Consider the following 72,089-nt stretch of genomic DNA (forward strand, 5'->3'; position numbering starts at 1 on the left):
GGTGCCCGCGCTCCTCCTCCCGCGCCTCCCCCGCACAGGGCACGCCAACGGGTCCCTCGGCCCCCCCGCTCCCCGCCCCGTCCCAGAGCTCTCCGCCCCGGTAAATCTCTTCTCCGCTGACTTTGGCTGCAGCTGGCACGGGAGGAGGTGGCGAGAGCGTGACCGTGGTGGCACCGAGCGCTGCCAGGCCTCCCCTCGGCCATCTCCTCCCCACCCGCCGGCTGCTTGCGAGGTGCTCAGCGGGACTGGAGCCTTTGCGAAGAGTGGCCAAAAAGCTTGCCCCCACCCCCCCTCCAGCGGTCTCACCGGGGCTGGCTGGGCATGCCCGCCAAGCACCTGCTGCCTGCCCTGCCCGGGCCTCGCCTCCCACCCCAAAGTCCCCCCCCGAGCCCCATTGCTGCTCACGGCCTCAGGCGCAGTGCCTCTTGCAGCCCCCCAGACGCCCTGCTGCTCTCCCCAGAGAGCACCCACACGCCCTGGGCCCGCTGGCAGGTGGGGCTGACAGCCACCCAGGGGTTGAGGGTTTGCTGGCCGCCAGAACAAGGGGAGGGACACCATTTTCCAAATCCAGGTTTCTGAGGGGAACCACTAATACCCCCACCGCTGCTGATGCACTGAAACTGGCAGAGCCCCGACAGCCTTGCACGGTTTCTTAAAAATACAGATGAACCAATACCTCATCTCAGCAGCTACATAGTATCTGAAACATATTCCCAAGCCCTCTGTGGGCTGCCCCAAACATTGTTAAGAAGGAAAATGTATCCTTATCAATTTGCAAAAGTTGTAAGAGGGAACATCGAAACACTCTGTGTAAAAAAACTAGATTTGCATACTTTTAAGTAGCTTTCCTTCATATACGACCATGTCAAGCGCTATGCGCTTCTGCGAGAGTTTGCATTTAAATGTGATGAGAAATACAGTGTTCTGTGCAGAGCAGGCACCTGGTGTAAAAGAAGCAGTAACTTTTCATTTGGGTAAGGCAGCTGCAGATTCATCCTGCGGGCCTTCTTCTGTTCCAGATTAAGACATCTTTTCACACTTCTGGTAATTTCTCTGGCTTATGGAGGCACTTTACACAAAAAAAGACAATCAGCAGGTTCTGGTGTGAGGATAAGCTTCAGTAGTTTTGCTTGTGGGCAAGAAGACATTTTCTAGGAGATGCAGTCTGCTCTAGTCCCACTCTTCTCAGAAGTGATTTATGTGAAAGCATTACTTACGCTATTTCAATGGGAAATAGTCCTACTTTTCTAGGTGCAGAGGGGACAGTGAACAGAAAAGTTAGCTGATGGGAGTGAGGTATCATTTAAAAAACATGCAGTTAAACACTTTTAGGTATGTGTATATAAAACCACTTTTTTATATTTGAGAGTGGAAAGAGCGGGGACAGACTGAACACAACGTTTTGGAATGGGTGGGAAGGGCAAAGATACAGCCAATGAGAGGAAATACAACAGAATAAATCATTCTGTCAGGTCAAATACCTGTTCTGATAAAAATAAACAAACAGACAAATAAATAAACAATCCTGCAGCTATTTTTCATAGAATTTATGCTTGCCCAGAGGTGCGTTGCCAGTGAGACAGAAGAACTGGAGCAGTCATGGTCAGAAGGGACGTTTCTTGAAGATTTAGGAATGGAGGTTCAGCATCTGGCAATGGAGCTCTTGCAGCTGGACCCATCATAAGGCAATTATTTCACTTCTGTGTTACGGATACTGATACCAGTAGAATGACACATCTCAGTCATCTCTATTTCTACACAGATAATACCGGTCTACTCATCCTAACCCTTGCTGAAGTGTTCCTAACCCTTGGCCTGAAGGCTGGCCACATCCCCCAGGTGCAACACAAATCCCATCTTACAAAGCTTTCAGATGTGAGACAGAGCACAGCTGCCTTCAGCTGTGCACACCATCCACAAGCACTGCCATGTTGTCTCCTGTCCAACGGTGGACAGGACACTGGCTGGAAGGAAGAAGCCTCACCTCGGGTTTTCACAGTGGGAATGAATAGCAAAGCAACATCCATGGCATAAAAGTGGTGGGAATTTAGCAGGAGAAATGGTTGCAGGTTATAGATATAATCACTGAAGTCAGGTGGCTATGTTTATATGAATACTGTGTTTGGCTGCACCCCTTGAGAAGCCCTCTCCTGCTCCCAGTCCCCATGAGCTCAGCTTTGCTCAGCTTTGGTTGCTGATGGGCCCCGACAGTTGGGTTCCTTCCCTCTGCGGCCCCATGTGGCACAGCCTCCTCTGGCTCTTTGGAGCTGCCCCCTCTGGGCTGTTCCTTCTTTTCATCTGTCCCTTGGATCTGCACCACTTCTCTAAATACCTCTTTTGGTATCAGTTTCAGGTTTTGCTCAGGTTGTGATTTTGTCATGGGACTTGCAACCTGCTGATCTGATGGAACTACATGAGAGAGGATTGTCAATCACCTATACTTATTCATTGCAGAGCTTATTCATTAACACCAGTATCCTATTTTTCTTTATTTGCCTATTCCCTGCTCTGTAGCTTTTAGTAGAAAACAAGGTGAGGATTTCAAGGCCAGCAAAAAAACCCTTTCAGTGATAAACACTGCCTGATTATTAACATTGGGCAATGTTTAAGCGTAAAAAAAGATTAGCTCTTTAAATACTCATGGAAGTCTGACAAAGGCAGAGCAGAAAAGGACTAACAGCTGACATCATAGCCAAGTTGTTAATTATCTTTGTAGGATAGAGAAAAGTTTAAGGTACAGTGTTTGATACAGTTACCATTTTTATGGAGTAATGATTGAATAGTTTGTAACAGATCTTGCTGTGTTTTTCCTCAAGTATAGGAACGGACATTTTCTAATTCTGCTGGAGTTGAGACCTAGCAATGAACTGTGCAGGCACTGGGTTAATGTTGCTGCTCTAGCAGGTCACCCTGCTGGTGCTTATGCCATGAGGTCCCCATGCAAGCAAGAGAGACAAAGTAGGAAGTCAGAGAGCTGGGGGACAGGGTAAAGAGGGACGGGGTGGGCACAGTTCAGAGGAGACCTGGCCAGTCAGCCTGACATTGCTCCTTGTCACTCTTGACTGTCGTGGTTTCACAAAGGCAGTTTTGGAAATACACCATTAAAATTAGATCTGTCCCAGTGAAATCCCAGAGCTTTGGTTATCTGTTGTTCTGTGCTCTCTGCAATCAACACTCTTCCCCTCTATCTCAATTACTTAACAATTAATCTCTTCTGCTTCACACTCCTCCTGTACACTACCTTCAAGCTCTTTATACCCCATCTGTTTCTAAAATAGGTCCTCAGCTAATAAATATTATTTTCTCAGTTCGGCTTCAGGAAGGATTACTGCATACCTTCTTCATTTAAAAGATGAGTGCAGGTAATTAAATATCACAGATGTTAGACATTAGTGGACAACATGAAGATCCCTTTATAGTCTGTTAACGAACAAGTTATATCCCTGGGGGTTATCAAATAGGCTGTACTTGCTTGGATTATTGTAACTTCTTTTCCTCCCCTGACTGTACAGGGAGTTGCAGATCAAGGTTGTAGTTTTTGCAGCCTGAAGTAAGGAAAAAATACCTCTTGCATTACAAGGGTCTCAGAGAGAGCCCTCCCCACCAGCCTGCCTCACTCCTGGGACAGGTCGGCCCCACCACAAAGGCAGCCGACCAGGGTATTTGTTCATGCCCCTGCAACCCCAGTTCACAGTCCTGTGCAGTGCCAAAGACATAAATGCCAAATATTTAATGGTTCACCCTCATACACTGAACAGTGAACTGGGGTAACAGAGTCAGCAAGGCTTTTTTGCCTCCCTGTGCAGGCTGCCGCCTCCCACAGAAGTCTGCTCTGCCTGTTCCCTGGTGCCTGCTCTGGCTGAAGTTGTGCTGTTTCATCAAACATGTGCATCTACTCTTCCCAGGGTTTGCCACATTTCAGAAGTGAAGCTATGTATCCCCAGGCCAAAAGCTGCCTGCACATGATTTGAATTCTGCTTGTTTCTGCTAGATGCTGAGTAACTGCAATTTTTGCACTGAACTCCACCAGACATATGGGTGAGCAGAGCCTCCAGAAATTGGGTGGCATTTAACTGGGTTCCCCACCATGGAGTGGAGTGAGGGATTTATCAGAGTAAATGTAGATGGGTACAAACTGCATGTCTGCAGACCCTAGAGCCAACAGAGATCTAGTGAGCAGAGCCAGTGAAATGATTCTTCTCATCCTAAGGTAGCTGTCTAAAGCACACCAGATGGTCCTTGACAGAAAAGTGCCTATTTTTCTATGCTGACTGTACAAGAACCTTAGGGTGACTGGCTCAGGGGGACATGTCTCCGCTGGACACATCTAAACTCATGTGAGATGAATCCTGTCCCAGGTGATTCCCTTACAGACTGAAATCTGAAAAAGGACAGTCAGCAAAATGTGGGCCAAAGCCCAATTACTTTTTCCCCCACTCTGCATTATGTTTATTGCAGCTGGTGGTTTAACTGGAATTTCCACTAATTACATGTGGTGTAAAATATTATCCCATGTAAGAATATGACTGCCTAGCCCTTTGTGATGGAACAAAAGAAACCCAAAACTATTAGCATTTGTATGTAAGCCAGTTCTGTATTCTCCTATTTAAAATATGTTATTCCAACTACAGAAAAGAAGAAGTTGCAAGTGAAAAAATGGTATTGGAGGACTATAATTTTCACTACTTTCAAAATACATGTATGTTCGCTATGTTTGTCCCTGGTTTCTTAAAATTCTGTCAAGAAGTCAGTGTGGCATTCTGCTGCTTCATGGTTGAGAGGGTGTTCGGTCCACCCAAACAAAATAAAGAGGGAGAAATGCCTCGTTGAAAATCGCAGCGGCATGCTGTGTGTTGGGGGGGTGATGCCATCTGTATTTAGTGTTCTGAGCTACCCAGCATTAAGCTGATTAGGGGCAATCGGCTCCCTTCCCAGCTGCTTAGAGGCAGTCTGCTTGGGAAGAAGGTAGGGATGTAGACATGCAAGGGGGGAAAAGCCTGGTTGCTGGGCTAGGAAGCAGAGAAAGCCAAGCTACTTCTAACTAAGGCTGAAAAAGCAGAAAGGAAGAGCAGGTGCACCTTCTTGCCAGGTACCACCAGTCCCTCTCTTCCTTCTGTTTGTTACTCAGTTCCCCGAATTCCCGGCATCCCACAAAGCTGCAGGTGCCAAAGCAGCCTGTACCTAACTTCTGAATGAATTGTTCTGCAGTGTGTTAAAAAAAGAGAAGAAAATCAATAACAAAGCTTTCAAAAAAATAAACTCTATACTGCTTACTATTTTTTTAAGTACTTAAAATCTGTTCATTCTCCAAAAGAGTCTTTGACTTTCTTATTCTTATCTTTTATTTTTGTTAAGCGGTACTATTTTAATGAAGCAATAACATCCTCCATGTGCCGCAGGCAAGATAACAAACAGACCTTATATGTAGTTTTTTATTGTCAAGTATCATATCTAATTCAATAAAATAGTGGTTTGGCACTAACTTTGAAAGTGCCCCAGAAGCATCATGGTCCTAGAAAGTCTGATGACTGTCCTGGAGCCTCATATGGTCTTGTTTGCTGGCTAAATAAGGTCAGCTCAGCACTCACTTTGTTGTTAACAGTATGTCTGGCTTGAACTCTGGACCTGCTCTCATTTTGGACGACTCCAGGCGTCTGCCCAGGCTTTTGATTCTGCTTGGGAAATCCCCATCAAACTTCCTTCACTGAACTCCTTCCTCTCCATCACTTTCAAATGCCTTTCAACCGTTCCCATCCCCTACCTCATGCACCATTGCTTAGGGAAGGGCGTGCACACACTATTTAAAGGACCATCTTGATGTGCACATGATTCAATAGGATTACTGATATGTTTAAAGCTAAGAGCCTTTGCAAGGATCTGGGTCTTATTAAGTAACTGTGATTTCATTATTGTCATCCTCATCGTTCCTCCCTCTATTTTCTGACACATACTGTGGCACTGCATTTGGGGCGTGAGTTTTCAGAAGTGAACTGCTCCAACTTCAGCTGAATTTCGTCTGCTCAAGGCATCTGAAAACTAGTCCTTAAAATAAAAGCTCTTTGGAGAAGAAAACATGCCTTTACTTGTTTTGCAAAGTGCCCACGACATATTTATACTTAAAACTGAATGGATAAACTACACACGGTGTTTCATGTTTTCTGTGTTATAAACGCTGCTTTTCTCACATTGACCTGGTTTATAAAATTGTGTGTGAAGTCCTAATTAGATCCATCAGAGCATTTTACTGTGGAACCTGGAAATAACTCAAAGCTTTTTCTAAGGGCCAAGAGATTTTCTTCACTTTTAATAAAGTATCTAGAATTTCTTGAACTCCTCTATTATTTTAATTCCTATTACATTAAACTGTCATTTATTTTAAATTAGTTTCCTATTTTACTGTGCCTGTTACATCTTGAAATAATTTCGTAAAATATAATGCCTAATCACAGCTCATTTGATCTTTTTCACACTCTTGCTTCTGTTTTAAATTTCAGTTTACCTTTCATAGCTCTTAACAGCTTTTTTTTTCCACATGTAAAACAGAGTCACATTTTGTACCATTTCCACTTGAACTTGGCTTTTAATACAATTCTTCTTTGCAAAACTCAGAGAACTTTTTAAATTATTATAGCTTTTAAAATAATTATAGATTTTGGGAATAAAACTTAGAATATTTCAAAATAGTCATAAAATTATTTGAGTTAATACCTAGCTAGTATTTGCAGATAGACTGTTACACTTACTGCTAAATTACTCAATTAATTAGAAAAACAGATCACATCTCTATGTAGTTCTCTATAAATTAATATATAGCTTTCAATTCCACAAAATTTTCTGAAATATTTTTATACACTGTAATAATAGCCTTGAAAATAGCTTTTCATATAATCAGTAAATAAATCGGTGTTTTTGTAGCCTTGTAGTGAGAGGCTGCAATAGGTGATCTCCAGAGATCTCTTCAGCCCTCCTTTCCTTTTGCTTAATTCGAATGTGGAATTCCCACAACACCTATGCAGCTGACTCTTTTTTCCTTTCTTTTTTTTTTTTTGAGGGGGTGTTTAATGAAGCTGGTTTTGGTGCATAACGCTCTAGAAGTGATGATAAAGAGCAGGAAACTGTAGAAAAAGGCAAGCACCAGCTGCCTTGGGATAGAATTACACACAGTTTGTTCTATATGGGCCCAGGTCCATTTTTCACTAATGTTCATTTTATTTTATTAGCATGCAGATTATGCCACAGCCTCTCTCTTTTCCTTTTCCTTTTCCTTTTCCTTTTCCTTTTTCTTTTTCTTTTTCTTTTTCTTTTTCTTTTTCTTTTCCTTTTTTTCTTCTTTGTCTTCTTTTTCTTTTTCTCTTTTCCTTTTTCTTTTCCTTTTTTCTCTTTTATTTCTTTTTCTTCTTTCTTTTTTTTTCTTTTTCTTTTTCTTTTTCTTTTTCTTTTTCTTTTTCTTTTTCTTTTTCTTTTTCTTTTTCTTTTTCTCTTTTTCTCTTTTTCTTTTTCTTTTCCCCAGGATTAAGAACCCAACCTTACTCTTTCTATTAACAGCTTTGACACAGTTTTTGTTGAAATTGTATTATATTTATTGTTCCTTTTCAGAAGTGCTTACTGACAAAACCCATTTGTTCTACAGCACTTGTAAATGGGCTCTACGGTAAATCAGTAACCAGGCTTATTACTGATTGCTCCTGAAATAAATGGCTCTTTTACCTTTACTATGTAGTACTCTTTTCTACTAATTTAGGAGCTGACTTACCAGAGCATAGTTTAAAAATCAGTAAGAGGTACACGGTAACCTGCTGCGTTACTAGAATGAAAAGCGTATCGCTGTGAGATCTGGGGTGGCATCCAAAGGTGGCAGTGACCTTGGGAGTCCAACCCTGCCAGGCACAATGCAAATATAGGAAGACGCATTCCAGAGCAACTCACCATCTAACTGAGAACAGCGGCAGGGAAGGAGCACAGTGAACCATGGGAGAAGGGGGAGATATGTATGAAAGAGAAGAGATTGTGCTGATAGACGTTTAACAAAGCAACTGATCTGAATCAGTTACATGATTCTTTGTACATTACCTACCACTTTAAAGACTCCTTAACAAGCCTTAGCTTCTGCACCTCAAGACTTTTTTTTAGCCTCCTACCAATACCAACGTAAAGAAACCTTAGCTTCACTGTATTTATTTTATTTAACAGCATTTTATTTGTATGCTTCTTCTCCGCCCTGGGACAACTCCTACTCTTCCAAATACTAGCAGTTCTTCTGAAAAACACTCCAGCTAGTCCTACCTCTCCTGTGGGTGGAGGTCTTTCTACAAAAGACCCATCTACACAATATGGGACCGAGAGGCTATCAGTCTGCTTTCTTGTTCTCACTACTGTGGTTTTGAGACAAAGAGGATCAGTCTGCACAAGTTAAAGAACTAAAAAAAAAAAAAAGAAAAAGGATGGCATATTGTACTGGCAAGTGTAGTGCACCAAACTGGTATCAGAAATAACCCTTCAGGTTGGGCTGTTAAAGACGTTTTGCTGTGAGAGCCAGAGTCATGAGATATTTTCAGTCAATACAGCTGGAAATAGCTAATGTCGATGGTTGATATGGTACAGACTGTAGCAATTCCTTGAATGCTGTTGGCTACAAAGACCAAAAAACACATAGAAAAGTGATCTATACAAGTTGTTCTAAGCCAACAAAAAAATCAAGCCTGTGGTAATGGCATTTTAAGATGTATGTTTGCTTTGGTAAGGCTTGGGGAAGGCTATGAAACTGGAGTAAGCGCGCTCAGGACACCTGGTTACTGTGGTTGCTGCAGCGATCGGTGGACAGAGGCCGAGCTAAGCGAGCAGCTGTGAAGACCGCAAGCATCCAGAAGGAAAGGCAGGGTGGAGGCATGATGCTGCAGAGGTACGGCAGGAGCTTGGCAAGAAGCACTGGATGGCATCTAGATGCTCGGAGGGCAAGGGCGATGATACTCTGAAAAGGGAATCCCTTGGGGTGTCTGGATTAAGTCAATGGAAGGAAAGGGAACATGATGGCAAGAAGTATGGACCAGGCGTGAAACCACTTCCAGCAGCTCTAAGAGGAAAAACACTCTTCAGAGATTTGCAGGACTGGATCTGCTTAGCTGAACAAAAAGAATAGTGAGGAGGGACTCCAACATAAAACATCAAGCACTGGGAGACTTTTTATTACAGTGGAGAAAAATATAACAAGAACAAATGGCTATCAGTGAGAACCAAGCAAATTTAAGCTAGAAATAAAGCATAACTTTAACGACATTTAACATCAGAACAAACTGTTAAATAATGCTGGGGATTTTCTTTATCTCTCTTTTCTTTTGGGGGCATGTGCTTTGCTCAAACTGAGTTTAAAGTAAAAGTAGTGAGACTTTGTGTACTTTATACATTCATTTTAAGATGACTGGCTGGCTTTAAAGAGGGCCAGACCTCTCTCTGTCTATGGGAGGCTGTTATTATTGAGGGTAACAAGTCTTGTCTGTGAGAAATTAACCCAGAGGGGCTACTTGGCAGATAATAAACACTTGAAAGAGGTAAATTGAAGACTTTACTGAGTAGGATTTTTAGTGAAACCTGCTAGAAAACAAGGCCTTCAGCATGGCTGTAGAAAACATAGGAGGTAAAGCTCTTTGGGCAGCCTGTGAAGGAGCCGCCACTGTGTGGAAAGGTCCTCCTGGCTCTGGGAAGGAATCAGGGATGGGCATTTCCCTTCCAACAAAAGAACTGGATTGAAAAGTGACTGGCACACGTAAGGTATGCCCTTCCACATGGGAGTGTGAGAACCCCTTCCTCAAACCTTGTTAATAAAGAAGATCCCCACAAGTCAGTGTTGTTGAACCAGTCAGGCTTTTATGAAGTTTGTATGACCTAACAAGAGAAATTAAGTAAATATCTAAAATGCTGTATCATACACTGGTCTGCCATGCTTGACTGTGGGGAAAGCATGAGTACGGATCAAGTTCTTGTGACCATCTTTTAGATTCAACTGGATGGTTGGGTTGCTTTGAGCTTTTAAGTCTGTGAATGTGTTGGACATTTGTTATTGTCAATCTAGGTGGTTATTTTGTTAAGGTTTAAGAAATCGAGATCTTCTGTTACAGACATAAGCAAATAACTGATAGTACAAATATTTCAATGTCAATCTAAGGAAGCAACTGAGGACACATGCTTTTGTACTCGCAGGATATGGGAGTAATTAAAGAAAATTTATTTTAATGAAAAGAAAACTGTGTTATTGATAGCCAAAATTAATATTCTATGTTAATATATGCATATTTTAGATATGCATATCCTTTGTTAAAGTCTACAGTCAAGGAAGGATTGCAGAGCTGTCTTGTGAATAGGTTTCTATGCAGGAAAAAAACTCAAAGTCTTCTGAAGTGTTGTCACTGATACCAACGCCATGCATTTAAACTGCTAAATATATCTGCCTATGTGTGGCCATTAAGTAGGTGCAATGAACTTCTGTTCTGAGGAATATTAAATAAGCCAATGGTCTAAATGAGTGTTTAGGAAGTAAAGTTGCCCATAGGGCTGCATGTTTGGTCCCTCTCCAAACATTTTCCATTTAGTTATAACCAAGTTCTGTATAGTTGGGGTTTTTTTTTTTTTCGTTCTGGTTAGCTACTTTTCACTTGAGAAGTGAGGATTTTTGTTGCAGATGCATGTCATAAAAGTAGCCCTTTTGAGATCCTTCGTGTTTTTCTTTCTACCACTAGATGGTAGTGTGTGTTGTTTAAAACATTCGAATGGCACTGTTCTAGCGTGCATTTAGCGATTTACCGCAGGAATCTTTTTTTTCCTGCGTGTAAAGTAATCATTATCGTTAATCATTGTCACTTACATTGAAAGATATACTCTGTCCCCAAAGCTGAACATTGGGCTGAAGATCTATTTTTTTCATGGCTTACCAGCTCTTCCAGTTAAAAGTGTACGTTGCATTCCCTTCATATGTAAGAAAAAGAAAGGATCAATCTGTCATTAAACCCTAAGCTTAGGGAGATTCAGGTTTAATTTTTCTTCTGAAGTCTACGACTGAATTATTGCTGAGGGGGTGGAATTCAGAGAAAGCAATGCTTGCTTTCTCTGAGTTGTCTGTTTGAACTTTTAAGCTCTTAGGGCAGATAGGTCCTTTGGCTGTGGAGTGCTGCAGTGCTTGGTAGGATGTGATAATGACCTCAGTTGAGCTTTAGGTGCTATTATGATACAAATATAATTAATAACTTATTTTCACCCACAAATCTGACACCTGAGTTACAATAACCAGCTGGGGGGTGGCTTATGCCGTTAGACCAGTAGTGGCTAGATGAATATTTTTCAGTGGCTTTCGTAATGGTAACATGGCAGGCTGCAATTACAGGAATTTGTTGTCGGCAGGTTTTGCTTCTTGACTTTAAGTTTTTAAACACATCTAACAGCAGATTTCCATTCAGATTCCTCAGCTGGGATTTCTATAGGGGGATAGAGCTCTTGATGCACAGAATACAGATAGCTTCTTCTCAAAGAGGCAAGTGTCACCGCTCCTGTCACGAAGCAACTCTGAGATCAAAGAATAAGGTTAAAAATGCATTAGCTTGTCTGGAGGTTTTAAGGTTAATTTTGCATTAAAAAGTTTCAGCTTGTTCATATATGTGACTTTTCTTTTAAGATACCACTTGTCTGAATTTTTGTGAAAACTGGTGTGAGAACATACAGACTTACATCGCTTAGCACAACCAATCACGAAAATATCCTGTATCTAAGATGAAAGCTTCTCTCTCCGAAAAAGGCTTAAATGGTTCAAAACAGATTAGAGAGTCTGAAGAAACTTCTAAGAGAAGAGGAGGGAGAAGGCAAACGATTATCTCTTCACGTGGTATTTTTCTCCTTGTTGTTGTATCCTGCAAGATCTCATTAAAATTGACTGAGACCAGTAATTCATCAGTTTAAAGTCTTTGATTTCTTGGAAAAAAAGGTCAGCAGTGCTAACTTAAGATACGGTAACAGTGGTATCTCAGGGAGTGGGGCTGTTGCCTCTGCTGTAATCTTTGCACAGTGCAGATCAGTAGGTGGTACAGCATTTGCAACTGTCAAAATTAGTTTTTCACCTAGTTTAGTTTTTCATGTTGCTGCATTTTGGAAGAAAAGATCTGTAACAGTATTTTACTTTGAACACCATTGAAAATATTTGCCGTACCAGAAGTAGTGACCCGTCGTAGCCTGCATCAGTATGTTTATAGTCTGGTTACAAAAACCAGTCCCGTATTTGGCACAGTAATGTTTTCCAAGTGCGCACTAACACGTGTTATCTACAAAAAATACAGTTAAAAAACTGTGATCTAGAATACCAGACATTATGAAATGAAACAATTTTTTTTCAGTCTCTGGATAGATGACACCTGATGACAAGATCACTATGCATGATGAAATGTTGCTTTCTAAGTAAGCCCTGGGACTCCGAGCTATAATATAAATGCCAACTCTCTCCTCATTCATGTCTTTGAGAAGTTTCTTGTAACTGGAAATGAGAATAGCATTAGCCCCTCAAAGGCTTTCTCATGATAAGAAGGAAGTCCCATATTTTGCCACCAGTTCTCGTTCTTTACAGGAACTCAAGTACACTTTGCTAGTAGCCATGTTTTTGGTATTAAACAGCTCTCAGGTGAGAAAACAGGTTTCTGACTGATGGTTCTTTCCACTTTTCAGACCTCATTCTTTCTTATGCAGCCCTACAGGGGCAGAATATTAGGGTAGTCCTTTGCCAACTACTGCCCAGCATCCTCTCACTCCTTATTGCCTTTTACTATTCTGAGTTATCCTTGTACTAGTATAGGACGTTTGAGGTAGATGTGTGAATGTCACAATAACTGTATAAAAAACCTGTGACCTCTGAAGCTCACTTTTGGGCCTTCCCCTGGAAGGCGATGCTACCTATACATATGTAAGAAACGCGTTTGTCTAGGTCAGTTAGGTCGGACTAACCAACTAAGCACATTAGGTAAACTTCCTTCTTCTACATAGGAATGTCTGACACAAGCAGCTCCTTGAGTGTCGCCAGAGAAGGTGCAGTTGTCCTTTATGGCCTTATTGACACGGGTAAAAAAAAAAACAGGGTTGTAAGAAAATGTCTACTTCATGTCCAGCAAGGGGGAAAGGACATCATAGACATGGCTTTATGTGCCATTTTTCACAAATTTTAAAGTAAAAAAAACTTTTGGTCTTGGCCCAGCAATAGGATACTTTTGAAAAAAGTACAAAAAAAGGGTGAAGATTAGCTGCATCAATTGCCAGCAAGAAGAGATGCAACTGTCCGAACAATGTTACGGCCTTTTTTTTTTTTCTCTTCTAAACTTCCTTTCTGTTGTCTGTTCAGTGAACTGTTTGCCGAGCACCAAGAGTTGGTCGGCTTGTCCTTCAGGCAGGTAAGAGAATTAAGACGTACACGACGGCGGCTTTCGGCGGATTTCTAAGGCTCTGAGCACGGGGTTTTTTATTCATCCGCTTGTTGCAAAATATTCCTCGTCCTTTAAATCAAGACGCGTTGTTCCGTGCTCCGCTCCCGCTGCAAAACGCAGCGGCGCGGCTGCGGCAGGCCTTGGCCAGCCACCTTGGCCCTGGCTTTGCTGCCATCACGCCGGGCCGGGCGCCCGCGCTCACCAGGCGCGTGCCCAACCGCAGCTGCGGGGTCACCTCGCCCCCCCACCCCGCCCTGATCCCCCGGTCGCCGCTCGTGCCTCCCGTGCGCGTGCCGCTGCCCCACGGGCTGCCGCCCCGCGAACCCGCGGGCTCCCTCACACCCCGCTAAGCCGCCCGGCGCCCTCACGCAAGATGGCGGAAGCGGCGCCTAGCTCGGGCAGGCCACCTGTCGCTGCTGCGGCGGCGGCGGCTTCCTATTGGCTTACACGGCGCCGTGCGCCCTGCGCGCGGGGGGCGGGGGGGGGGGAAGAGGGGGCAGGAAGCCGCCGGGTGAGCCGGCGCGGGGGTTAAGGAAACAAAAAGGGGGGGGGGGGGGCGCAACTTTTGTGTGCGCGCGCCAAGGCGGCGGCGGCGGGGGGAGGGGGCGGGCGGGGAGGAGTGGGGCAAAGCCGCTGCCGGCGCGAGGCGCTCGACGTCTGCCTCAGCGGCCGCCGGGCCCCGCCCCGCGGGGGCTCCGCTCGCCCCCGGCCATGGAGAGCGGCGACAGCGGCGGCGGGAGGGGCCCGGCGGGGCAGGAGGAGCCGCCGCTCCAGGAGCCGCTGCCGCCCGGGGAAGCAGAGGAGGAGGAGGAGGAAGAAGAAGAAGAAGCAGCAGCAGCAGCAGCAGCGCTGCTGCCGCCCGAGGCCGAGACGGACTGGAGCTTCGTTGACGGCGAGATGGAGGCGGTGGCGCTGCGGGACCTGCCCACCGCCACCATCGCCTGCAACCTAGACCCGCGCGTCTTCCAGGACGGCCCGTGCCGGGTGAGCGCGGCGGGCAGGCCCGCCCCACGCCGGGGGACCGCGGGCAGGGCCGCGGGCCGGCTCCCTCTGCCGGCGAGGAGCCGCCGCCGCTCGGCTCGGCCGGCTCCCGCCCGCCGGGGCCGCCGCCGCCTCAGGCTGCTCGCGTGGATGAGCGGCGGGCGCTGCGGGCCGGCGGCGTGGGGCTGAGAGGCGGGGGGCGGCCCGCCTCCGCCCGGGTCTCGGCGGGCGCCTTGGTCTCCGTGGCCGCCCCCTCCCTCAGGAGGTGGGGGGGCCGAGGCTGTGGCTCTGCGTACCCGCCCGCTCTCCTGACACGAAGGGGGCGTCGGGAGGCGCGGTGGCCTTGCCCCGGCTGGCCGGCCCCTCCGGGGGCGCGGTGTGTAAAGTCTTCCCTCAGGTCCCTGTCCTCGGGTCTGATCCAGAGGCCCGGTCCGGCGGTTCCACTGACCTGAACCCGTAGGTCAGGGCGAAGAGGTGCACAGACCAGAAGGGAAAAAAAACCTGCCCTCCACCGCTCTGTGCAGAGCGTTGCGGTTATAGTTTAGCGAGGAACAGCGGTTTGTTGATGCACCCGAAAGCGTTTGGTGAGACATGAGGTGGAAGGCAGCGTTTGGAGACCTGGGAAGGTGGGAGGCAGGCAGGGGTCCGAGTGGACGCAGAAACCGCTTGGCTACAGGCAAAGGGAGTTGTTGGGTAGCACACGCAGGTCTCTAGCGCTTGTCTGAGTTGAGGACCACTTTGTTTGAAAAAATAGTCAAAATTACCGGCCATTGTTCCAGAGCAGAGAAAGGTAACAGCAGCTATCAGAGGAATAGTATAAACTGTCTGAAGTGAACTGCAGCTGTGGGTGTAATAAGTGGATATAAATATTTCAGAATTGCTTCTCATGTTATCTGTGGCCTTGATGAAGAAGGAATTCAAAACAATCTTAATTTTTCATCCTTCTTTTACTTGTCTCAGCCCTGGCCAGAATTAAAGAATGAGTGAAGCTAACCTTTCTCTTGATTTTTGTAGTTGGTTTTGCTATCAAGCTCTTATTTTCTAGTGACTTTGATACCGAGGGAGATGTTTAGTTTTTAAACAGATTGAAATTAAGTAAAATGGACTTCAAAAATTAGGCAATAATTGTACTGGTTTAAAATCCTATTAAAATAATTGGCTGTCTCTTTGTAGAAAAACAACTTAGAGTTGTAGTAGTAGTCCAACAGCTCAACCCTGCTAACAGTTATACTGCATTAAAAATGAGCTGGAAATAGGAGATGCAGCTACATTGTATTCCAGTTACTTTCTAAGGCCATATAAGTTTTAATGGAAATATACTTTTGTATCACTTCGGGCACCTGCAGGTGTGATGGGAATGGCATCTTTATTGGGATTTATCCTATTTACTCTAATTCAAGTTCACTCCCAGTATGCTTAGGAAACCGCCTATAATCAGTTGTATGTAGTATCATCAGTTGCATGTAGTAATAGTATTTTCTCAGATGGATTCTTGTCACCTTGAAGTGCATGTTTTGAAACAGCAGTTAGATGGATGACAACATAGATGCATAATCCCATGCAAGGCCAGGAGGTATCTGAACACTTAAACCATTTTTCTGCCTTTCTGTTTTGATTCCAAAGAGTCTCTGTCTCCAGACACTTAATTTAGATCGGGATGAAGTCTTACGTATCTTTAACACTACAATAAAAAATTGTTTTAACTACTTCTTTTTTTTTTTTTTTCTTGCCAAGAGCTGCAGCGGGAAGGAATGCAGATTACTTAAAATAATAACAAATTAATTCCAGGTTAATCATCTCAGCATAAACTGTGCTATCTTAACCATGGATGGCAGCACGTACAGTTACTGCAGCATAGCTGTTGCTTTTAAAATTTAAATTCCTAAGGCAAAGAATGGAAGAATTATCTTGAACTTAAATAAATATGTGTATCCAAGAGGGAAGAAAAGTCTTTCTCAAAGTTTTATAAATAACACAAAATAAAAACAAAATGTTGAGGTGCTTAGGACCTGGTGTTTTATAAATGTGTTAGGTGTACACAGACTTCTAATAGATTGAAAATTCAGCTTAGGCTTCTGCTAACTGAATCTCAGCCATTGAAATATGTAATTTAGCTTCAGTTAATACAGTTATAGAGATGGCAAGAACTAACTCTTTAGATCTGGAAATGTACAACTGCTGTGTAGGAAAACAGCAGATTCATGGACTGGATACATTTTTAATGTATCCTGTTGGCCAAATGTCAGGCAGTTGCAAAGAGAGAAAAGGTGGGATGAGTCATTAAGGCTGGATCTCAGACTGTTTGGATGTGTGAAAGGTGGCTTCAGCATACTGCTGTTGGACAGTATGAAAAGAACAAGGTTATATTAAAAGTGGGGAAAAGATTACAGCCTCCCATGCATGCATCCAGTTTTACCTTAGCATTTACTGATTCTGGTATCCAAGAAAATGAAGGTGTTTTGGTCTAGAGTGACAATTTAGCATCTGAAAATGATTCCAAGATAATAATTTTAAAAGGCTACACTTCGTTAGGGAGTTAATTTTAAGAAAATTCACTTAGTTTACTATCAAGTGTATACAGAAAAGTCAAACTTGCTTTTATCAGTGTAGCACAGGGTTGTGTGGAACTTTGTTTCTGTGATGATAAAGGAATGAGTAAAGGTATCGTAAAATCTAACATCACCAGACAAGTGTTTTATAAATATTCTATGAATTTTAGTGTGTACAATGTGTCGTCTTCTGTTTTGTGAACTTCCTACTTTTTCCAGTGTATGTAACACTCCTAAAATACCTTATCTGCATAGTTAGTGTTTTTTTCTCTTCAGTAGGCCCCTTAATAATCCTGGATTGCCCTATTTGAGGAGGGTTGATCCAATCAAAGGTGAGATAGGACAGCTAGGCAATGGGTGACAACTATTTCTGTTTTGCCCTCCCCCTTCCCAAATAGTGATTTGCACATGAAATGCTGGTTGTATGTTCTTGCTCTTCCTGTTCTTTTTTTTTTTCTATTGAGATGTTGATGTCACAGTTGAGAAATCTGAAGTTTTATTGGGTTTGCGATCAATCTCTTAAAAATGGACCATCCTATCAAGTAAGGTAATAGTTCTAGTAAATGACAGGTTTTTCCTCTGTTTTATTCTCATAAGAAAGAATCTGACTTGCTTAAATACCTCATGGCTAGTTTTTCAATGTTGGTTCCAAAATCTTCCAGAGGACACTTAAATACTTACTTTCAAGTTTTTCTAAAGCACAGTTGGAGGAATACCTATGGATTCTGCATCCTCTTTTCACTGAAGTACAAGAAATTACCTTAAATTAAAACCCTTTATCTGATCTTCACGTTGGCTAACTACCTTGGAAAAATGCTGTTCTGATTTCCTGAAATGTCTTCTACCTCTAACCCCCAGCTTTTTGGTAGTTTTAATGTTGACTCTATGCTTGAGGAATTGTAATTCTTTCTTAAAGAAAAGCAGTATTTCTTCATACAACATGCAGATGACTTTGATCTTATTGTAACTGTATTCCTGTGTACTCATTTAAAAAAAAAAAACAAAAAAACAAAAAAAGGTGTCAGTAGCTAATTACCAGAGCCAGCAATTATGCTTTTGCGTATTTCCATCCTCCTCACTTGGTATTCAATTTTTAAGAGCCTTTTTATGTCAGCAGAGGACACTCGGGTTTTTTTATAGAACTTGTACTGTCAGATGGCAAGTCCAGCAGGTAATACGCTTGCTTGTATCTTGTAATCCTGAAGGGATGTGGCATACTTCACTGATGTCTTTAAAGTTCTGAGTACAGCCACAGGGGGGCTAAATAACTTCATTTATGCCCTGGTAGTCTCTTGCTAAGTAGGTTACCTAGGTCTGTTCTAACTGTCAGGTTTCCATTTCAGCTTAATTGTAGACAAGTATCACTCATTTAATTTGTGAAGAGTAAAAGAGGAACATAAAGAGTACCTAGAAAGAATTCAACTTTGGGCTACTGTGAAAAGAATTGTTTTTTAGGGCTAAGAGATGAAAGATTTTTGATGCCGCTAATTTTCCTTAGAATGGGTTGAGTTCCTTATATTACTTTAAAATATCTATAATTGCCTTAATCTGCTAAGTTTTGCAAGTTACTGCAAACTAATGAATGTAGCAGAAGGTTTCCCGTAATTAACAAAAACTTATATTCATTGAAAACTCTTGAAAACAGGCTGTTACATCATGATAATAGTTTTTCCCTGGAGCTTGCTAGGGAAAACTTCACTGAAAGCTGGATTTTTAAAGAAACTTAGCTTGATTGCTTTTAAGTGCGCTAGAAGTAGGAGTGAGCCAGTCTCCTACAGTAGTCTGTGTCCTCACATAACCTCCAGTGGCAGGCAAAAGTAGAACTGGCTGTGAAACAGTGTCTGCGATTATTTACTTAAAAAAAAAAAAAAACCAAACCAAAAAACCCCAACCAAACCAGAGATTATAATTGTGTTTGAAGATAAGGCCTAAATAAGGTCAGAAATCTCTGCAATAGTATAACCAAGAAAAAAAGCAGTAATGGCAAATGTATTGCATCTTGTTAATGATTATCATAGCTTTGAAATTCTACTTTTCCTTTAGCTTTATATAGTTTCAGTACGGAAAAACTTGTTTGTGAACTGATCTGAAAATAAAGCCATTGTTAAATGAGCCATGCTTTTAGAAATTTTTAATTGACTTACGGTCTACTGGAATAATCATGAGATGTTGAATGTATTTCGTGGTTTTTTAAATACTTAGAGAATTACTTCTACTTTACAGGAGGTTTGTCAAATTTCTCAGGAGTATTTACAAAACTTTCTTTACAAAATAGTACTTGGTTTTCTGGTAATCTCTTCCTGTCTCAGTCGCATGCCTCATTAATCCTTTTACTTAAAGTTTGTAATCCTCTTAGATCACACTTAAAAAAAATATTTTAAAAGTAAATTTCAAAAAGGTGAGGTTTTTTACATATTTATATTTTTGTGACCACAGCTCTGGTTTTGGTGAAATGTTCCCTAATGGGAATGTAAAAATTACTTAATGGCATCTGTACTTTTCTGTTTGTATTTTGAAGGTTTTCATTCTTTCTCTGCCAGTGTTTTTCTCAAATCATTTTTTTTGTGACAATGTTTATAGTTCTTTCTATGGTATTACTTTCCAAAAAAGCCCAGGGTTAAGATTGTTATTCAAAATCATATCCCAATAACCTGTTTTTACACTGAACAGTAAAACGATTAAGGATGATTTAAAAAAAAAAAAAATTTTGTCCATTTTGAAAATTTTTGCAATAAAACTTCTGGAAGTATTTAGCTCCTGTACTTTCAGATGATGCAGATTTATTCTGCAGCCATTAACAGGTTAAGGCAGGCTTTTGAGTGACTTGAAGTCTGGAAGCCATATAAATATAATGCTATGGCTGACGTAATAATCTTTGATGTTACAGTACAGCACAATACCATGCTAATGCAGTTTTATGGCTCCTGGGATGCATCCAGTCTGCCAAGCGCACAAGCAGAACTTGTTCATATCTCTGCATCTGAGGACAAACGTGAACTCCTGAGAGTCGTTGGGGTGCCTAACCTCCTCAGCTTCTGAGAGTCTTGGGAAAAAAAATCTTTTTTGTCTAAAAAAAGGCATTCTTTATGAATAATATGAAGAGTTCTAACACTTTATACTGTATATGCATTCTGGATGGAAGCCTTAGCAATAGTCATGAAGAGGTGAAATATCCAGAGAGGGTGAAGTTAAGAGTATTCCTCACTTTGAAGACAAAAGCTATACACTTGATAGACTCAAAGTAAATAGAGATTTTAATGCTTGTAGTCTGCTTGGTGATGATGCTGTCCTGCTTTTTTTGTCCATTCTTTCTATCCTATGCCTTAATAAGAAAATGGAAATAAAATATGAATACTGTTCTACATATTATCGAGTATTAAAGTTGTATTCAGTCTTAGTGTGTCTGTTTAGTTTAAGGATGGTGTCTTCAGCCTTCTCACTTGAGTAGCTTTTTTTGGCCTGTGAGCCTAGAGTAGGTTTTCTAGTTGCTCCTTTCCAGTTCTCATGTGGGAAGCTGAGGGGTGATTTGAATAAATTTCAAATAAATAATTCAATAAAATTCAAATCACAAAGGTGATTTGAATAAGTTTTGAGCTGAATACTCTATTTTCAGCTGGAGTAGAAGGATTTGAAGAGACTGTACAGTATAAAATTTTTGGTCAAGCAGTGCTTGACTGCTTTTTTTTATATACTTGGACTTTGAGGCATTGAATAGTGATTTAGGTGGCTTCCTTTAACTGTTGTCCACATGTTAGTTATACTTCTTGTGAAAGTACAGATAATACCATGAAACTGTAGTAGAAGGGCTGATTTCACAAGGGGAGGGAGAAATATTTTCATTTCTGTAGCTCTTTATTGTGCTCAAGGCATTTCAGAGTGCATCATAACCAGCTGAAGCCTTGACAAAACAAGGTGCTAACAGAGAACCCTCATGCTGCAGCTTTGAGTGTATTGGTCTTGTTAAGGGGAGGTATTTGAGAGCAGGTTCAGGTTTATATCGCACTTGGACCCTCTGTAGATCTCCTAGGTCAGGTGAAAATAGCAAAATACTTATTTCTATGTCAAAAATCCAGTACTAGTTGAGTCCTTAAAGTGTGCTGATCATTCCATTCTTGGAGCAAACAATGCAAATACCTTTGTAAGTAGAAGTAAAATGGAAATATATAATATTTATATAATATGCTAACATAAGTCATACATATGGGGTAAAAATAAGAGTAAGGAGCAGTCAAATTTAGCATTGTTTAGAAACAATTTCAGTAGTGCTGCACAAGATGGTTGTTGGGTGGCTTAAAAATGCCTAGAAGTAAAAACAAATACTATAACATTGTCATTAATAGCATAGATGTTGGAGATATTAATGAAAAATATTTCCATATGATCCAATGCTCTAGTCATTAGCTCAAAGTCATGAAAAAAGATCATAGGCAAGATCTGTGCTACAACAAGATTAAGAGCTTTAATCTTCCTGGAGAATCAAATGGAAACTTGGAAGAACTTTGTCTGGTGTAAATCACTGTGCTCTGGTCACACCGACAAGTCTAGTATACATTAGAACACTATGGAGTGCATTTCCTTATATTCGTTGCTATCTATCTTTTTTTAGGAACAAATTTAGCTTTGTTCTCTAGGAATACTGGCGCATACATACTCATGTAAAAAGAAAAATATGAAAATAACTACAGAATGTTAGATGTGATACTAACTTGAAACTTATCCCAAACACCTCTCAATAACATAAGTATTAATAAAATGATTAAGATCAGCAATGACTGAACTGTCCTATGCAGAATAGGTTTAAAATGATAAAAAGACAGTCTTTTTGGCAGCAATCATACAGAAAGCTTAATTCTACAGCAGTTTGTTACTCAAATTGCTTATTCAGTTGGGCAAGTTTTAATAAGCAATGTTTATAAACTTAGATTTATAAGTAATATTGGTCATTAATAAAGAATATGCTTTTTAGTGTCATAACTGAATGTCAGAAGAACTGAAAATGGAAAATGAGGAAAATAATTTAAAAATGGTTACACAAAGTTCATATATGGTACATTAAATAGAAATGACATTATAGTTTGGGTTTTGTTCTTACATGTATGAAAACATACTGGAGATCTGGATGTGTGGTTTTGTTTTTATTGGTTTTTAAAATGGTATTCTAACAAAGATGTGCCACCTTCCTCAACTGGGGTGTTAGGTAGTTTTAATTGGGGTTAGTTTGGGTTTTTTTCCTCTTGCTCTAAGTATGACCAGGTCCAAAGCGTGGTTATGTACTTCAGACTTTTCATGGAGATGCTTCTCAAGTTAGTGAGGAAAAATTAAGTTTTTGTTGTTACTGTATCTTCTGATAAATAATCCAAGAGCTGTTTTGACACCAATGTGGCAGGTAAAACTGAATGCGAAAGAAGAGTTGGTGAAGCTAGTTAGTGTTTTCTATGTACTAATTTATAAAAAATGTAAGATAATTCAGGAGCCCTGCTTTTCACTAAGACTTCAGCTTGGTGAAACAAGTCTCACAACCATGACGTAGAGACTGTGGGTGGGTTTTTGAGGGTTCGTTCCCCTCCCCCCAGGACTTGATACAGCTGATTATAGAAGTATCTGAGGGATGGACCCAACTGAGACTCTTGTCAGTAACGTAAGGACTTCACTTTGTGACGAGAGGTTTCTAGACGCCTCTGGCCTAAAAGCAACTAGGAATGACTTTATAATTAGTTACATTTTTTTCCATTCAGATAGCCAGAACCTGCCCCTACCCGCAAGGGAAACTGTATTTTTTAAGTCTGAAGAGATCATTCATGCAGTATGAATTATTGTAACCTGGCATTTATGAAGGATTTTCAGGCTTTTTTTTCCCCTAAAAAAAAAAAAAGAAAAAGAGACTCGGGCTCCATCAAATTTTACCAAAAAAGTTTGAAGCATAAAGGATTGTCATTTCCATGAGAGAGGGGAGCTGTGGGAGTGAGCCAGTGTGGAATGTTTGTACTCTTATTTTTCTCGTAGAATATGAGAATATGCTGGAAATGTATTAGTGAAGCTGAAATATTCTCTGTCTTCAATGAACCTGAAGTTAGGACTGCGGTCTAAAGTATTATTATTTTTTTATTTTTTGTGTCTGTAATGCATAATTAAACTGTGGAAGTCATTGTCCTAGAATGTTTGGGAGTCCAGGAGCCTAATATTAAAAAAGAGGTGGGACTGATTCATGAGTAGTATCTTGTCAAACACAGTGATTAGGGTGTAACTTAATCCTCAGAGTTTGTGAAGTGCTATTGCCAGGTTTAGATGGGAGAAGAGTAGTCTATATGTACCTGGCTTCATACCTTTTGTCTCTTCCTCCAAGCATTTGTTACTGCCAGAGATAACTAGAATGGCTTTCTTCTTTTCATTAACTACATGAGTCATTATTTATTACTGGTCCCACTCATAAAAGCAGAGCTATCAATACTCATAGTGAGTGCAGTGGATTTAATTTATTAAAATGTAACCTCGTTGTCCAAGATAAACTTTCCTCTTCACTTTGCAGATTTTCAGATAGTTCAGAAGTTAATAGTTGAATTTGAATTGTTTTTCCTTTTTGAGGTTTTCTTTTTTGGAGTTATTTTGATGTGGGCTGACTTCCTGGCAGGAAAACGCACTCTTAGCTATTGAGCTGAGAGTACATTGCAGACCTAATGAGTTGGATTTTAGTTACTTCTTGTTCCTGAAGTACAAAAGGTATTATGAAAATGCAACACACACATACACTGTGAACACCATAAACTGTGAGACAGTATATCTCTTCGATGCAACAGTGGTTTTAGGAGTGGTAAATGTGACCAAACTGCCCTATTACGAGAGTGAAGTAGGAGTGAGTTGAAAGTATTGCGATTAGTTTTTCCTGTCTGTATTCAGTCTGGCTGAAGGATGTTTCTGACGGGATAAACTTGAGTCATTTGGCAGACAGTTGGCAAGGAGAAAAATAAGGTGCTTTTGGCACTTCTTTCCTGGAAGCTACGTTGTAGTGGCCCTATTGAGAAGCTGCAGAGAGCTTTCTTGAAGCATACATAGAAACTGCCGTAAAAGCTTAATGCTGTAATAGGTGTATGGCCAGTCTTTTAGCTGTAAATATGCTGGATTGCGTGTTGGCTTTGAGTGGAGATTATGGTGAGATGAGGATTGTTTGATAAATGGATTGATACGTATGTGTGTCTGTATCACACTCTTGGGAAAAAAAAAAAAATCTTGGTATCCTTAAAAATAGAGTCAGACTTTGACTTTTAGATGTTGTATAGGCGAGTAAAACAAAATCACTTTATTTTCTTTCATTGACAGAATACCATTCTGGAAGCTTCCATGAAGGTTTGGGCCTGCTTTCAAAACAAGGCACTGTCTGGATGAAAAGGCCTCTTAAAAATCAGGATGCTTTCCAAATAAAAACTGGCTGAAAGGCATGGAGAATTGTTTCTCTTTTTCCTAGAGGTACTGTTTCCTTTCTATGTGGAGACAGGAAGCCAGAGTAACTGAGCTGGTGAACTGCCAGAAGACGCAAGCTGTATTGTTATTATAAATTGTTTTTTTCCTCTTTTCAGTTTTTGTAGGTGAAGAAGCAGTTCATAATCCATATAGTTAAATAAAACACATCTGTGGGCTTCTAGTGAAAATATGAGAAAGGGAGGGTGTAACCCAACAAATGTAGATAATATATGTTATGAAATATGTTAGGAACAACTCCCATCTCTGATATTTCTTTACAGAATTTTGATAATTATTCAGGGCTGGTGGCTTTGCTAGGAAGCTGCAGTACTAATACGTCCATTGCTATAGAAAGCTGAGGCTACTTTTAGTCCTGCTTTTTGTCTAAAAGTGGGAATATGTATGTTGCAGACTGGTTTGCCCAGTTCAGGGAGGAGAATGAAATTAAATATGGGCAAAAGAAGAAAAGATGAGATAAGAACTATAAAATGTGTATTTCTTGCAGGTTGTGGTATTAAATAATAAGAGAGATTTTCTTGTGTCAAGCAGAACATGCATACTTGTGAAGTATTGTGGAGAAAGCTTATGTGTGTGGCTTATGTAAGCGAGAGGGAATCAGTGGGAACTCATGAGTGGTATTTGTCCAACTTCGGAGGTATGTGGACGCTTCTTTGCAGGATGGATTTTTTTTAATCAATTTCCTGTAGTTAGACTACTTGGCACTTTGGCCATATCGCATCAAGCTGATAGCAAAGATCAGTTGGCTAATGGAAACAGTGATTAAGAGCTTGAATTTTCCTGAGGCTCCAGGGTGATAGTGAAACAGCTGCTGTTGCAGGCAGTGGAAAGTATGAATAACTCTTGCCTAGGGTTGTATAACCAAAAGAATAATCGGATCAGAGACTAGGTTAAATCATTGTGACTTCTATTAAAAATGCTGTTAGTCCATGTGTTCACGCCTCATTACAGCATATAATTTAAGGATGCTAAATAGAGCCCACCTATTAGGCATGAATAGATAAAGCCTTCACATCAGGAGTCAGATACTTTTCTCTCGAGAAAGGAATGGGGGAGAAGGTCATTTGCCTGAGAGGTGTATCATAACTTTGAACACGTTTTAAAAGTTTTTTTTCTTTGGTATATGCCAAGCAAACTTTAAAAGCAATTTTAGTAACCTAGCCCATAGCAGATTAAGTGCAGTAATTCTTCACAGGAGACAATTTCAGGAGAGATTCCTTAATTAACTGCTTGAGATGCAGCTGTGTGTCTTGTTTCTCCCTTAGTAAGTTGCCAAAATAAAACTCTGTTCTTACCAATATTAGACTGCAATGATGAAGTTTTCATCTCCCCTGCTGAAAAAAGTGAAAAACAGATATTTCTATAGGAAGGGTGGAGGAAGCAGAAGATAGAATGAAATGCAGAACTGTATTCATTTTCAGCAATGTTAATTGAAGTGTAAGTTCATAAACAAAAAACGTTGCCTTGAATATTCAGGAAGTTGTAATGGTTTCAGGCATTATTTTCTAATACTGATCTTTTTTCCCCCTTCAGTCAAAACAGATGTGTTCTTGCCATATAAACAAAGAAATTAAATGCATCCTGAAAGCTCTACTGTTAAGTACCTCAAAAGCTTTAAATGCCAGTGCTTTTTGTTACCAGTACTGTTTCAACAGCAAAATTACCCTGAGGCATCTCTGATCAGGTCAGATGGTCATATGTCTATTTTGCTGGGTTTTTTTTAAATGCCAAGATATTGCCACTAGCTGTTGAAGTAATTCAGCCCTTGTGTGCTATTGTGTGGCTGCTGCAACGGAAGGGTTAGTTACATAGAAAGCTTCACAAACTTTGCAGACAGTTAGGCTGTTTGACTGTTAAAAAGCTGTAATTGATTGTATTGTAGTATGTTTGCAAATACAGGTTATAATTTATCACAGTATCTAGTATGTCACTAATGTAACGTGCCTGACAAAATTACAGTATATTATACATTAACCTTACCAAAAATGCATGTGATTTAGGATAAAATTCAGACTCTTCTGTGGCTCCTTTTATTATCTTTATTAGTATATTTTTTAAATGCTTTTGAAATTTCTAGGTGCGCTTAGTATGTTCTTAGAAGTACAATAACTAATTGCAATTATATTGTTCTTCTGCTACCTACCCAGAACATTCTTTAAAAATATTTTGAAACTATCTTCCGTTCTTCCTTCCCTGACTCCAGTGGAAAATTTCATTCTTTAAAGTTCACAAAAATACCAGCCTGCTTCTGAACAACTACTGTGGTTTTCTAAAGATTCCTGTGTTAGAGCATAATTTTTTTTTTCCTTGACTTTTGTTTTTCCCTTAGTCACAGAGAACCTATCAGAAGAGTGGTCAGAAGACGAACACTGTAACTTCTACTTGCCTATGATAATATCTTTCATACTTAAGCTAAACAAATACTGTTGTCATGCTATAAAGAACTAGTCATTAAAAAAGCCCCAAAACACATGCTGTTTTCATACAGTTTAGTCCTTATCTTCCGTCTAACTTGGCACTCCCTCAGGTAGTAGTTTTGGCATAATATAGTTGCATTTTTAAATGATAGTAAGTAGTTAATTGCAGGACTTCATTAAATTTCATCAGGATTATGGCCATATCTTCACTCAATATGACAGTTTGTGTACCTGTCATAGCTGAAAAAACACCGTAACAATTTAGAAAAATGTTTTGGGGACAAATCCTGCTTTACTTCTTGGAAATGACAGCTAAAGATCAAAAGGAGAAAAAAAAAAATCACTAAAATACACATTCATGCTGCAAGTTTAAAAAAAAAAAGAAAAAAGCCAAGGTAATATCTAGATTTAGTTTCACCTGTTAACCATCTTTGTCATTTAAAGGATAAACTGGGTGTCTTAGGTACAATTTGGCACACGTATGGAGACTGAATTTTAAATATAAGCTATATTAAGTGCACCAGAGTGATAGCTGACAACATGCAGCAAAGCATTTTTGTATCAGCAGAAACGCCACAAGCTCCCACTTTGCTTTTAGAAAACAGAAGCAGCAGAACTGAAAGTGAGAGGAGGAGGTTGCTCCTATGGTGTGATGAGGGAAGTGTTGATGAGTTAGGCTGCTGTGGAAGCATCCTGGCAACACCGGCCTTGCAATCTTGGAAGGGGCCATTCTTTCCGAGCAGCTGCCCTCCACTCTAGTGCCCTTATCACTAAGGCAGGGACTCACAGGGCTTTTGAAGGCTCTGAAGTGGGCCAAATAGATAACAAGTCTGCAGCTGGATAGCTGCTGCAGGTTGTGAGTTGCTTCTAATAGCACAGGTCACAGTTTCTAAGAAACGCACCTTAGAATTGTCATCAGATTTTGCAGCATTCCTGGCATTAGGTTATATGTGTGCATGAGCTTGTCCAGTGTTGTCAAACTATCATCGCATTCTGGCGTGAATGAACTGGGTTTGTGTGAGAGCGTTGCCCCTTTGTCTTTTATGTTTGTTTCCTCCCTTCTGAAAATGCCAAGCATACTCTTAAAGCTGATGGCAATTCTGAGATCTGTGCATGTTCAATGGAAACAAAATTGAAATTGCCAGCTCCTTTCTTGGGAGCCTCTGACGAGCTGCCTTCTAGGTACTGTAAATGACTGCAAATTTTAATTTGCTAGCTGAAAATATTAATACCTACTATATTACCTACTATAATAAACCTCTGACCCCGTAGATGATGCAGTCCTGAAGGTGTGTTTGAAGCCTAAAAGATATACAAGATGTTTGCTAGTCAAAGTGAATTAACCAGGATAAAATTACGTGCAGCTCCTTAATTCTTATGCACTGCTGTGAGTCCATTTTCCCCCTCCATAATGCACAGAAGTTCAGGTGTTACAGAACACCACACTGATTTTGAAGCTTTTATCTCTGAAAATGTTCTGAACTAGCTTTTTATTTAATAGCAGACTTTCGTTAAATTAAGAATATTTTAGTGACTGTCTTGTGGTAGATTCCTGCAGAAGTCAGTGCAGGAGGTAAACAGAAATACTGAACAGTCAAGCCGTATTGTAATTTCAATACAGGGGTGATGAAGAAGAGTCTTGTCTGACATAGCTGGGACCTGAACCGATGCTATTTAGAGAGTCCTTTGGTCTGGGAAACAGATAATGACACTGGTGTCTGGTTTTTGAGGGGTGTTTCTTTCTCACAGTTAATCAGCTATTAAAGTTATTTGTAGTAGATCTATTCTTTTAAATGCCGTGGTGACTAATGAAACAAAGCATGTGATGCTTTAAAAAGTAAAGTCTAATATCACTTCTAAACAAATAAATTCAAAAAATCCTAGATTATAGGAGAACCAGATGGAATGATAAGAATTAACTTCTGATTACTTAGTGGTTGATTGTAAATTGCAAAGTAGAAGTTACTTTAAATCTGTGCTGTCTTTGCTTCCGTGTCTCTCTTTCCTAGACTAAACCTGGTGTAAACTCCTGCAGCTCAGTGTTTGGGACCTATAGTTTAACCATAATTATTAGGAGGGCTGTTGCCCCATCATCTTATCCTTAAAAATTGCCCAAGTATAAGCTTTAAGTACGAGGTAAAGGGTCCTGTGAAAGCCAAGTAACAGGAGAACAATAGCCAGCTGCAACGCTTCAGTCCTTCAAAACTGCAATGCAATACAGCCACTTACAGATAAGTTACCGGCAGTTTGCGCTAATGTAGTCCAAAAGCTGAGGTAGTGTCAGCGGAGGAGCCGAGGTCCCTTTTGGGCCCCTGTGCACCCGGGCAGCTCTCTGGCAGGAGAATCTGCTGCTTGTGGCACTGAGGAGTTGGCACAGCACTGGGAACAGTTAACGCTGAGCAGTGGCGTTAGCTTGGAAGGTCAGCCATGTTCTTTCTGAACAGTTGGACGTATCTAATAGGAGTAAAGGCTAGGAAGACCGAGAAGTTTGCTGTGTGACAGACCATGAGGGTTTGGGAGGAAATGGTAGTTGGATCTAAAAATCTAAAACCAAAGAATGACTGTAAGCAAGTAAGTGCTGAAAAGTCTTAATGTGTCAACCCAACCAGGTCGCCTTAAATCTTGAAGTGAATAGTCTTATTTTTTTAATAGATTGGGTGTGGGACACCAAAGTTTACTACTGAACAGACAGATCTGATTGTATTTATTTTATAGTATATTGGAGCCTCACCCATATCAGACAGAAAAGGAATTATTGTAATTGCTACATCCTGCAGTTGCGTTTAATTACAGACAAAACAGTGTGCAGTAGAGCAATTTAAAAGAGAATTGTTCCTAGTTTAGCAGTGTGGGGTGGTTTGGTTGGGGTTTTTTCCTCTCCCCTATAAAGAAGAACATACTCTGGAAAGTTTTGTTGTTGCAAGCTGATTTATGTTTAATGTAACTTGTAGTTTCTGAGCCTCAAAACAGGCAGCTGACTCTTTCTGGTAATTGACAATGTAGCTTCTCTTGTAAATTCACAAGACCATGGTTTCTTAAGGGAACTGCTGGTAAGATTTTTAATTTTTTTTTCCTCCCCACTTCTTTTTTCCAACACACTTAATCTTTTCATGTATTTGCACATTATTGTTTAATCTCTCTTCCCCTCCTTTCCCAACCTCCCTCCTCCTTGCTTGTTTTAAGTCTCACTTTTTTGCTGACTGTTCTGGTTAGTACTTTGCATTGCATATTGTCTTATTTGAAGACTGTAATTCTTCTGCATTTAAATCTGCAAAAACCTTGTTGTAACATTTAGGTTGCATAATGTAGAACTGGAAATGCTTGTTGTAAGCTCTTTTTTGCTCTGCTTGGCAGGTTTGAAATGTCAGCTAAAATTTTCTGAGTTGGCTTTAGAAACAACCAAGGTAGTGCTTTCCTTAGAAGCTGTCAGAATCAAGTGACTTTGAGAAGAAGTGACCAGTCTGTGGTGGTTAAAAATACAGTGTTTATGAAACTCTGACTCCTAAAAGACTGTCTGTTAATCATGCACAAACTGTCTTTATGAAGAACACCTAGCACATCAGTGTGTTTCCCTCATAGTCAAACTTGTGAAATAAAACACTTTATCTCCAAGCTTTTTACAGAAGTAGTTAAATCAAAACCCCATTCATCTGGAAAAAGTGATAAGCCTTAACTGTTCACATGGGAAAGATGTCTTTATTTCTGTATTTACTTAAGGGCTAAGTATACAATAGTAGTCTTTCCTTTGACTAGGACGTTATTGTTGCAGTAACTTAATGAAGTTCCTCAGAAATACCTTGGAGAGTGGCATTAATAGCAAACAGACTAAGAATAGCTCAGGGCAGCGCCCTGAAGGGATCTGTCTGCCTTTCTTCCTTGGCTGGAGAGACGGCTTCATGGTTGTATTTTCCAAAACAGGGTTTGGGGGACTATGAGAACAAGTAAACAAGAAATTTGAAAGCACTAGGGAAACCAGAGAAATTATATCCATGTTTAATATCGCACTCAAATTTCTTTATTATTTAACCTTCACTGGGAAATAGGAACAATTTTATAACGCCAAAAACCTATTTTGATAGCACTGTTTTACTTATATGTGTGATAACCTATGTTTCTAAAATTGGTGAAAATGAATAGAGCATACAGTGTAAACACTTTAAGTAGTTTCAAATGGGGGCTTAATGGAAGTCCAGTAGAACTTGCCTGAAGCAAGGACTGTAAAGCTCTCATCACAATGAAATTTGTCAGTCATATTCAAGCCATGAGAAATGTGAGCAGTGCTTTGTCAGACTGCCTGGGAAGGGAGGAATTGGGTAATCGATTGCCCTTTTAAGCAGGAAAGAATGTCTGGTGAGAGAAATCAACCTGTTACCCTTTGAATTGCACAGAGGCAGCAACCCAGATATAAATAACGTAGAACGATGTTACGTGTAGTTTCACTATACCCAGAGCTTATCTGCATACTGAACAAAATTAAGTTCCCTTACATTTCTTAATGAAAATGGGAGGAGATGAGGGTCCTGGGAACTACTTTGAAGACTCATTTGTTTAAGTAGTACCCTCCTGACTCGGGCTTGATCAGACAGAGGGTAACCAGAACTTTGATCAAGTACTGAAGTCAGCCTCACTGGTGTGTGCTGTGTTGAACTGACACCACAAGGGATTTTAGAAACCAGTCGGGAAAGTAGTTTCAGGGAACTTGTAATTATTTCACAGTCCCTCTATGTAAACAAACTCTTTGTAGTGTTGTGCCTTCCAAGAAAAGAACAAACTTTTGATGGAAGATGTAAGTATTCAGAAAGGCTCTTTCTAAATTTCCTTACCAAAAAAAAATTAAAAAAAGAAAAAAAAATCCTGTTTCCTAGGGCTTCTAAGGCTGGAGTTCTAGTAAATGGGGATATATAGAAAATGGAGTGAAAAATATGCATACATTTTGGTTTGTTCATAATATTTTTTGGGGAAAATAAGCATTTAGATTTCTTTTCAAAATTTTTAAACAAAATCAAATTACACCCCTCACACCCCCTGTCCTCAACCTACCCTCTTTCCCAGTTTCTCAAGACTTCTGTCTCAGAGGATTTGGCAGAGAAGGTTTCCTCAGAGATATTGCTCTTAAGAGGCTGAGTAAATTTCTTGCAATGTGGAACATCATTTTCACCTAAATCTTCAATCAGGCCAGTGTTTATAATTACCACCTTTCTATAAAGAAGCAAGAAGAATTGTTTGGGAAACTCCAGTTCTGTTTATGAGTGTGTCTATAGATTTGGGATTCAGATGTATATACTTGACTGTTCATTTTCTCTTCCCACATACACACTGATAGAGGATAAGTGTCCTGCTATTTAAACACAGTAGCCCTTTCTGGGTTAATGGAAAGGGCGTTAGATCTGCTGACAGCTCTGCTCTTTGAGGCTTCTTTTTGCAGGAACTGTTTGTATTTTCACTGGAGCCTAACAGCCTCTGGCTTTTGAGGTTGCCATAAAGTCAAATGGTTGTAACCTGTCCTCATAGGCTTACCTTCAGTTGTATTAAACAGGTAACTTTGTATTTACTGATAGTTTCGGGGTTTTTGTCGTATCGTTTGGCCCCAACATCTAAACAGTGATAAATCCCTTCTAAGAGGAGCTTACAGATAAGGACTTGATCCTCCTTTCATTTAGGAAAGTGGCAATGTTATGGCATTAACTTTAACTGGGAACAGAATCAAGACATAAAATAGTGATGTCAGGATCAGGACAGGCAAGAGAGGATAAAATGGACTATTAAAGGATGTACTAAGTCTAGTTACATGTCGAAGTAGAAATGTGTGTAAGCCTGGAGTAACTTGTTTAGGAAAACAAGCGTGTGCATGTTTGCCATGATGGCAGTTACTCTGGGTATAGGAGTGTTTGAGTTAACAAAATCATGTTTGATAGAATGAAGTCACTAAAACATGCTGTTTGCTTTTAGAGAGAATCTCAAAGCTTCTCAGTTAGAAACTAGACAATGAGAATATACTACTTTACATATTGTGCAGACTTTGTGAAATGTTTTCCAGGAAAGTTGAGTACAGCCATGAATCACTTATGGAAAACCCAGTGGAATGAATTAGTCAAAGAAATATTTGAGTGACCACTCTGCCTTCTGCTATCAGAAAACAGTTCAGCTTTCCATGATTTTATACAAATCACGTGGCATAAATAAGAAAAGCTATAGTTAGAATAGTGTCATGGTTTAACCCCAGCCAGCAACTAAGCACCACGCAGCTGCTTCCCCTTCCCCCCTCCCAGTGGGGTGGGGAGGAGGAAGAAAAAGTAAAACTTGTGGGTTGAGATAAGAACAGTTTAATAACTAAAGTAAAATAAAATACACTACTAACTAAGAATAATAATAATATAATAATAATTGCAATGAAAAGGAATATAACAAAAAAAAGAAAAGAAATAACACCCAAGAAAAGACAAGTGATGCACAATGCAATTGCTCACCACCCACTGACCGATGCCAGAGCCATGATCCACGCCTCCTGGCCAACTCCCCCCAGTTTATATACTGGGCATGATGTTCCATGGTATGGAATATCCCTTTGGCTAGTTCAGGTCAGCTGTCCTGGCTCTGCTCCCTCCCAGCTTCTTGCACACCTGCTTGCTGGCAGAGCATGGGAAACTGAAAAGTCCTTAACTTAAGATAAGTGCTACTTAGCAACAGCTAAAACATCAGATTGTTATCAACATCATTCTCACACTAAATCCAAATCACTATATCAGCTACTAAGAAGAAAATTCACTCCATCCCAGCAGAAACCAGGACAAATAGCAAGCAATTACAGTTGCTGCTCTTTGACTTTCTCATAGCTTTCTAAAAATACTTATTTTGAAATAAATATGAAATTTAATATCAGACAAAGATGTGGGTATTTGGGGGGGAATATTCAAGTTTTTAAGATGCTCAGGGAATTTCTCTGCATTCTTCCCTGAACTTGCCTCTTCTACCTGTGTTTTCCTGCTGGCATAATTTAAAAGGGGGGGCCATTTTCACTCTCTCTTCTGAAAATGTTACTTGTCTTCTCTCCTTTGACTGTCAGGCTTTTACTTTCAGGGTAACAACTAAGCAAAGTCAAAGACTGCACAATTGAAACAACTTAACTATAGAAATGAAGGCTTCTGTGTTGGTACTCCATAAATTACGTATTTGATAATGTACGTACACTGCAGTATTGATTACTGTTGTTCAGAGAACTGATGGAAAATGGTATCCTCATATGCAGTAAATTGGCCAAATATTTCTTTACTGGATGGTAATGAATAGTATTTTTTTTCATGTTATCAGTGTAATTATCAGCCAAGTTCTACAGTTTGTTGTGTATTTCACCCATGCAAATGCATTGAAGTGTGTGAACTTTCATGCTTTTTGCATGAACAATCTGAACAGTATTAATGATTATGGTATTACAAGACTAAAAGGGTATATCAGAAATGCCAGAAAAAAGTGCATGGGGTGAGGGAGTACAGCTTTCAGTCTTCCTTGGAGCGAATCCTGCAGTAGTTTTTGTGACACAGGCTGTTGATCCAAAATCCTAGGGGAACTCTTGGTGTTTGGAAAGCAGTTGCTTGGACTTACTAACGTCCTTTCATAGATATGAAGCTGTGAGTATTGAATGACTGACAAGTCTCACTTTTTGCAGCTTCCTCTTCCTTGACAAGAGCTGGTTCTGCCAAAGACGATTGCATCCAAGTTCTTTTAGGGGGCTGCACAGGAAGTTGGTTTGTGTTTTGTTTTTTTGTTTGTTTGGTGTTTTGTTTGGTGGGGGTTTTTTTGTTGGGTTTGGGGGGGGGGCAACAGCTTGTGCACGGATATATTCCTGATTAGACCAGTTAGGTCTAGTGGAATAGGTTGAATATTTTGTTATTTAGTAAGTGAAAGCTGCTGCATTCACTTTTCCTGTTCAGCTGTACTGAACTGTGTCTTGCTAACTTACTGGGCTATTCTTGAAAGAGGGCAATGTAAAGGAATGGTGCTTAGGCAGCTTTAACTTTGAATTTCTTTGGAAAGTGGATGGGTGCCTCATTTTCAGTTAAATACATCTGAAGAAATTTAATGACCAGAAAGGGCTTTTAAAAGTTAATTCTTAGCCATACAAGATACCATTGAGCTGAACACTGTCCTCCGCTCCTCCGTATACAGAACCAAGCTTGAACCTATCACTGCGCTTCTCCATCCATTTGGATTCTTTTTTTCTCCTCGTTTTTTGTCCACTTTACCATGCCCCAGATAGCCACTTGTAATTCTTTCTGTCACTTCTGGCCTTTGCGCTCTCATTCTTAAAACCAAAAGCATGCATACTGTGCCAAATATACTTTTCAGATTCACATTGCTTGCTCAGTATGCATTTCAGCCTTTATGTGCAAGTTAGGAGGTGGTCCTTCTAAATTATCCTTGGCCCTCACTCATTCTTAACTTTTGTTTTGAGCTCTGGAAACTCCTGGAAAAACAAGACAATTTTTTTTCCTAAGGTAACTTCAGTGATTTTTATTTTTAAAATTTTATTATAGCATGTGGATTAAGTGAGCCCATAAAGTTTGCAAATTCCTTTGTACACTAAGCATATTTCACCGATTGTGGAACCAATGTCTGTCTTTGCATTTGTGTCCTTGGCTGTCACCTTCTACAAAGTTCTGAGTTCTTCCTTCTGTACATTCTGCAGCATATGCTGGTACTTGTTCTAGCTTGTCTGGAGGCCCACATAAGCTGCCTGGCTGGCTTCTGCCAAGCAAAATAGCTGACAACCAAGTTCTGCATGCTTCTTCCTTGGTCTTCCTACTCTGCCCAGTCCCTGATATTTTCACGCAACTCTTTTATCACAAATGCTGTCCTTTAACTCTTTATCTGAGTGTCATACTTGATTGAAACTTGCGAAGAGGCTCAAGACAGTCCATTTTTTGCCTGCTGTCTGATGACTTTAAGAAAACTCTCGCTATCACTTTAAGGGACATTTTTCTTCTGTGGATTTATACTTGCATGAAGGAGCTCTTTCAAAGTAAAACACAATAAACAATGCCTTTTTTCCAGATCATTCTTAAAAGGATTATGTAATGTCCTGAGGAGATTATCCCTGAATGATGTCTGAATATAGGGTTATAGGCTCTTAGTAATCCTCTGAGTGAACGTAGAGTGCTCCTCAGAAATTCCTAACCTTTTAAGATGCTATTTGCTGATGACTGTTTCCTGCTTTCCAGGTGAGAACAAACTTTATGGACTTTCTAACATACTTCCTATGTATACAGCAGTCATAAATACTCTTTGCTCTGTTCTTGTGTTTTCCAAAGAGACAGCAGCTACTCTGGACTGAATGGTTTGTAGCTCCCAAGTGCAGGATGGCTTTGAGGTATAGATGAGCAGGAAGGAATTCTAGTGCTGATCAGGCTTTCAGGTGGCATTATGTGAATTGGTGATAACTCAGTGTCATGATTGCTCAGTTCAGGTTAACACCTTTGTTCCAAAATGTCATCTCTTAAACAAAGCAGAGAGGTTTCTTGGAGATTTTTCTGTAAAGGGCTCCGTTCTTCCCTTAGCAAGTTTATTCATGATCGGTTTAAGATGCTGGTTTAGAGTATTTGAATAGCCTTTTTTTATATAATCTGTCCATATGGACTGACAGAATGCTATACAGTTCTTATTTACTTGTTCTAGTTTTGCCTCTTATTAAAAATATTTTTCTCAATGAAACAAAATTAAACAGAAGTTGTTTCTCTCTTCTAAAAAGCTCTCAGTATATAAAATCTGAAGATACTTTTTTTTTCATAAGTCCACTATTCTGTTTAGTCACTGCAATTTTGCAAACTTTTGAATGCTAGCTTTTAGCACTTAAAGTAATTTTTCCAGGTGGAATGGTGTTTTTAATATGAACAGAAAAATAGTTGCCAGTAAATATAGTGTATGAAATTGTTTATTTCCTTCCAGAATACTTGAATGAGGGCAAAACTGTAATCCATTTACTGTGGATCATTTGAGTAAATTCCTTGCAGGAGTAGAAACATGTTGAAAAAAGACTTTAAATTTTGGAATATACTTGCCATCTTAAAAAGTTTTCTAAATGAGTCTAGTTGGTTACTCAAATATTCTGTAGTGGAATTTCCAAATTACCACTTTTATGTTACCAGTCAGTGAACAGGAATTTAGTGTTTAATGCTTGGAAATGGAAGTGTAAGTCATGGATTTTTCCAAGGAAGGAATAAGCACACTAGGTATTTATTTTTCAGATGGTTGGCTGGAAAATTGTCACACATTGAATCTGTAAATAGCCCTTCTGTGATAGAGCACAGCTCTTTATATTCTGTTTGAACATATGTAGGCTACATAATGCAAACATGACAACAGTTCATATATTTTAAGCTCCTATTTAAAAAAAAAAATCTTGCAAGAGTCTATTCAGTAAAAACAGCTACTTTCCTTCTTGGCAGTGCTTTTGGAATCTGTGTTTAAAAAAAAAATCATCAGTGGGTTATTTGAATCTTTTTTTAATCCCTCAGTGGAGTAATTGTGGAGTGGATAGCTTCTGTGTGCAGAGAAATGGCTGAATTCAGCAGTTGGCTTCATAGAAACCTCGCTGACGTCCATAAATGATGCACGCTTCTGTGGTCAAAACTCTGGATCCCTTGGCATTATGGCTTTCTGCTGAAAGGACATACAGCTTCAGGGTACAGTCTGTAGTTTCAGACTTCAAATAAATGTTTGTAATTGCATTAAGAACTAATTTGAGTAGGATTTCTTCTTTATTCTCCAATAGATGCAGGTAACCTTCTGGAATTTTTTTTTTTTTCCTGTCATGCCTTGATCTTGAATTAAGATCAAGAAAATTAGTAAGTTAACTGGCATTCATTGGAGCAAGCCTGGGTTGCAATTCACATGTCTTTAATAGGTGAAATTTTTAAGTGAAGGGAGAAGAAATAAGGTTGGCACTTTCAAGAATTATTGATTAAATGGTAAACAAAATTGTCTCACAGGTTTTGGAGGTCCCATGAGGAAAGACTGGTTGACTGTTCCAAACCATTCTCCAGAATTTTTTTATTCAAAAGAAAGCACTCCGTAGTTGCTGTAAAGTAATCAGACTGTAGGCAAGCCAGTATGCTACTTCAGCAAATGTCATCAAAGAGTAATAATAGCTCTTGAAGATTTTTGAATCAGCTGTACTCCATCTGTGAGGGGGTGTAGTCCACAGAATGACACCTGTGTATTATCTTTAGGTGTAAGACTATACCCAAATTCTCAAAAGTCTACCAGAGTAATGTTGAGAAACAGCTTCTGGGAGGAGGGACCACCAAGACCACTGGTTTGAATAAAGGTAGCACCTTGCTGTTATGTTGGGGGAGTAAATAAAGTGTTTATTGCAGTGATGGCCCAAGCTGCCTTACTTACTTTCATTAGCCTTGAGGAGCATGCATCTGTTCTGGAGAAACTCCAGACTGCAGAATTCAAAGACCTTCCAATAGGAAAATACAGGTGGAACAGAGGAGTGTATACTGCTGTATCCTTCCCTACTTACGAGTGTTTTGTTTAACTAGCCATGGTGAACTCATTTGATTTCCCAAATGTGATCATGGAAGATTCACTGCAACTCAAAAGCTCTGGTTCTGTTTGAGTACAATCAAATAGGAATGGCTGGGTTTTGGTTTCCACCATCAGATGTCACTTGTTTTGAAATTTTCGCTTAACATGTTATAGACATGTCATATTGCAATGCACTCTGGAATCGAGGAGTAGAGGTAATGGTGCAAGTCACACCAAAACACAGGTTGGTGGCATGCTACTAGCAGCCTCCAAAATCATCAGTAGAAGTGACAGCTGGCTTCAGAGTTTTCTTGCATTAAAGAACTCTGGAACTCCTTGTCTAACCAGTTGGTCTGAAATACCCATCAGAGATCCTTGGTCATAGGTCTGGAAATCACTAAAACACTATCTGACCATTTCAGAACAAATTTGAGAATAAAACCTTGGTTGCTCAAAGAAAAAGTAGTTAGACTTCTTAAATTGGTTTATCTGAAGCTTTAATATGCAATGATTCATGCTTTATAATGGTAACTCTTGATTTAGATGTTGAGTAGGGAATAAAGATAAGCTGACACAGATTCATTCCTTCTGCTTTTTCTCCTCTGTACTGACCTTTTATCATTATCGTCTTCATTATCTAGAATGTACAAAGTGAGATAAAAATATCTTGACTTTTTTTGGTCTTTTCAGAAAAGTTTCAACGGATATGGAAGCATAGTGAACCAAAAATGCCACCTGCCTTTTAGTCCTGCTGTGATGATCAGTGTGTGTTTCATAACGCCAGAGAGCTGGACAAATATTTTTTTTCCTCAAGCAATATTTAAAAGACTAGGATGCTGACATCAAGCTTTTACTCTAACAAACATATACAATATGCGTATATATTTAGAAGACATAGTCTTAATATATGAATCTGGATCATAACCCTGCCCAATCATCTCAAAATTTAGTTTTTAAAAACTCCTGTTTTGTAACATATATTGTGTCATCTTCACTGTACTTATATGTGTGTATATATCAAAACAGATCACAGTTTATTGGCTTGGGTTTTTTAAATCATAAACCAAATTTAGGTTCAGTGTTCTGTTAGTGTTTTTCATTTATGTTGTGGATGCTGCTTCTAGCTCCAGAGTGGAAGGCAGGAATTTTGAAAGTGTGTGCTTGCTACTGGAACATCTGGATATTGGGGAGCTTTGACCACACTGGCTTCAATTTGATAGGATTTGAATAAAATACTCTCAGTTGTGGGACTGGATTGTGACACACTGCTGGATCACTTACTGGGTTTTTTTTTCCTTCTTACCACAAGAGAGATTTGGGGAACTTGGTTTCTGTGTCTTTTACTCTACATTGTTTCTTGTAAGCTGTCACGACGTGATTGTCTTTATGCAAGAACTTCCATTCCTCATCACTTCGTTTCGGCTGCTGAAGACAGTTCTACTTACGTCACTGTCAATATTTAAATATATCTAGGTTAACACTAAAGGCCCATTTCTCTGAAATTTGGTCCCTGTTCAGTCTTCAAACGTGCTATCTTTTACATACAAGTGTACAAGCCCAGCACCAACATTTCCTCAATGCCCCTTAGCTCACCCTAATGCATGGGCGATGTGCAGAGGCAGCATTAGAGTGCAGTGCTCCAGCTGTGGTAAGTGTCAGAATATGTATGACGTGCTTAAAGAATGCATGAATCCAACTCTAAGCATGTGCCCTATCCCCTGGACCTCTCCCTCTGCTGAATCTAACTTATAAATAACTTTACAGCTGTTCCCTCTTTACAAAACAAAGTGTTCTTCATCTTTAGAAGGTGCCCCCTCACTCAAGAAATAATTATCTGAAGGGCCGTTTTTGTTTTAGTAGCTGATGTGTATAGCATGTCCCTTGTTTCTTTCTTAAATTGTTTCATCTTGCAAATCCACCTATCTGTTAATTACTGTCTAGATTTTTTTCCCCACACTGGTATTCAAATAAATAACCTTGAAAAGGTCAGACTGCTGATGATTTTTCCTAGTTATAGTGGTAGGAAGAATAGCTCATGCTTCCTTTATTTCATAGTTACACAGTGCTTATGAGATACTACTTTTTATCTTGGGGGGGTACGGGAACATTTTTTTTAACAAATAACTTCCTTCAATTCTGCTGTAAATAGTTTACAGATGCTTTTTCTATAGTATGCAAAAATGGCCTATTAACACATTTTGGTTTAAAAGCCCTTGTTCTTTTTTAGTTCATAATAAATATAGATGATCTTTGGAGAATTTTCCTCTCTTTCCACTTTTTTAATCTCCACTCTGAGGAAAGGATTTATATAGATATCTGTATTTATAGAAGCCTTCAACAAGTTTAAGTTAGAAGAGTTGTTTAAGGATTTCCTGCCCTTCCCTTTCCATAGTTAGCCTTTTCTAGTGTGGCATGTGCACCGCTTCCGTGATGAGTTATAGACTATACTATTGTCCCCGTCGCCTTTTCTTTCCCCTTTCTGCCTTAAATAGAAATAAATAATCAGTGCTGCAACAGCATCTGGCCACCGGAATGATCTTGTTTACATTTGTCTTGGTTAAAGATTATCATCTTGGTCTTTGGCTTTTTATTTTGTGGATTTTTTTTTTTCCCCTTGCAGTTCCCCCCCCCCCCCCCCCCCCCCCCCCCCCCCGCCCCCAACATGTAATGGATTGAACTATAATATTGCTGGACAGTCTTTCAGGTATTTTCATACACTTTTAAGAAGCATCTTATCTTCTCGAAGATTGTTTTGATTATTTGAAACCAAATTCTCTCTCTGTGGTGAGGGTGGGGGGAACGTTTATGATTGCCCTTGCAAGAACTTTCTCCTCCCCTTTTTCAGTCCCCTTACCCAATTACTGCAAAAAGACTTGGTGTTTCCTGATATGCTCTTCCTACTGTAAATATATTACCTGTAGATAATTTTGTAATTAAAGTGAATCAGTTAATGAATTTAAACAGAAATAAATACAGGAGAAAAGGTACAGTTTTTTGAAAAACTTCTTTTGGTTGGCATTTATCTTTGTATGATTTTAGGTATATAAAGGTATATACCTAAAGTCTCGCATCTTAAGCACGTGTACCATCTCAGTAAAGGTGCAGAATCTTCATAGCTTTTCTGCTTGCTTTTACATGCTTTGCCTAACATCTTAGAAAATGATCACTCATTCCTCTGCTCTGTTTTCTATTTGGAAGAGGAAAGGATTTTCCTGAAACAGCTAAAAGTCTAAAACTGAGGTGGCACCGCAGCCCAGATGCATGGCCTTTAATTTTTATTGTCAACTGAGTTAGCTGTGTCTATCTGCAGTAAGTATCTACGCTAACATACAAAGTATGCTAGGATAATTGTGCTGAACTAGTGCTCTGATAAATATTGCTGACAAGTATTCAAGCTTTGTTTCTGAAAAGTTGCTTTTTAGATATGAAACTATTGTCCAATAATTCAGAGTTTTATAGCCATTGAATACTTTTTTCAAATGATGCTCCTATATAGTACTTGACATAACTTGATGTAGTACAGACAGGCTTTTCTTTTGTGTACCCTATTATATGGAATCAGATGCTTAAATTTTGTTAAAACTGCACAAATTTTTGTCTCTATTTTTGTGACTGGAAATTCAGTGACTAAAATACTTGTAAGCATATGAAATAGTGAATGGTCATGTGTTTGCTGTTCCACCTTATAAACAAAGTTAATGAGAGGAGCTGATGATGACAGTCTTAACTCCATGCTTCGGGCCCCTTTTTCCATTTTGTCATTGTGTGGGTGTTACCTTGACTTAATACACCGCACGTAGCTCTATGTAATTTGGAAAACCAGTTTGTGTACTTGTATTGCTGTGCTCTATGTGATTTCTTTACTGTAAATAAATTTGCAGATATTATTTGTGCAGTTTATTCCGTAATACTAAAGACTTTTTTTCGCTTGCTAAAAAGGTGTTTTGTTGCAGATTATTTCTCTGCTGATGTACTAACTCAGTGTATATACTTATTTTGCTTGTAATATCTTTCTGATGATCTGATGAATGTGTAGAATATAAAATTGAGTACGCAACTTTGAAAAACTTAAGGTTTTTTATAACCACAAAGCAGAAGAAACTGTCCATTAATGTTTTCAGTTGTATGATAATTCTGACTCCCTTCTTCTCCCTGTGTTTCTGATCTGGGTTTGCCTGGCATGGGAGAAATTTGTATGGCTAAGTTAAGGGCTGTGTTACTGCCTGACTGCATGAGTAGGTGTATAGCCATTCCAGTGTGCCGGATTAGACATCAAGGTTGTCAGTCTCCCAGTGCTCAGGCTATTGTAAGGATTTTGAGGAGAAAAGTATACTCAAGTATGATTGATCTGCCAGTTAATTTTACTTCATAACAAATCCTGTCAGACTTGCAAAAAGAAATCATGTCCAGGTTTCCTTTCAGTCATCTTTCTTTTGGGGGGAATTTTTTTGTTGGGGGTGGGGTGTTGATTCACTTTTGGCTAGTAAAATGAGACTAAGAACTGTGCAGACATTTTAAGGCAAGTGACTTAACTCACTGCCCTCACTCCTGGCTCTTTGGTTGAGCCAGCTGGCATTGATGTGACTTCTCTTGCTCATCAAATAAGTTTCAAAATAAAACAAACCCCACAACACAAACCTCCACATAAAAACAACCCACTTCTTGAATCCCAAGGGCTGGGAGAAGAAGGTTTTCCAATGATGGAGAATGTTACTGATTCCTGATGGCAGTGTTAGTTTGCAGGGCACCCTTAAAGGCAGTAGAGAAAAGTACACCGTCAAGGACGTGTACTCATTAGCCCTTCATATGTTAAACTTCCTTACTTTTTCAGTGGGTCTGAGTTCTGGGGATTTTTTTGTTTTTACCTGAATGCGTGCTGAAGCCACGCTCTAGATGAGCGTTAACTTCTAGAAAGGAACACTTATTGGCTTTTTGCCATTCTCTCCTTCGGCGTGCCTGTCCTGTGCAGACACACAGTACCCCTGCTCCTGTGCTGACGGAACAGTGCAGGTTAGAAGGTTGCCTGAATTCAAGTGCCTGCTAGTGCCCACAGAGCAGAGCTTACTGACCCTAGACATGCATGGATAGCTCTGGAAGCTGTTTATACTCTACTGTCTGCCCCTCCCTCTCCTTTCCCAAGCACTAGGAAAATGAAACCAGTAACTATGATTATTCAGTCTACATAACTTCAAGATGTTTATCCCTGTCATAAGTAAGGGCTAAGGCAAGATAATTAAGATGAAGACAGGAATAGAAACTATATGTTGATAGCAAAAGATCAGCAAGTATATACAGTGGGAGTACAGGGATTATGAAAAGAGCACCCTCCAAGGGCAACTGTAAAAGTCTGCCAGGGATGAGAGAAAAGAATGGACTATATTGTTCTGATTTATAGCTCGTAGGTGATCATTTTATTAGCTTACAGAATTACCAACACATTTATTTTCATGTTAATTTTCTTCCTCAGATTGTTAGCTTTGCTAATGTAGTTATCAGCAATGAACAGTCATTTTTGTGACTTGCCTTTTTTTCTACTTCTGTGGTCTCATTTCCTCCTCTTCTGTGCCTTACCTATTTTACTGCATGTGGAGATTAAATTATAGAACTATTTATGGCATTCAATCATTTTGTGTTCCCACTATTCCATATGCTTATTTGACTCCGTGTTTCTCCTTTCACCCCCAGAAGTAATCCAAGAATGGTCTCTGTTAAATTTCTCTGCCTGCGAAGTGCAGCTAGTGGAGGATCTGTCACGTGCTATTGATGTTAGGGAGTACTTTAGGTCTTCATTGAGTATCTTGTCTGCAATTTTTAGAACTCAACTTTTAAAACTTGAGCCCCAGAATCTGTACCTTTCAAGGGAAAGGTGAAACCTGAGAAAGCAGGGCTGACTGTTTTGTCATGTCATACTCTTCTTAGCCGTTTGGTTTCCCTGATTCTTGTTGTACAGCAGCATCCCGTTGCACTGATGAAGTTTGTGTTCTTTAGTATCAGACGTTGTTTGGTATCTGGATGACAGCATATATCTTTAAGCAGGTGATCTCCTTGCCCTTGTTCTCTTTCTGTAAGTCACTAGGGAGTCTCAAAGAGAAGACAGAAAATGGCAAACTCTCTGAAGACAAGGGAGAAGAAAAACTGCACTCGGATAGTATCAGAACATCAAATCCAGAAGTTCTGATAGTCTTGCGTGTTCTTGTTCCAGAGTTCGTTAGCATGTGGTTAACAAATGTTACAGGACCTGAACACCACAGAACAAACATTGCAACACTGTCAGGATTTTGTAATGGTGGTTTTGTAACTTTGACTCTTGGTTTCTACAATAGATCTCAGGGCTCTCAACATAATGCTGCTGCCTTAAATAACACTTCATTAAATGAAGCAGGGGTAGTGAGAATTTTTTTTTTCTTTTGAGAAAGTAAGTCCTCCTGTTTGTTTTTTAATAATTCAAGGTAGTTTATTTAATCCACTGATTGAGACATTATAGAATGCATTTTTGTTTTAATCAAGCATAGCAGTAAGGATACTAGACCACTTGACAGTGATTTTTTAATTTTTTTTTTTCCCCAGAATGCTAGTTCTTGGTTTATTTTGTGTTTTGAATGGAGTGTTAGTATGCAACCATCTTTTTTTGCCTGAATTGTTTCTTTAAGAGTGACTAGTGACACAACCTTACCAAAAAATAATGATGATAATGATAAAAAGGAACAGACTAGGACTGTTTTTCTTTGTCTTTTTACACGGGCAAAGTAAAAACCTAGTGTGTATCAGTAGAAGACTCCATGTTTATTTTAAATCTGGAGAACACAGTGTGAAAAAGTTGTTTTGTGAGGTGTTAAATGTTTTCAAAAATAGTTGGTTTGTTTACAGCTAACAGTAATACAGCAGGCCACAGTCCTGTTTTAGATGAAAAAGTTATGTTTGAAAGGTGGCGGTAGTAAGACTTGTAAAGTCATTTTCCTTGGGTCTCAGTAATGTGTAGGTGGCCTTGAGGATACCAATCAGAGGTATTTTTAATGTCTTACTCTTCATGGGATCTAGGCATAAAAATGTAAGTCTAGAGTTACAAAGGGATGCAAGTGCTTAGGATCTACCTGTCCTACTTTAAGCTGTGCATTCCAAAATAGGGCTTTTGAAGACTTTTACAATCACTGGACTGCTAGGAAGCTTTGACACGCTTAGCTATATAAAAGTCTGCAGCTAGATTGCCAAAGGCTTCGTTCTGTTGAGCAGCTCAAACTGCCTCCTGTGTAGGCTCTATGAGGCTCTACAAAAGAAATATTCTTTCCACCTGTCACCCACAGGGATGCTGCACTCACCTCAGTAGCCTCAGAGTATGCCAAATGACTCTGACACAGTAGCAGGTTAAAGGGGAAACCTTCTTTACTTTCTTATCAGTAGCTATAGCATTCACCTAGGATGTGGAAAGCCTGTTTTCCTTTTATGCTCAGGTGATTCATGGCCATATTTTCCAGATGAGCATCCTGACTGCTGGTCTATGGAGTCATGCTTGGTGCTTCCATTTCCAAAGTCTTTAAGACACTTGACGACCTAATTCCAGGGCAAGAGCAGGATTCAAGTCATACTCGGCATGATTTTCTGTGTGAGCTCAGGTGGTTCACTGCTTGGCATGATGGCTGTTTATGAATCCTCTTCTTAAGTATCTGTGTTTCTGGGTACAGGTCGTGAGCTTGGGAACTCAGACCTGTTCTCACTGTATGTGTGCCCAGTCCAGATCTGGACAGTGTTGAGTGGCTGGACAGCCACTGCATCCCATCTTCCTGGGAGCTCGGGGAGAGGAAAGGAGCTGCTGGTTCTTCCTATCTTTCTGTCCTTCAGGCACCCAGTGTGTTAGGTGCTCCTGGAGCACTGGAGCCTTGTTACCTATTACTTTCTTTCGGAGTTGAGTTTAATCTCGCTGACAGCGTCTACACCAGTTGTTGAGTTGTCCTTCAGAGCACCTTCTCTTTTCCTGAGCTGAGCTTATTATTAAGCGAGGGCTTCTAAGAAAAGGTGCTAGGAAGTTGGTCTGAGTAGTCTTTCACGCTAAGGTAACTTTTACGCTAAGGTAACTTTACAATAGCAGAGAGTTTGACTACTAAGTGGGGATTTTAGCCTATGGCACAATAAGCATCCTTAATTTTAAGTAAGTAGAGCCCATGGAAATACAGAAGGCTATTCATGTGAATAGTTATACATGATCAAACATTTATGAAATAAGGTTTTAAACTTATGACTGTCTATTGTTTGCAAGTATTTCATAAAACTTGATGCTTCTGTCATAGCCCCATGTTATAGTAAAATGAACTGAATGCACTTACGATTTTGACTTCATTATAAATTTTGGTCTGAAGCTGCATAGGAGAGTTCCAAATAGCTTGTAAAAGCTTCAGTTTAAACTTAATGAATTACTTTAAATGTTAATGATTTTTTTAAAAATGGTTCTTGATTAAAAAAAAAAAAAAACAAACACAAAACCAAAACCAAAAAATCCCACCCCAAAAACCAACAAAACGCCCCAAAAGAACCCACCCAAAAACCTGTGTCCTGTGCTCCTTTTTGGGAAATGTTCTGAAACTGGGATACAAATAAACCAGAAAATGTCAGAAATGTAGGTTTCATACCTCATCACTGCTGTCGGTAGTTCCAGTTGTCTCTTAAAACCCTGCCAGCAGATTTCTGATGAAGCTCCTGTTAAAAAAAACAAAAACAAAAACAAACCACAAAACACACACCCCCAAAACCAACCCCCAACCATCCCAAAACAAAAAATCTCAACAGTTTATGAGGCTCGGAATGAGTTTTTAATAAAGTGAGAATGGTAATTAGTCCATATAGTTGCTTTGAAGAAAGCTTCAAAATGAATTCTCACTGTAATGGGGGGAAAAAGTATTTTCCCAAATCAATTCCTCCTAATCTCTAAACTTAGTCTGTGTATTTTTTCCACAAAATTACCAAAAGCTATTGACCTGAGGGATTTGTTTTCCGTTCCAAAGTCTTGAAATTTTCCTCCTGGCTAATTACAGCCTATTACTCTAGACTTTGGTCCTTTAGCAGTAACATTTTCCATCTTAAGATGGGTTGTCCCATTCCAGTGAAGAGCATGTTGTCTGAGCGCTGAATGGAATTACTACCAGTGGAAACTATGCTGCAAGAGGCTCGATAAAGCAGCTGCTGTGCAAACCTCAGCTGTTTTTTCCATCCTCTCGAGCGCTGGTAATTAGCATAGGGAAGCTGACTAATGTGCTGACGTCACCTCTTTCCAGTCGCAGCTTACATTTTGTTCCTGACTGCCTCAAAGCATGCAGGACTTTGTTCAGGAATTCGCTGTCACATACAGGATGCTCTGAAACCTTTCTTTTTTTTTTTTTTTTTTTTTTTTTTTTGAGGGGCTGGACTTGTTTCCCTTATAAATGCTGCCTGCAGGACCAATAGCTTCCTTAAGTCATTGGTTTCTGCGGAACAGCAAGTATCGCTTTGGTGAAGCGCAAAATGCATTTTAGAAATTTTAACTACAGTTTTAGTTCTCTGATCGCCTGTGTGGCAGATAACGATGTCTTCAATCAAGCAGAAACAAGGGTATGCTTTATCTTTAGTGTTTTATTTCTGTGAACTACTGGAATACTAAAGTATGTAGGTGCTGTTTCAAATTGTTTAAAATACAGGTGCCTTGATAGCTTTTTGACTTGTAAGAAAATTTCAGTTTGATGTAAGGGTCTTGGGTCTTACAAGTCTGCAACAGTATGCTCTGATATGAATGACTGGAAATTATTAGATCTTAAGCTATGTGGTTTTGAAAATGATCAGAAGTTTACCTCCAGACTTCCTTGACTGTATAGTGTATTCTTCACTTGCATATGCGTTTTCAGCAAATGTTTAGATTATAATTTTGGTAGTAAGATTCACATAATTTATAGTACACTTTATACTTTTCATGGGATTTTTTGGCTGGCACTGTAGTTGAAAGCATAATGTTTTACTATAAGAAGTCCTCTCAGATTTATATTTGACTGATTAGAATTAATATAATATAAGTAATCCGGTCTTGATACAGTGAATTGTTGATTGCTAAGATACCTTAAGGACAAAAATAACATTTTGTTTAGTGTCGTATTGCTAGCATGACATTTATGACCTCTATAATCACATTATAAAAAACTATATATATTGCCCAAATCTTGCAGGTACTCTCTGAGTTTAAATGTTGAATGTGACCTTTGAAATGCAATTTAGCGTGGGTTTGGCTTACTTTTCATGGTTGCATCCAGCTCTCTCTGGAGTACAGGAAGCTAACAAATACAGGCTTATGTGCGCGGAGCGTCCTGGTCTTATTTCAGAGCTCATTTTGAAGAAGCTTAAGCGTGGCTCAGCAAGAAGCAGGACAGCTCTGATATTTTAAAATATCTTTGAAATATAGTGGTTCTGTACACAGCTACGGCAAGTTTGTGAAGCAGAGCTTTTCAGGAAGGAAAATGAAATTTTGAAGTAATCGCTACCTTCTTACATAATCTTTGTTGCTTTTTTCTACTAGTTCAAAATGTAACAGTAAAAAAAAAAGAGGCAATGTGATTTTACATACTTGTTTGTTTTGGCTTTGTATTGAACTTCTAGTAAGCTTTTATGAAGAGAAAATATCTGAAATCTGAATGCTTGATCTGTTGCCATCACTGAAATAAGGCTTGTGACTGGTTACTGTGTTCTCAGTGTGAGCCTGAAACACTCTGCAAGATCATAGCAGCTTCAGGATCTCCTGCTTCTTTCTCCTCCTTTGGTCTGGGATCCTGAAGTAAGAGTGGAAGCACTCTTTATATAAATGATATGAAAAATAGCCAAGTCAGGTTTGCACAGATGCCCTAGGAGCACAAACCTGAAGTGCAAAATGGAGATAGCCAGTGGTCGGTAAAGGTGCTTCAGTCTTTTCACGCAGATAGGACAGCAAAGTAACTCAGCTGCAGATCTATGAAGGTATGAGGTTTTGGTCCAGTTCCTACTCTTACCACACAGTCAAAACAGAAAGTGTGTCAAAGGCACTTCAGGAGCTATATGGTTAGTACTTAAGATTTTTTAGGAAAGATAGTGGGAGCCTTTTTAGAATTCAGTTCCAGAAATAGAAGAGGCTATTAAACTAGAGTTCAGTAATAATATGTTCATTTTCCTAAATGAAAGTAGCAGCTATTAAAACAGATGTTCATGAACTTTATTATGCATGCTGAGTCACTGAAGAAAATTACATTTAGCTTGCAAATATGCTTTTTTCATTTTTCTCTATTAAAACTGTTGTGTTGGTTTCCTTGAAAATTGCACACTTAGACAAAGGCATGCTTGGCAGACTTTTTTCAAGGCCTTTGGATATTAGTTTTATAAGACGAGCATTTCTTTTCAATAGCTTACCAATACTATTTCTATTATGTCACTAAATCAGAGCATCATGTTCAACACTTATTAATTATCATAATCTGTTTTTTAATAGGGAAGAAAAAAGCTGCTATAGAGAAAACAAGTGATAGGTTAGAAAAATTCATTATAAAAAGAGAGAAGAAAACTAAATCTAAGCTGTTATAAATACATCCATATTCAAGAGTGGTAGTATGCCCCTACTAGTAACTGCAATTCTTTTCTGTATTTCTTTAGAGAAAATGTAGGGTGATGCATATTCACTTTCTTCTCTGGTTCCTTCTTTTCAGGCCAAATTTGAATCGCTGTTTAGAACATATGACAGAGATATCACCTTTCAGTATTTTAAGAGCTTCAAAAGAGTACGAATAAATTTCAGTAACCCTTTATCTGCAGCAGATGCTAGAATCCAGTTGCACAAGACGGAGTTCCTTGGAAAGGAAATAAAACTGTATTTTGCTCAGGTAAGTCTTTTTGTGATTACCTTTACGAGGTACTAAAGCATAACTTACTCGTGATAAGCTTCCACAGGTCTTCAATCATGCTAATGAACACTGCTAATTTTTTTCAGTTTGATTAGAGAATCACAGGTTGTTCCAAAGCTGCAAGTATTTGGAGGCTGTTGCATGTTTTGCATTTGTGTCTCCCTCTGTATTGTTTTGATAACCTTGGGGAAAGGGAGTAGATGATAGTAATCAGCACAGTCAAAGACAGTTTAACAGGGTGGGGGAAGCCAAGTGTGCTCTGCAAACAGTACGCACGCATACACATGCGCGCTGAGGTAGTATCTGAGGGAATCCAAAGTGCAGAGCTGCATGTTCAGGACTCTACATGTTGATCCTGCTCTCACTACTGCAAATCGTTTGTTTAGCACACATTTGTACTTGGAGATCACTGTCAGTGCAGCTCTATAGCTGGCTGGCGTCTGCTGCTAAAGATGTGAAACTCTCAGGTTCTGGTAATCTGGGTGCTTTTTGGTAGCTGCTGTGTATTTTCCTCCGTAAAATTAATGGGAAAATTAATCTATGTGTGTCTCTTTCAGATGTCCCTAGGGACAGTCCTGAAGGAGCCAGTTTATTTATATACCTTCTAGAATTCTCACCACTCTCACTTGTGGTAATGAGTTTCAACACCATTTGTCATTAGGCCTTAAAGCCCATATCCAGCTTCCTCCTACTTCAGTATTTTAAGGACAGATATGTTCTGGTGAAATTTTTGTAAAGCTCCATAATGAGAAGATGCGGATGTGCATACTTCATTGCATGTTTCATCAGAGTTAATGAATGTGGTGGCTTGTCTGTATTTTGTATACTGGGTCTTTCATATAGCTCTCTTCAATAATATAGTTACATGCTGCCACCTTGAGTGTCTGTTACAGCATAACATCTATCCAAACCTTAAAATTCCTCGTGAATGATGGATTCATTGATAATAGTTGAAACAGCTTTGGCTTTTGTGCTTTTTTCAGACTTTGCACATTGGAAGCTCACATTTGGCACCACCAAATCCAGACAAACAGTTTTTGATTTCGCCTCCTGCCTCTCCACCTGTTGATTGGAAGCAAGTAGAAGATGCTACTCCAGTCATTAACTATGACCTTTTATATGCTATCTCCAAGTTAGGACCAGGTAAGGAGGAGTAGAAACACTAGAATTTTGGTTGAATAAAACACATTTTAAACTTTCTGCATTTCTAGAACTTTTCAAATGAATTACTATCTACCAATTAAATTTGTAATATCAGAAAAAGTATTAGTAAATGGTAGTTTCTTACACACATAGTAGTCCCACAGGATCACTTGGAGGGCCCAGACCTCCACAAGGTGATCTGTTTTGTGATTTGTAGAGAGCATGAATGTTGCTTCTAATAATATATTAGCTTGTTCATCAGAATTTTCAAGAAGCAGCTTCCTAAAAATGAAGAGGCAATTGTGTAGTTATATACCTTTTGAAGGGATGGCAAAGTCCTGTTTCAGACTAAGACGATGAACCAGTTAACAGCTGTGTAGCTCTGTGCTAGAATTACCTCTGCATCTGAGATAGTAGTATGTGTAGGAGGGAAACTATTGGTATCAGCCTAATTTTCTTTTGGAGTTAAGAGGGAGAAGTTTCTGCCACTCCTTGCTCCTCCTAATTTTCATCTGCTGCAATTTATTCATTTATTGGAAACTGTGAGATAGCTTCACCCTGAAAAGGAAAAAAGTTTATATCAGGTTCCTCTTTTTTCCCCACTGTTCAAACTAAAGGAGATATTAAGAATGTACACTTACCCCTTATTTCTAGTGCTATCCCATAAGTTGCTCATCATTTCAGCTAACCATGCTGTGTAGAGTGTTTATAGGTCTGTTTATTAAAAATAGATAGCACCACAGATAGGAGAAAGCAGTTCTACCTGTTGTTTGTGTTTTAAACCCAATATTACTTTCAGAAATACATGTAAAGTTCCGCTAAACTGAACTCTTATTTTAAACATGGTTCCACTTTTCAGTGATTAATGATCACATCCTTTGATGTAATTTTGTACCTCAGTTAAGACAACCTTCTTAATGAGAATTGGTGCAAATTATATTTCCCCAAATCTACAACTCTGATTTAACTTGTTTGCAACTGTACTATTAAGTTTAGGGGAGAGAAAAAATGGCCACATTTAGTAGCAGTTTCAAAGAGAATAAAAACTGTAGTCTGAATCATTTTACTGTTTATATACCTGTTTACCTACTAGCTTAGGGAACACATCTTATTATGTCAGTAGTAAGGGATGGAGAAGAGGGTAGGGCAGAACTTTTAGCTCCTCATGCATCAGCTTTCTATGTAGTAGTTTATGGTTGACTGTATGCTGGTGATATCCAAAGATTCTAGTGAAAATAACACGCATCTCACAAACAACTAGGGAATTCTTCTTACCTGTGAAAATTCAGCCCTTTGTGGTTTGTGGAGGGACAAAAATCTATGCTTATGCTGGCATAAAAATTGGCGTAGATTATTGCCAGTTTTTAATAAATACTGTCTTTTAAATGGTGTGTGAATTATAATGGCAAGAACAATTTATAGGAAAGATAGTACAGTTAGAAGTGGAGTTATAAAATGCTGCCACAAATCATTTGTTTATCCAGAAATATGTAAACTAAGCAGATGAGCCTGCATGTAGGTCTTTAAAACCATCCATCAAGAATACCGCTGACATACTAAGTGTTTTTGTCAAAGATTTTATTTTCCTGAAATCAGTTTTGGAAATGCAAGTCCCATAAGACTATGCTTGTCGGAATAAAAGTTGTTTTTGATGAAACACATGGAATGAATAAATAACATTACAGCTGACTGATTTTATGAAAGTTCAGAGCTTGTTCCATGGGTGCTGCTTTCTTTACTACAAGCTTTCCTTTTAAATTTTAGCAATACCAAAAAGAAACATGTAGGTCTTAAAATAAATACTTAAGGGCTTACTGAGCAGTAAAAGTTGGTCCTTTTTCCCCTGAACGTTCTGTTATTGAGATGCCCTGCAGTAAGCTCATTGGCAGATCTGTGATCCCTTTTCCCGTGAGATTTTTCATATATGTTGTGAGTGTTGAGCCTTGTAAAGCTCTGCCTCTTGACTGTGATGTTCATTGGAACACGGAGTTAATGACTTTGTACCAAGGAGCAAGCAGGGGTTACTCCAGCACAACGGCTTGTGTGTTTCTGAAGACACTGATAAGACACTGAAGACATGGTGTTTCTGAAGACACGCTGGCTGTATTATATCTGAGTGTTTCACATTATATATGCATAAAGCCTGCTGTCTGGCTCTGCTGCTCCACAGAATGCCAGAACAGTGTTAGAGCACCTCTGTGTGAGGTGGGAAGAACTGCATCCAGCTTTCTTAACGCTGAAAGCTTTTGGGGGGAAGGAAGATCCTGTGGTTTTGCCATCATTCAGGAAAACAGTCTTCCTGAATGTGGTACAGTGGATAGATAATCTTGCACGCTTTAAAATGACAAAAACCCACCAAGAAGACTTATGACTGCTCATGTGGAATGCTTTCTTGAATGGCTAGGGTAATTTACGTAAACTTGCTTTTAAGAGAGCAGCTGAGCTATGTTGCTTTGAAAACAGAACCTAGATACTTCTGGACGGGAAACAGGACGGTTGGCAATGCACCTGCCTGCACTATCTAATGCGTTGTGGCATCAGGGTTTTGTCGTCAGTGTATTACTTCCACATTTTTATGTATTCCTTTCTTTTTAGCAATTTCTTTCATACTTTTCTCCAGAATGGATCCTTTTTAACCAGTTTTGCTAATATTTTAACTTTCAGGAGAAAAGTATGAGCTACATGCTGCAACTGACACTACTCCTAGTGTTGTCGTCCACGTATGTGAGAGTGACCAGGAAAACGATGTGGAAGAAGAAACGAAGAAACCCAAACCAAAAATTATTCAGACGAGAAGGCCAGATTATACTCCTACCCATTTAAGTTGAACTGCTGTTGTTTTTCCAAGGGTTACCAGTAGACATATGCAAGGGAAACATTTACTGTGGAAACAGCAGGTCACAGGTTTGGTGGCAACAGCAGCAGTTATAGTAGGAGAAATTCCAATATAAGTTTGCTCAGAAAAAATATAGGAAGTTTCATCCTTATTTTTGATGCTGCGGGTTGATGGATGTCATGAGTGTATTCCCAGATCGCTGGGAACGAAAGATAGGCAGAAGACGACATTTTGAGACATAACAGGACAAACTAGGTTTATTTTGGGGGGGTACTGCAGACTGTTCCATTATAAAGCAACTGGGGGAAGCTTTCTTCGTTCTGACTCACATAAATCCTCGAACTAATAGAGTAGTCATTGTGTGGGGTACCTAGTGATAACAGAGGTGGTTTTACAGATTAAAGTATGAGAATTTTAAACCTTTTTCTTATAATAGATTTTGTGCATGTGTATTCTTGGTCTTCTAAAGTAACTTTGCATTATTTTCTATAGTTTCTCACATGTTTCTGGAAATCTGGGAAATTGTTTGAAGTATTTATTATCTCAGCATCCCAGACTTACTACTAGATGTGTATATACATATATATTTATATTTGTTTTTATTGGCACTCATTTTCCAGCAGGCATACAATTTCTTCGGCACCTTATTTTGGTGCTGTGTAACTTGTGCTTTTAAAATTTTAACCTTTTAAATATAAACCCTAAATATAGGGTTTTATCTGGCAAAGTAATGGAAAAATGTGCAATAGGAAAGTTGTTTAAATAAGTTGATTTTAAATTATTTAAGTTTAAATAATTTATATCTTCAATAACATTTGTTCAGTAGCTTTGACTTTCTAATTTGAAAAAAAGTACTCTTAAATGTATAAATAAAGCTAATGTTGCATATTCACAGCAATGTAATTTTTCAGTGAAAATAATGGTAACGGAGAGACGTGAACTCTACTCAGTATGTGGATCTGCATTGTTGTGAGCAAAGGTTTAACAGTGATTGCAAAATTGCACACAGTGTGTAGAACAGCGAAGAGAGATGGAGTGCCTTTTCCTCGTTCATTCCTGATGTGAACTGTTCTACAAGCTGCACGCTTGTATCTTTTTCTACTGGCTTTGTATGTCCATAAATATAAACTTTCTTAGCTTTGCTTCCAAAATAAGCTGGTATTTAGAAATGCTTAATGCCAAGTAATGATGCATACTTAAGTAGTGGGTATATGTGGGAGAAGCTTTAGGGTTTTTTACATGTTAGTGTTTAAAGATGGTAGCTTGTGACATACAAGTTTAGAGGAAGAAAGATGACAGAAGTGTATTTTATTACTTGTTTTTTAAAATGGAGATCCTCACTTTGAAATAGGTTTCAGTATTTTTTTTAAGAGATAGTAACTGATATGTGTGGGAAAATATCACTTACAGTTTTAGAAAGGGGATGTTTGAAGCTTCTCAATACGTTTTTAGAAATCAAAGCATGGTTCTCTGTTGGCTTGCTTTTGCCACAGTTGGTCTGAGAATGAGTTTTGTAGCTGGAGTTAATATAAAGAAATCCATTCTGTGCCATTTGAAGCAAACACTTGACTTAAATGCCCAGGTTCACACCTTGTTTTTTAAATAAATAATATATATTAAAAAAATTAAGACGTATAATGAAGCCATTCCAAGCTGTGGTGCAATGTAAACGCGGTGTTATTGAAGGCCTGTCATTATACTAAGCAAAATAGAAATTGATATCCTGTGACTACAGAGAGCAGGAATATATTGAACTTTAGTAATACTTGCAGTTATGATCTTGTTTTGATTGGTATGCCCTGTAAACTGAAACAAACACAGGTACTTCGTGTCTGTCTTGGACCTAACTCAAGTGGCACTCTCTCCAGGTTAACAGTGTTAAGAAGAGCTAATGCCGTGTATTGCTGGAGCCGTGTTTTATGGACATGGGGGTGCATACAGTTATTTTGTGTTACTAAGGTGTAACAATCAGCTGGATACATGTACTGCTTATTAACACACAAAATAAATAAATAAGATGGAGAGAAACTTTGTAGGTTTGCCACAACTGCCTTGAAGCCTTTCCAAGATTTTTTTTTTCCGTGTTTCTCAAATTACTGCTGGACTTAGTGTTTCACTTCATTCAGTTTAAAATTGTTGGAATAATTCCTGTTCTGTCCTTTTTCCATCTTTCCATGATTACCAATCAAAGCATTAGTTTTGCATTAGAAACCCAGGTAGTTGCCGTTCTGTTTCCTAAGAAATCCTTAGCAATCCTAAGAAAGCAGTGCTACCTTTCAATTAAAAAGAACAGAATGTTAAATACCAATACGGTTTTCATCATTTTAGTACACTGACATCTGCCTAATAAGGTGGGCACTAGAAACCATGGAAGTCTTGGGATGGTTACAGTGCGTTTCCCCTTCTGATGGTAATTGTAAACAAAGGTTGTGAGACAGTAACTTGCCTGTGTTTCTGGTTGTATATCCTGGCTTGTGCCACCTTCTGTTATCATTAATACAGTGTGCTGCTTGCTTTTTCTATTTGTTTTTGTGTTTTTTTTTTTTTTAAATGTTCAAATGAATGCTTAGTTGGTATTTTATACAGTTGTATAGTATGGGGCATATTTAAATTAAAATATTTTGTTGTCTCTTGTAAATGTCGTGGTATTTATGCATGAAACTAGTTGAAGATTTTGCGCCAAAATCTGAACTTTAAGCTTCCAAACACTTCTGATGTGAAAAAGGTAAGAATATTGTCCCAGGTCACATCCTTGCCAACCAAATGAATTTATTCAGAGAAAAGCTTTCCAGCCTTCTGCTTAAGAGACTTGCATGATCTCAGTCTAAGTATGAGAATCTACTAATGAATAAAATACAGTCCAGAATATTCCAGTTAAAAGCTGATTCTTCTGTGCCTGAAGTTGACGTGCTTCCTAATAAAGGTGTCAACATCTTACTATTCTATAATAATCCCTGTGCATTCATAATATCCGTACCAGTTTTCTTCTACAACATTGAGTAATCCTATTTTTAAAGCTCTTGGAATATGAAAATATATCAGCATTTAAATGGCTTTACCTAGTAACTGTAAGTCTTTGGGTTGCAAAACATGTTTTGCAAAAATGCATTGAAGGTTTCACTCTCAACATGGATAGAAATCCTTTTACGGCGGAAAGGAGTTATTGATATTAATGCTCATCACTCTTCTCTACTTAGGACTGGGAAGTACTGATGTTTGTAAGAAATTGTTCTATACACAGAAGTGGTTTGAAATAGCAAAGTGCTGCTGCTTATCCATAGCGGGCCCATCCAGGGGAATTCCTGCATAGAGTAACAGAAATAACTTGGTCCTTAAGTGATCTAGCAAAAGATAGAAGGTGAAATAGCAATTCCAGCTGAGCCATCCTGCTTTACACAGAAGACCTCATTTCTTTTTCTTTTTGGAAGTATAGCTGATGTTTTATTATTTGCCCTCTGCATAAGGATAGCATGCACAATCTCCATAAATCTGTAAGTGATCACTAGCATTTGTCACTTTGCAAGACTCGTTGCCAGCTTAGTGATACACATTCCTATCGTTGGATCATGCATTTTGTGCATGCATTACTACATTAAGGGCCTTACTTGTTACCAAGGTGAATTCAACAACATGTAAGACTAAAGCTTGTTTCTAATCAGGGTTTTGTTTTTCAGAGCAGCAACAAGTGTAGTAAGTTTGATATCTGAAATACTGGACAAGTGTATGAGTTGTTCTTATGTAGTCCAGACTTGCCAAGGGTGGGGAAGGAATGAACTCCAGCAACTCTCTCTCATACCATTTTAACAGTTAGAGCACAAATTTTGCCCTAGGCATAATCACCTGCCTAGTCAAGTTTTGCTTTGTCACACTAGAAAGAATGTCTTGGGGAAGACAAGGTCTTTAATTTGAAATTGTGATTTGTATCTATAAAGCTTGCTTGCTTGTTCTCGTATGTCCCAAACCCTCTCCCAGTTCCAAACATACAAAGTGATAGCAAGGGGTAGACCTTTACTCTAGGCATAGACTAAGAAGTTCAGAAATTCACTTGCTAGGTCTTGGGTTCAGTTGTTGCGCTTCTTCTATCATCTTTGCTTTTATTCTGGCTTGCCCAACACACTGTAGAAACATTTTGCAGAAAATTATACCTGCTAATGCTTTTAATAATTCAAATTTGGATGTCTAAAAAAAAAAAGGAAACAAAACAACGAATAATAACAAAGATAAGACATCCCCCAAGATACTGTACGTTACAGTGAATAAAGCAAGACCACAAGGATGACTCGACTGATGAGTGGGTGACAGGATGGATCTGGCAGGACTGGATTTATCTTCTCCGACAAAATTTCCATTGATAAAGTAGTGACTATCACACTTCAAACTTTTTGTCGCTTACCTGGTCTGTATTTATGTATCTAAAATTATAGCATCTCTGTCATCTTCCTTTTTTTTTCTTTTTTTTTTGAGTAACTGGCAATTGTTTTTTTACTGTGGTACGCTCCATCTGAGGTATGAGAAGAAATAAAACGATGGGAGTTTTAAGTATGAAAGGTTGAACAGGTGGAGGAAGAGACAGAGTCTCCAAGTGGCACTGCGTCACTTCTGGGAATCGTGTCACCCGTTCGGTTTTGCACTTTCTGCCTCTCAAAGACCAGCTCAAGAAGCTCCAGTACTTCCTAATGTTGCTTCCTGCTCTCACCCCTGCCCTTCTTCCACAAGATGTTATTCCATATTTCCAAAAGACTGAGAGTCTCTGGGGTTTACAAGCATTTCCTAGGTCTTCCTTCTGAAATCACTTTTTCTCTTATCCAAAGATAGGCACAGCTCAGCGTCTCTGGCTTCAGAACTTTGTTACAGGCTTTACAAAGGTTTTGCAAAGGTCTTACATGCTGGTAGCACAGCATGGGGGGAGCGCCGATGGGAAGTTTTTCAGTAGTCTTCAGTCTGGTGCTGCTTTTGCTGCTAGATTTGGAGTCTGTCAATAATGACTTTCATATTTGGAGTGATTATGTATTTATAGCTTGCACTTCATAGTCTCAATCCTTGTCATAGAGTGGAAATTTGTTGGAGTGGGGGTTTTGGGGGTTTGTATCTTTGTCCCATCTTGAAATCTTTCTTCCACTTTCCCTTTTTTTTTTTTTTTTTCCTCCTTCTTCCTACATGTTGGAGTTCATTGTGTACCATCCACCAAGCAGGTTCTTTATCTATCATCTCCTTAACTTTTACTTCTAACTTTATTTGTGTGGACCTGCCTACGCTTTGTGTGTGCATGTTTTCTTGCCATTGAGGTTGTGCCAAGAATTAATTTTGTTTGCAGTTTCATTACTACTGCATCGTGCTTGAATGAAACCTCTAAGTGCAACTAAGAACTTTTCCTATGTTCACCTCATGCCCAAGGTGTCATGTCCTTTATTAATTCTAATGAAATTATATCTGATTTTCTGTTTGCTCTGTGTTGCATGTCTCCTACTGTCATTTATACATGCTTATCCTTTATTTATTTTGCTGTTGCAGATTGTTGTACTGTGTTCCGATACCATGCATCTGTAACTCTGGCCAAGCCATAATCAATTCTCTGTCTCACAGGGTGTGTTGTGATACTTTCAATACTTCTGTAGGCCTGGGAACAAGTCAGACTCACGAGTGCGATGCTGGCTGCTATCTACCATTGTCCAAATCTCTGGAAATTTTGATGGTGTCTGTTGTACTCTACCACTTCCCGAGTCTAGTGAGGAGAAGCTCGTTCAAGGATAAACAAATGCACAAAGAGCCCTAGAGTACTGGCAGGAGGTTGACTTGTATCTCTTTTTTGAATGTGTATCACCGATTAATTACTTTTCAACTTGTTATGCTTGTTAGTCAGGATAGACTCCTTATATCTCAGAGTACTTGCACTTGATACTGAGGGTTTCAGTGGGTAGCCGGTGTTTTCCTCACAGCTCTGTTGTTTCCAAATCTGTTTTGTTCAGTTTCATATCTGGAGCCTCACTATTCGAGTTAAAGGTTTTACAAAATAGGGCTTACTGAGGTACTGCAGAAATCTGGAGGAAGAGGTAGAAAATATATCTGTCTTTGAGTCTTTTTGTGCCACTGAGCATTAATCTCTTGACTGATTGAATATTTGGAGTTACTCCAGTATCAAACCTATAAGAGTGCTAAAGAGGAAAAGCTAAAGAGGCCATTTAAGTGTCATTCAGGTAGACATTACCACTATTTGATTCGAATTTCCTTTGTGGGAATGTGTTGTTCTTTTTGGGGTGCTTAGGGATGCTGCTGGGTTTAGGCATGTTCTGAAGCTCCCCTTCGAGCTCTCTCCTCTGCATTTCAGTGGTTGAAAGTTTATACTGCCAGGTCTCTGCCAAAATCCTATCATTATTTTCCCCTCTCCCTCGTGTCATAAATTTATGTCCCCTGATTCTTAAGATCTTTTCAACTTTTTCTGTAATACTACTTCTAAAGCTTTAAAATGCATCTTTCAAAACCTGACAGGCTTTAAAATAGGTTTTGATGCAGTCATCTTAGAGTTGTTTCCTTACAGTGTGTGTCTCGTCAGGAAAATTAAATAAAATAGTCTGACTTTCTCATGACTTTTTAAAAGAGTCAATCAATAGGAATGCCTTGGAAAATAAGGAAGTAATCTTGTATAGTCTCTAAAAAGAGATCCTGAATCTTTTTGTTTGTTTGTTTCGTTTCTAAGATGCAGTTGTCTGGGTTGCTTTCCCCCCCCCCCCTTTTCCCTCATTCCTCTCCTTTCCATTAACCAATGTGTGTGCTGTATGATTTGAATATAACTTACATCCTAACTTCCATGCAGTTCTCAATAGAATTGTGCATCTACTTTTTTTCTTTGGGGGTGGAGGGCAGGGGAGACTTGCATGATTAAGAGCCTTAAAGCATAACTAAATTGTTTAATTTCAATGAATTGAAAGAGGTACGTGGAGGTGCCTATAGGTGGAGCTAAATATCAAGCAATGTCATTGCATGCTACTGAATAAAACTAAAAACTCAAAACTCAACCTCCAGCTAAGGCTCCCATCACAATAGCAGATGTGGAAAAGAAGTAATTTCACCATTAGATTACAAAAGTACAGTATTCCTTGTCTCTGATCCCTTTGAATATAGTTGATTTGAAATGCATCTGTGGTGTATAGGAAATCTTGTAGCGAGATACTTTTTAGAAGTAATCATAAGCCATTGTAGCAGTAAGCTGCAATGTGGCACACTGTGCTCTACTTAATTTCATTGATAGCACTCATGAGAGAAAGTTCACATATGTAAAGTGTTTGAATCAGCCTGCTAAGAAATGTTCACTTTCAGAGCACGTTAACTACTGGAAGATAGCTAGCAGTTAGTTTCACATCTCAAATTGTTAGAAGGCCACAAGGATGCAGTACAGGTTTTGAAGACTTTTGCTTCTGTTTGTGCAGTTTGTGCTTTGTAACCTCTAAAAAGCACATCGAATGTGTATCCAATATTTCATGGCAAGGTTGCTTCCAATACTTGAGTAACTCTGTGCATCTCTGTCTGGGTATCCCTGTATGCAAGTAAGCATGCATACTGTAACATGGGGTTAATCCAAATGATAAAGCATTTTGTAGGTGGGCTGTTTATGCTAGGGTATAGCGGTTCCGTGGAGAGAAGTGTTTTGTCACTGAAAAGTCATCACTGCAATGCTTGCGTAACAGGAAAAGCAAGTTATAAAAGGCATGCTTTGCAGGCTTGCAGTGATGGTTAATGCTTGTAATTTTGCAGATGTCTTTATATCATACCTTTTCAAACTAGTGTTAATCTAACTTTCATATTTAAGTGCACTGGCTCAAAGGAAGCGTAACCAGCAGTGAAGCTACCTGTTAGAAGTGGGGTATGATTTTATGCCAGAGGATAGAAACTATCTATCTGGGATGAAGTTCTGTTTGTATCACATTATCAGTCGCTCTACCAGCTGCTCTGGCCTAGCTTTGTGCCATGTAAATAAGAGTAAAAATTGCTAGTGTTACATAGCCATTAGACATGTTTAAAGTATTATGAGAAACATTTCAAACTATTTTTGTCAACTTTTCTTCTTAAAACCATTTGCTTTAAAGGGGCACATAGGACACACACAGAGTGAAAACTGGCTGGTTACAAATGTGAAAAAGGAGTTCAGATGCCCAGCTCTTTGTGGCCACTATATAAAGTGATGCTAATTCACAGGGTGTATTTGAATTAAACAGGCGAGTTTATCCAAAAGCATTTCTTAATACGAGTTACTGTCAGGCTAATACAAAGAGGAACAGCTACGTAAAGTGCCTTTAACAGCAGCCGGGAATTTTGTTGGCCTTTTCCAGGACTGGAGCTGAACCATGTTGGATTGAGCCTTTGTTATGATAAGTAAAGTAATGATCAATTTATTGATGTTATTTGAGCTGGGGAAATATATGCCTTGGCATAACAAGCAGTTGCACAGCCCTTTGTACCTCTTCTTTTCCACTCTTAAGATTTTGCCCATTCTGTGAAATGGAGTTTAATCACACTGGCCTGGTGTGGCTTGAAGCAGCAGGGTGCTGAGGTGCTTGTTATACTCAGCAGTGGCTGAAATGGTTCAGGTGCTGAAGCCCTTCTGTGTAGTAGGCTGGGGGACTCACCCCTGTTTTGGTTGATCCCCTGCTCAGTAGGGACAAACAAATCAGCAGTCAGCTGGCACTTTACCAGAGCAAATGTGTGGAGATTTTGTGTGCATTTACTTCTCTAGAAAGTGACAGATTTTTCAATTTCTGTTAGTATCTTCTCAGTGTTCCTCTGGTATCTTATGTCCCATTCAAATGTTTCTATAAATGCTGTTTCTGGTCTCTTGAGAATTGCAGAAGCAGACAGCCAGTGAACTCTAAAGGCTGCAAGGAAATTTTTGTTCAGCCAAGTAATTATTTCTCAAACGTATCTTTTAGATGCTTTGTGTGTGTACTCCGTACTTCATTCAAAGGAGGGAGAGTATGCAAAGAGAATATACACGCTAATATAGCTCTTGTGAGAGGGAAGTACAGTATCTTCCTTGTTCTGATATTGAAGGTCAAAACTATTGCATATCATAACATGCAGTATTCTGGCTGAAGGCAAATGAGCTTGACTGTGATGAAGGACACCTGGAAGGAGTTTTACTTCTTTAAAAAAAAAAAAAAAAAAAGCTGCAGGGCAAAGTCTTGCCTGTAATTGCTTTTCCAGTCTGTGTAAGGTGGCTCTGTCTGAAACAAGGTAGCTGCCCAAGCTGTCTTAAGATGCACTTCTTAGATGTACTGGAGTTATTCTAAAGACTGAAAGGGTTAGGCTTGTATTTCCTCAGCCGTGCACAGGATTTCATTCAAAGAGATGGAAAAGGCTTTCAAGAAGAGTTTTTGCATGCTGAAGTCCACTGCTCCAGATGTTTTTGGTTTTTTTCCATGAAATTTCCTATGTTGAGATTTTAAGGAAGAGCAAGTGGCAGTCAGACTGAGACAGAGGGAAGAGAGGGAGCATGCTGTGATGGAAAAGGTGGTAAGAGGCAGAAGGAGGACAGAAGGAAATCCTAGGAGCAGGTTAACTGATTTGGAATTAGGAAACTGGGAGGAAGCATGAACACAGAGCAGCTGTCACTAGTGTCCTTTGCTGGTTTCCTGCTGTACTTGAGATGGTTGTATGATCTGTGACCTGATCCATGACTAGATCCAAGCCACTTCAAGAACTGCAAGGCAGGTGTGTGGGGAAAGGGGTGAGCACAGCGGGCACACTGTCCCTCTGTCTAGTCTGTGGTTCCTGGATGAGAAGATGGCCTCACCAGACCACACCTGGGACTCTGCCACCATCATTTCCCCTGTCTGGGCTAGTCAGCAGGGTGGCTGAGTGTCAAGCATCTCAGGTAACGCACTGGCATCTGTCACACTCTCACTTCTGCCAGTGTCCTAAAGGGGATGGCCAGCAGCAACTGCAGTTGTTGTTCTTGGTCATGAGAGGGTCACCTCGCAGCTTGGAGTGTGAGGCAGCTGGATGCCTGCCCTGGCTCCTTGGCTTATGCCAGGCCTGCATGAATTCATTAGGAAAAGGAGAGGCAAAAGAGATTCCTAAGGTGGAGAGGAGGAGTCTGCATACAGGAAAGAACCAAAACAGGGAGAGTTTGACGTGGACATCAGAGCAAGCCCGGCTCAGATTTCCTCTCCCACCACTCCTCAGTGCCCTCACATATGCCTCCTCATGGTGGACGCAGCGGTCCTCCAGGTTCTTCATACCCGCTGGCAATACTACTGCTGTAGGGACTGTCACACTGATCCTCTTTGTAATAATGGCTCTGATCCAGCAGCTGGACCTGTGCCCCTGGCACTTCACTTTCCTCTCCCAAAACACAGGCACTGCAGCACTGGGTACCTCTCAACTCCCTACCCTCCTCCTAATTTTTGAGGTTCACAGAGAGGAAGCCTCTACTTTCTTATGCTCCAGTTGCACATCTATATTTCACTGACCTTCCTTCACCACTTGAACTAGAACCAAATGGACAGGTCTAATGGCCTTACCAGTCATGGTGCTGCTGATCAGAATCTCTGTGTTTCAAGGTTCAGCCAAGCACAACTATGGTATTATTTTTAAAAGTACGAGCGAATATAATTTCTTAGATTATTTTTAAAGCTAAGGACTTAGGCATTTTCTGGGAGGTTTTTTTTATGCTTTAAGGAGAATACACAATTCAGTCTGATAGCAGGTACATGTACACGCATGTTCTGTACTATATAGCTGAGCTCATCATCTGAAGGACTGGTGCACCATAAGGAAGTCCACTTAGATGCAGGGCGCTCACAATAAGCAGGGAAAAGCTAACCTAATTATGCTGGAGGACTAGTAGTGTGAGTGCAGACTTTTACTGCCTTAGATCTCTTGAGGAAAGGCGAGATGAAAAACTTCAGGCTCATGAAAATAATGCAATTTATGCTGTGGGAAATCTTCAAGAAGGGACATGGGGCTGTTGTACCTACGAGTAAGGTCTTGAATTCATTTGGGTGAGTCATGGCTAGGTATTCAGTTTGAAGTCTCAGATGTACTAAACAATTTACATTATTTTTAAAAAATATTTTTAAAAAATACTAAACAAAAGCTCCAAGGAATTCGGTGAGTAACCATGAGTTTTCTAGGTACCTTCAGCTCTGGATACTCTCTCCTTTCAGGGATGCATTATAGAATGGAAACTTTGACACAACCTTAATTACAGGCTAGTGCTGCTATAATATAGCTCCTGTAGGTAGGTCAAAAAGCTTCCTGAGCACGGTACGGTGTTCCAGCACGTACTCACTGAGGAGCGGTTCTAATGGCTCGCTGCTGATTAAGGAGAGTGGTTTAGCAGTCAAAATTTTTACATGAGATTAAAAAGAAGGTGCAGTACATTATGCTGTTAATCTCTCTGCCAAATTGTGTTGTGTGGGAGAGACATTTAGCAAGAACTTTCCATGCTTTGTCAGCCTGTGGAACCATCCAGGGAAGGAACTAGCACCATTTTGGGGGACTATTGTGCTGGTTAGTAGTAAATACCCAATCTTTCCTCTCCATAGAGCATGGCAATGAATTAACTCATCCATATGTCCTGTAACTTCCTTCTATTCCCAAAGGTTTCCAAAATGCATTTGGGTAATAGTACTGCTCAGTACGTGAGCTCTCTGCCCTTGCCTCCCTTATACATCTGACGCATTGCCAGAGCCATTTTGGGACTCATTTTATGCGTAGCCCAGTTTCCATGTCAGAGAATGTCAATACAGAAGCAAGGTGTTGCTGTGTTGTTTTAGGGGTACATTGCTCATCAGATATCAGGGTTGCTGAGGGCTGTGGCAGATGTGTGGGCTGCAAGGAGGAGGGAAGAACTGCTCAGGTTAAAAGCTATGATTAATTGTCATTCACCAAAGTTCGCGATGATGCGTGTGCTTTGCAAACACCAGGCTCCAGAAGGTCTCTGTCTCAAGCAACTTTGAGCTACAGTGTGAGCAGAGGACAAGACACCCAGGCATGTGAGAGAAGACACTGAGGAGGCCAGAAAGAATAAGTCGCTGAGCACAAGTGAGGTGTTGATAGAAACAGCCCTGATCTATGGCTTGGCTCCAAGCTCCCCGGCATGGAGGAAGCTCTCAGAGCTATTTAAGAGAACACTTTAAAAATTGAGTCCTACTGGAAATCAATTTCTTATACCCTAGGGCAGATGAGAATTGATCTAAATTCTGAGAAGTTGTGCCACTTCTGCAGGCTGGACTGTGCGAGGCGGTGGTGAGCGGTAAGAGGGACGGTGTAGGCAGCGGATGCCAGCACTGTTTGTTTCCTCAGCAGTAGATGCCTCCATTTGGCCAGCTGAGTCACACAGAATTGCTTATGCATCTAAATAGATGCTGGCTGCCGGCAGAAAACGAAATGCACTGAAGAGACGCATTTGCTCTTTTACCCACAGGGTAACTCATTATAGCCCGAGGACACGCTAGTGGAGCTGTCACCTATTGCCTAGGGTGAGTGGGAAGTGAGAAGGTTGCCATTTTGCTACCGTTAGTCAAGCAGAACAACAGCGTGGTCCCCAGTCATCGTAAAAACAAGTGCTTCCTCAGCTGACATTGCAAAATCACTGAGCCTGGATCTGGAAATGGCAGACTTCTGCCGATGACACCACAGCTTGGCTGGCTACGAGGCTGCTTGCTATCTGCAGATGCTAGTTATTTTGCTTCCAAACGTCTCAATTTCCCTGTGCTCCACTTGATTACACACTGCCAGATGGCGCAGCAAATTCTGCACCAACTCCACAAACAAACTCCACAAAAAGGGCTTCAGACAGAAACCACGTGGAGAGCTTATACTGCAGATAATCTTGCCGTCTGGCCAGGTACATGGGACTTCCATGAGAAGATGATAAATAGCCAGATGCAGGAGAGACGCCTGCTAATGCCTCTAATGAGGGCAAAAGAATAAAGAGACCAGAAAGTTGACGTGGAGCTGGGAAGCAAAATGAGGGAGGGAAATGCACACAAGTGTCTTGCCTTCCTGGAACACTTCTGTCATTTTCTGGGGTTTTTTGGAGCACCAAAAAAATCCAACTGTGGAGTGGGTAATCCATAGAAGAGCAAGTTTCCTTCATCCTGCTGCTTGTGAAACAACTGGTTTAAAAATATCTATTACAGGTAAAAATGGTATTTTGCAGTGATGAAGCTTTTAAAGTGCTTTTAAAGCATGTGGTAGAAAACATAGGATGACTTTTTGATGCATGTACAAGGTCTGTTCACAGAGGCCCGAATTCTTTTCAAGCTCTGTAGCCCAGTCTGTCCAACACAGCAGTAATATTTCCAAGGTATTACCAGAGACCCATAAACACATCAGAAAACCGACTGCATTAAACACCTGAGCTAATCTAGTATTGCATCACGTCCACACTAGGTGACACAATGAGCTGACTCCACCTTAGGCCAACCTTTTCATTTGGGTGGAGTCCAGACCTGCAAGCGCGTGAGCATCCAGCTTCTTGTGATCATTTACTTTATCAGCAAATCAGACACCTATGTTGTGCATCTCAAAATGGGTGTCAAAGCTCTACGTGGTGCAGCAGATGGATCCTCAAGTACAAACAGCTGCTCTCAAATATCCTTTTTCCATTATCTCCTAAGCAAGCACATAATTTTCCCCTTGGGGAGGTGGGATGGAGAGGGAGAGTCCGTACACTTTGCCAGGCCCCTAGCTCAGATTCCCCAGCTAGCACTTTTAACCCAGCAGGCATTAAGCTCTTACAACTAGAAGCCATGCTCACAGCTGCCTACAAAAGTTTTTCTGGTAGTGGAAGCTGAACTTGACTGCTTGAAAGCCCTTTAATTGTAACTTGCAGATTTGGAGCTGTGAAGTGCTACTCCTTGCCCTTCCCACCAGTGCAATCCAATTCTATGACTATTAAAAATGGAGTTAAAAAGATATTTGGGTAATTTCATGCGAATACTTTTCCAGCCAGGGAAAATCCATTTCCTTTGTTTCTTAGCACTTCAAAGGGTCAGGGCTAGAGCCACAGGACTTAGCTCCTCCTTCTTTTCTGCGATGTCCTGACTGCCAGGTGAAAGAGTGTACTGAGAGCATCTTAATGGGAATTACCCCTATATCTTTTTTTCTTTTTTTCTTCTCTTTATAATTAGTTGGTACAGAAAAAGGAGCAGAAAAGATGTCCCTGTGCAGGTGCAACCACAGAAATGGTAACAGACGCGTGCTTGGAGTCCTTGTGTTCCAAATCAACATATTTCCATGGTTTTAACCTCAGTTAACAGCATATTATCAAACAAACTGAAATGCTAGGGGATTTCTACTTCGAAGACTGAACAGAAGGCTTTTGTGTTTGGTTTGTTCAGGGTGGAGTTGGGAGGGGGAAGCACTCTTTCCCCTTTTCAGCTGAAAAAACCACAATTATTTGCACTGACCGTGCTCTAAATGCAGCTTGCTTTGTTCGCTGATTGCTGTTTGGGCAGGCAGATAAATTCTGACCCACGTAGAAAGAAAAAATAGATTTGGTTTGACGCATTTGACCGGCATTAGCTGCTGGAAGGTTGGCCCAACAAACACAAACTTAATGTGTGCTCTACAAAGAATAGTCTCAGGGTGTCAGCCTGCGAGCTGCCTCGTGCCCAGAGGCTGGCTGGTGGGTTTGTGCAAGGTGCTGGCTGAGGGAGGCATGCCTTGTAGCAGGTGGCACAAGCACCCAGCTCAGGGTTTGGGCGGGAAAAAAAATACATAAATCAATTTTTTGTATTTTGCAGACTACTGGATCGGTTTGTGCAAGCGTGGTGTAAAGGGCCCTTTCTGTCATTTGGAGGTATTTAAGTGCCTGGTGTCCTGCCTGGGGCTCCTCTTGTACAAAGAGAGCAAAAGGATTGTCTCTGTCCAGAAAGTTTGGTCATGCCTTGTTTCCTTGCTTGACAGTTGCTTTTGCCTTGCCGTGACCTTGATTTCAGTGGGAGTCATGCCTACTGGCAGCAAGGTAGCTCTCACTGAGCCTGTGCTGAAGGCAGCAACTCACAAATGAAATCCACGTAAACACTTGCTCCTTAAGTGTATTTTTATAATCTGTAGAATCTGACAATGGTCATGCAGCAGAAAGGAAACCTTTAAACAGGAGGACTAAGTCACGTGAAAGCGCTCAGGCAGAATTGCTGCAGCTCTTGGGACTGCATTGTCTCAGTGCTGGGACCAACGTACACTGGCTTGATCCAGCCTGGGGTGGGAGATGTTACAGGATGGGGTTCTCACCATCACCAGCCATCTCAGATGTGGAGTTTTTATTGCAAAGGGAGCATCTGCAGCTTCATCTGTGTGTGTATTTTGTCTTAGCGTTAATATCATTACCCAAAGCAGATGACCGAAGACCTATATATTCCTTCCAGATATCCAGTGGTTCAGTTTTAAAAACAAAGCATGCAGAAAGGTGACCTTAGAAGCAGGCTAAAATATTAATTTTGTACTACTGCAATGTCTAAATAGCGACTTGTGTTGCTACCTGACCTGGCATGTAGTTTCTTCTGTTTGTTTAGTTGTGAGGGTTTTTGCAACTGTTTTTTTGGGTGATGTTTTTTCCTACATGTGTAAATGTTTGCAAGGTGATTTGACACTGATCTTTTAGTTTAAAAAAACAAAAAACAAAACCAACACAAAAAACAACTTTACGGAAGTGCAAAAATAACAAAAACTGCCTTTGACCAAATGTATGAAAAGTCAGAGTCATCAGTGCTTCCTTCTGAGTATGGATGCTCCTCTCATTAGCGAGGATGCTACCGTGAGTTACTGCGGTGCTGTCTGGTGCTGCCTGGGAGCAGCGATGGCAGAAGCGGTGGCACAGGGACCTCTGGATCCGGCACAAGTAGGCAGGCACGGGGCTCCCCTGAGCGTCAGGGACTGAAAGACCTGGCAGTGCTTCTGCACCCCTTCCCATCTGAAGCCCTGCATACGCTGGAGAGGAGGTGGAGGCAGAACAGGTTTCCCAGGCCATGAATCTGCCCTTCAACAACTGTCAGGGTACCCTGTCTTGCAGAGACGAAGCCGCCTCTGCTGATACCCGCCTGTGCTGCTGCTGCCGCCGCCGCAGGAAGGGGGGAGGTCTGGGCAGCCCTTGTTTACCAGGGGCATATTTTGCGGAGGGGAGGGACTTGTGTGTGTGAGCAGAGTGCCTCGTGGGGCACCAGGTGATGGGGTGCAAAGGATGGAGAGCATCGCTGACTTTGTTGGCTGGGCATTGGGGAAGGAGCCGTGGGGCTGCATTCACAGGGCACCCGGCCGAAGGGGACCCCGGTCCCACTTGAGGGTTTGGATGTTGCAGCTTTAATTAAAAAGGAAAGGGTTGATATCTTGGTTATTGATATCTTGGTACCAGATAGGTACTTGCTTTGTCATTTTTTTCAGAGGAACTGGGTCAATTTGAGTTTTGTTTCTTGTTACTTTTAAGCAATTTTGATGTCCTGGTTTATTCACTAGTGTGATGCAGCAGCGTTCAGATCACGAACACCTATTGATATAATTGTATGCATGACTTTTTGGATGAGATTCAAAAGCAAACAAACCATGGGAACCTTTTTCTCTTCTGTGGAAACATAAGTGATTAATTATGAACTTGAGATGTAACGAGATGAAATCAGGTGTGATAGAGTAAGCAAAAATATTGTTTTCATGTTACTGCTTTGTCCTAGAAAGCTTTACTTTAAGGTGCTTTTTTCTCTTTGACTTTTTTCAAGAGGTTGTCTCATCTCCAACAATTAAATCATGGCTGTCAACGTGCTTAATTAATTTGCCATCAGAAGCATTATTACATTTTGTGAAGGATGAGAAACGCTAAAGATATTAGAGATCAGCTTTGCTGGAGCAGAGCTGAGTGGAGGAGAGTTACAAACAAACAGCAGCATCTATGCAAAGGATTCAAGTATTCATCCACCTCCCAGCCGTTGCCATGGCAAGCCCCTCGTTATTCCTAATGCCGCAGCGTGGGTACATGGTTAAGGACAGAAAGGTGAGGGGCAATGCACAGCAAACACCTAATTTCTCCTTCTTGGCATTGCTGGGTGAGACCTGCTGCTTCTGGTGCTGGGCCAGGAGGGGCAAGGGCAATCACAGGGCTACCTGCCTCTGGTTGCACGATGGTGATGGTACTAAGCCTTCAAGAGGGACCGTGGTGGCTGAGCTGGTGAGAGCCGCCTGCAGCCAGAACTGGAAGCAGGGTGGCCACAGGCACCCCATGACGGACGGCCTCGGGGGCAGCCTGGTCTGCCCCGTGCATCAGGGTGTGCGTGGTGCTTCCCAAACACTCAGCGGGGGGGATCTCAAATCACTTCGTTTTTTCCCATCAGTGTACCATGGAGGAAAACCTCCCAGAGAAGTCAAGCTGCTGTTGGGGTGGTGTAGGATGGGGACAGGCAGCTGGGGACTCAGCCTGCAATGCTCTGCAATACTCGAACCAAATGCTTTTGGTTCAGTTAAAATACTCTAGACTAAGGTGCTAAAACATTTGAGTAGTTTCCAGTGGTCCTCGCTGTCTAGAGCGTTCCTGTGATGCTCACAGATAGCGAATTGCTGGCGGTTAAGACTCCTGAACAGACAAGAATCCCACTTATTTTTTGAAAAGCATTTGGGTTAAAAGGTGGCGCCAAGTGCAGCTTTTTGACATGAGGGTAGCTGGTCATAACACCAGAAAAAACATCCTCTTGGTGAGGTCTACTGGAAACTATTTGGATGGTAAATTTGTTGCATTGACATGGTTTGAGTAATGGATGGTGTTTGGAAACAAAACTTTCCAAACAAAAGGAATAATGTACTATATCTGGCGCAAGAGTTGAACAACAGGAATTCACATTTTCCATTTCCTAGTGTGG

The 72,089-nt window shown here is 40.1% G+C and overlaps 1 protein-coding gene across 2 annotated transcripts; it reads left to right on the forward strand.

Annotated features, from left to right (window-relative positions):
• Positions 1–14,156: 14,156 nt before the first annotated feature.
• Positions 14,157–57,102, forward strand: RCAN1 (regulator of calcineurin 1). 2 transcript variants are annotated; one of them, XM_050915317.1, is made up of 4 exons: positions 14,157–14,429; positions 50,073–50,246; positions 51,251–51,410; positions 54,075–57,102. In XM_050915317.1, the coding sequence occupies exons 1-4, from the start codon at positions 14,157–14,159 to the stop codon at positions 54,236–54,238; spliced, it is 771 nt and encodes a 256-aa protein (XP_050771274.1). In that variant the 3' UTR covers positions 54,239–57,102. The 2 variants fall into 2 exon arrangements, with proteins under 2 accessions (XP_050771274.1, XP_050771275.1); XM_050915318.1 differs by lacking the exon at positions 14,157–14,429 and adding an exon at positions 47,858–47,967.
• The last annotated feature ends 14,987 nt before the right edge of the window (positions 57,103–72,089 follow it).

This window comes from Gymnogyps californianus, chromosome 1 (genome assembly GCF_018139145.2).
Source record: "Gymnogyps californianus isolate 813 chromosome 1, ASM1813914v2, whole genome shotgun sequence".
Taxonomy (NCBI): domain Eukaryota; kingdom Metazoa; phylum Chordata; class Aves; order Accipitriformes; family Cathartidae; genus Gymnogyps; species Gymnogyps californianus.

Bases quoted from the DNA above. Each gene is read 5' to 3' on its own strand.
- RCAN1 (XM_050915317.1), top strand. From the start codon at position 14,157: ATGGAGAGCGGCGACAGCGGCGGCGGGAGGGGCCCGGCGGGGCAGGAG. The intron at 50,247-51,250 runs GTAAGTCTTTTT...TGCTTTTTTCAG, and splicing joins TAAAACTGTATTTTGCTCAG to ACTTTGCACATTGGAAGCTC. The intron at 51,411-54,074 runs GTAAGGAGGAGT...TTTAACTTTCAG, and splicing joins TATCTCCAAGTTAGGACCAG to GAGAAAAGTATGAGCTACAT.